The sequence below is a fragment of the Phragmites australis genome, chromosome 9, assembly GCF_958298935.1.
Source record: "Phragmites australis chromosome 9, lpPhrAust1.1, whole genome shotgun sequence".
In the NCBI taxonomy this organism is placed as follows: Eukaryota; Viridiplantae; Streptophyta; class Magnoliopsida; order Poales; family Poaceae; genus Phragmites; species Phragmites australis.
In genome coordinates, this window is record NC_084929.1 from 16,025,658 (window position 1) to 16,097,203 (window position 71,546).

At 43.3% G+C, this 71,546-nt stretch overlaps 3 protein-coding genes and 1 long non-coding RNA gene across 11 annotated transcripts; 3 read left to right on the plus strand and 1 right to left on the minus strand.

Moving 5' to 3' along the window:
• Positions 1-6,661: 6,661 nt before the first annotated feature.
• LOC133928678 (transcription factor WRKY45-2-like) lies at positions 6,662-8,302 on the plus strand. The gene is made up of 3 exons (XM_062375117.1): positions 6,662-7,081; positions 7,221-7,325; positions 7,442-8,302. The coding sequence occupies exons 1-3, from the start codon at positions 6,798-6,800 to the stop codon at positions 7,998-8,000; spliced, it is 948 nt and encodes a 315-aa protein (XP_062231101.1). The 5' UTR covers positions 6,662-6,797; the 3' UTR covers positions 8,001-8,302.
• A 7,783-nt stretch (positions 8,303-16,085) lies between these two features.
• Positions 16,086-25,146, plus strand: LOC133928679 (rhodanese-like domain-containing protein 7). Of its 6 annotated transcripts, XR_009911490.1 has the most exons (7): positions 16,095-16,572; positions 21,759-22,000; positions 22,104-22,202; positions 22,326-22,619; positions 23,382-24,143; positions 24,239-24,807; positions 24,984-25,146. XR_009911490.1 is itself a non-coding variant. In XM_062375121.1 (6 exons), exons 1-6 carry the CDS (start codon positions 16,131-16,133, stop codon positions 23,757-23,759), a joined length of 1,380 nt encoding a protein of 459 aa, XP_062231105.1. In that variant the 5' UTR covers positions 16,086-16,130; the 3' UTR covers positions 23,760-24,171. The 6 variants fall into 6 exon arrangements, 5 of the variants coding, with proteins under 5 accessions (XP_062231105.1, XP_062231106.1, XP_062231107.1 ...); XM_062375121.1 differs by lacking the exons at positions 24,239-24,807; positions 24,984-25,146 and having other exon boundaries at positions 16,086-16,238; positions 16,314-16,572; positions 23,382-24,171; XM_062375122.1 differs by lacking the exons at positions 24,239-24,807; positions 24,984-25,146 and having other exon boundaries at positions 21,759-21,791; positions 21,897-22,000; positions 23,382-24,171.
• Positions 25,147-25,883: 737 nt separating this feature from the next.
• On the minus strand, positions 25,884-28,910 carry LOC133928680 (uncharacterized). 2 transcript variants are annotated; one of them, XR_009911492.1, is made up of 3 exons: positions 28,211-28,610; positions 26,712-28,012; positions 25,884-26,238 (listed from the first exon to the last, which is right to left on the minus strand). It is a non-coding gene; the product is annotated as an uncharacterized LOC133928680 (long non-coding RNA). The 2 variants fall into 2 exon arrangements; XR_009911491.1 differs by lacking the exon at positions 25,884-26,238 and having other exon boundaries at positions 27,473-28,012; positions 28,211-28,910.
• A 30,652-nt stretch (positions 28,911-59,562) lies between these two features.
• On the plus strand, positions 59,563-63,384 carry LOC133928681 (protein ACTIVITY OF BC1 COMPLEX KINASE 3, chloroplastic-like). 2 transcript variants are annotated; one of them, XM_062375124.1, is made up of 7 exons: positions 59,563-60,132; positions 60,248-60,478; positions 60,858-61,193; positions 61,435-61,990; positions 62,077-62,263; positions 62,372-62,738; positions 62,810-63,384. In XM_062375124.1, the coding sequence occupies exons 1-7, from the start codon at positions 59,803-59,805 to the stop codon at positions 62,963-62,965; spliced, it is 2,163 nt and encodes a 720-aa protein (XP_062231108.1). In that variant the 5' UTR covers positions 59,563-59,802; the 3' UTR covers positions 62,966-63,384. The 2 variants fall into 2 exon arrangements, with proteins under 2 accessions (XP_062231108.1, XP_062231109.1); XM_062375125.1 differs by having other exon boundaries at positions 62,825-63,384.
• Positions 63,385-71,546: the final 8,162 nt, after the last annotated feature.

A 71,546-nucleotide genomic window follows, 5' to 3' on the forward strand; every position in this document is an offset into this window, starting at 1 on the left:
TATAGATATTGATGTTATGCTTATTTTTGATGTCATGCTCTCTACGGAGAAGCAAACATTTCTTTTGAAATACAATAAAATAGTGGTGATGATGATATGGCTCAAGGCTGTATTTCTTTATTACTTCTAGGACTTTAGCACTGATTTCGTGGGTTCGAAGAGGAAGCATTCTTCTCAAGTTAGCATTTATGTAGTGGTGCATTCCATTGTAGACTTGCGAAGAATGCTTTCTCTCTGAACATGTAATCAATATTGAAGTCCTAATAAGGCCATTTGCTAGAGCCACAAAGCCTAATAGTTTTTTGCAAGAATATTCTTTGGTGTTAGGGTGGTTTGTATATATTATTTTTTTAATATTCTCTAAAATTTTGGACTGCTATGACATGGTATGTTGTTCATCGTGCTATGACCTGGTTCTACGATATGCCACCGGTGTGTCAATGACTTATGGGACCAGGTCCCACTTGTCATCCTCACAATGGATGGCATATCGTAGAACAAGTACTTATTCAGTTGTAAATCGTAGATTTTTCCATTTATTAATGAATGATATGAATTACTATGTATGATGCAAAGTTGGTATCGCCGGACGACTCTTGGACACAATGGCCTTCCAACGATGATGCGAAAGAGGAGCAAGAAGCGGCGTCTCGTAAACGTGCCCAAGAGAAGGAGGATGAGAGGCTAGCCCGTGAGCTGTGCACTACGGAGGAGCAAGAAGCAGTATCTCATAAACGCACTCAGGAAGAGGAGGACGAGTGGGTGGCTCGTCAATGTGCTGTAGAGGAGGTCGAAGGCTCAAAACCTAGAGACGTTCAGGTGTCAGACTTCGATGTCTTTGACACACCGGTGAGCCTGGAGCATAGGTGACGCTACGGTCGACCAGGCGTTGCTGGGTCCTCCGCTCCACCACCATCGGCCCCCCGGCATCCCCGAACGTACTCACACCATCAATAGTTAGTGCGGGGATGTGGTCCTCGTCATGAGAGAGGTAGAGGGATACTGGACTAGCTTAACTCAACCGACTTTTCAGGGGGTGACTTGTAATATTATGTGTTTGTCGATGCCTGACTTGTAATATGTGTTCATTACTATGTATTAATAAAGGTATTTTTATTATTGATTTACAATAAATACATGTATCATTGTATGCATGTATTGAGAGAGAGACGGAGATATTGAGGAGAGAGGGAGAGAGAGAGGACAGAGAGGAGGACCGTGGAGGGGGGAGAGGGAAAACATTGCCAGCTCAAACCTTCGGCTAGCAGTGATTCCAACAAATCAATGTCGACTGAAGGATACAGCCGGCAGTGATAACCCCCTTCACTACCAGTCCACCGAGCCATCAGTGATAGTCCTCGACTATCACTGCCTGTTGCCCACTGCTGGCTCCAAAACTGGTAGTGAAGGTAGCAGTGAAGGGGGTTTTCTGTAGTAGTGGTACGATCTAATAAGGCAATTTTATGCTACTATTGAAATATCACATGAGAGTCAGAAAATAGAGTGGATGATTGGGTCTAGAAAATATAAGGCTTCTTTTAGAGATTTTGCAAATGTTGTGCGAATTCCTTATAATGTTGTTTATGGATCCATTAATGTGCATGATGAAGAATGTTTGGCTAAAAATATGTGGAGCACCTTCTATAAGCTATTGGAGGTTGTTCGTAAAGTCACACTTGGAACATTTACTAGACTAAAAGTGTTGTGTGCTACTATCAATAAGATTGTGAGAGCTATGTTTCCGCCTAAGAGTGAATACAATGATGCAATTTGTGACTATTACTGGAATATCATCAATCATATCATGAACAGGTGCAAAATTGATGTGATCAAGTTCATTCTGAAGACTAATGATGAAATCATTGTGAGCATAACTCCAAATCTATATTTTGCTCCCTACATCATGTCACTTATTCTCTTGAAGTCAAACTTCCGCCAAACATCTTGTGAAACAAAACATATGGGATATAGATCGTTCAAAGTGAATCTCAGGATTTTGCACAAAGGTCAAGGAAATCAAGGTAAATCTGCTGCTTAGGGGCTTTAGCATGAGGAACCTCATTTTCATGTTCCTCCACAGGCTCAACCAGTTCCAGAGCCAGCTCCTCCTTAGTGGGCACCTCCAGCTGGATTTTTTATCATTACATGACATTCATCCACAGGGTTTTCAACACAGTTTGGACTCCTTCCAGGCCAGCTTTCAGCAGAACTTCTATCAGCCCTTGATGACAGAGTTCCAATCTACTCGTCAGTCTATCTCCCTTGCTCGAGAAGACATCGCCCCTCTCAATGCTCAAAACCAAGAGCTACATGAAATGTTTCACAACCTCTCTTTTAGACAGCAGCAGCTTCAGAATCATTTCACTAGCTTCTCTAATCATTTCTACAATGTTTATCCTCCTCCACCTCTTTCTCAGGATGACTACACTTTTTGGTATTTGATGCCAAAGGGGGAGAAAGTTGGAAGAAGTGAAGCATGAGAAATAATCTTTCTTTTTTCAGCTATCTTCATGAGACTCTATCTTGCATTGGATCTTTGTTTCTTATGGTGAATGTGAACTAGTTGTGATCTTATTATTTTAAGAATATTAAGTATTGTAATGTGATGAAACTATGTTTATTTCTTATCTTGTTGTTCATCTATATCTCTATGTTCTAATATTATTGTTGGATGTCTTGAGAAATTATTTTTGTGACATATTTGAAATGGTCATCACAATTGATAATATCAATTTCCTCAGATCCAATAATAACAAGGTAGAGCCCGCTAAAATTTTATTCATATCCTTATCTTGTGCCTTGTTTTATTTTATTTTTTAATCTCATGGGCACATATGTAGGCGGAACTTAATTTACTATGAGTTTTGATATCATTTAAATCATTATCCAGATTTACTTGCTATTGGAACTCACCTCCGAGTCTCATTTATGCTAGGTGCTAAAAGTGGACTCAAAACTTAAATCAAATCACTTCTTAGTGTTATTGTCATTAATTACTAAAAAGGAGAAGATTAAAGGATCTAGGCCTCTAATTCGTATTTTGGTAATTGATGACTATATGTAATTTGTGGACTAACATGTTTAAATGAGTTATGAAAATGTTAGTCCCAAAGATGTTGCGAAGTCAGAAGAAGTATATGTGAAAGATATGCAAATGGCTAGCTTAAGGCAAAGGTATAAAATGTAGGGTATTTTTGTTTTACTGATCAAAGGTGATTATAGAAGAAAATTGATCGGATTAATAGGATAAGTGTAATACTATTAAGAGGAGTTGATGTGTGTTTACTTGAGATATCAAAAGTGCCACAATTGATTAAACTTGCATTTCATCTAAAGTGGGGAATTTAGTTTGAGAAGAACCAAAGAAAACAAAGTCTTTTGATGTTATGTGTTGTGGCGGTCTGACCGCCAGAAGTGGCCGGACAGACCGTTGTATAGAAAAGATGTTTTCTATTGAGTTTCATGTGTGGCGATCATACCGTCGGGCATGGCCGTTCTGACCGCTGTATAATCTTGGTCGATGTTCAGTAGAAGCTTAGCCCTAGTCTGACTGTGTGTATGGCCCGGTCTGACCGTCAAGAAATAGAGGGATTTGAACTCTCTTCTTAGGTGGCGGTCTGACTGCAAGGTTAGCCAGTCTGACTACCAAGGTCAAACGATCTGACCGTCTAGGCCAGCAAGACTAACAACCCAGGAACATAGAGTTTTGGTACTCTATTCCTGGCTCATGGTTTGATTGAGACACTATGCAGTCTGATCGCTAGACACGTGTCAGAGTAATCATCATGCTTTAGTAGCCATTGTACGGCTAACGGTCTGACTGCTAAAACCGCAAAGCTATCAAATCAACAGCAACAACCACATTTTCAATGGTGGACTAACCACATTTTCAATGGTGGATTATGAATAGACGCTTGGTTGGTTTAAGGAAGCACTTTAGCACTTCACTACAATACATTTGAACACTTGCCCTTCTTCTTGTCCTCTCTTGGCTTAATAGTTACATAATTGAAAGTGTGAGAGCATCTAGTACATAACTTTAAAGAGTATGAGCATTGATACACTAGTGATCCTTTAAACAAGCGTCATCGACTTGTTACTCTTGGAGGTTACCGCATCCTAGACGGCTTGGAGGTGGTTGCACCATTGAGCCCTTCAAAGAGGCTTGTGAAGGAGTCACGATGATGTTGCCGCATCCTAGACGGCTTGGAGGTGGTTGCGCCATTGAGCCCTTCAAAGAGGCTTATGAAGGAGTCACAATGGTGTTTGTGATAGGCTTTAAGCATGCCTTGTTGGAGAAGAAAAGTGTCACTTTAGTGGAATAAAGGTATTAAGTAGTTCATTGCTTTATTTCGGTTTAAGATCAAGTTGTTCGATGTTAGCTCTTTCTCGTGTGAGAATTGGGTATTTGATAGAGAAGCGGTTAAAAGTTTAAACTCACCTCAACGTGGATTAGGGATGATTGGCAAAATCACCGATACCACGAGATAAACTTCGAGTGTCATCTCTCGAGCTATTTATTTTATTGTTGAGCTATTTACTTTTATGCAATATATCTTCCTAGAATGTAAATTATTGCATATCATCCTAGGATTACAAACTTTGATATAGCTCTTAGTAGTTTCATATTTTTCTAGTATTCTTTAGTTTGTTTCCGCAAGTGTTTTTAATCACTAAGCAATTAGTTTTAAAACTGTATATTCATCCTCATCTAGTTAATATCCTAGATCCTACAAATGGTTGTCGTCCAGAGCAACTACAATAGTTGAATTAGCTACTAGCTTTTATTTTGTCATCTCATCTCCACCTCATCTAAAAAGTAGCACAAAAGACTATCACTACAGCAGTTTAGCTCACACACTCTCTAAAATAAATGTAGATCCCACACAATCATATATTTTTATCCTCCTCTCCTTCCCCACCTCATCCTCTCTCTGTTCCGCATCCCACAGCTAGGACCCACATAACCCGCCACTGTTTGATTAGAGGCTAGCTCTTCATCAAAAGATATCACACTCTTTCTCCTCACCCCTTCTCTACCAGCTAGCTAAAAAACTAACTAGCTGAAGTGGCTCCGTTGGAGCTGCTCGCAGTGGATCTGCAGTCACCACATACATGCTTGCAGTTGGTATTTTCTTCTTACTATAAACGCACCAAAATCTACCGGTGTTCTCTTAAACAACTCGTCAGTCCTATCTAATTTTGGCAAGCCTAGCTTTTCCAATTAATGTTATGTTGAACTGATCGCCTTCCCAATAATCTTCGGCGTCATTGATAACTACCCCTTTCGATTAGACAACAGGAGGTTAGGATGAACTAAATATAATGTGGCCGATTGCTATTTATGTAAATATTTTCAACATTATCTAAAAAGAATGCGTAAGTTTGTCTTGCAAAGTACCTTTAGGACATCACATAGTTGTATTGCATTTTATAAATATTCTTCAACAGAAGTAGTGCTAGTTCATCATATAGGAGTTAAAGTCGTTAGTTGTGTTTCGGAGACAATTATGATGTCCAAAACTTCATTATTTGTGCTGGGAGGGAGGAAATCATCATATAAACATAGTCACTAATAAAAAATAAAGGCTATATACATATCTCCCCCCCCCCCCCCCAATTACACAAATACAATGAGAATAGATTATGTCATGTTGGAAATGGAAGAGCGTTTTCCGAATCACAGAGAAACCGCACTGATCTGTTTCTGCAAAATTCATGCGCTCAGGATCAGCCGTCAGATCGAAAATTCCTAGCAAAGCCTGTCCACCGGAGCCCCTGCTGTTCACATCGCGGGGGGGATGTGGGGGAAGCGAGTGGCGCGGGGAAGTCCAAGCGCATCCAAATTAATGATTCCCCACGATCTAATCTAATCTAACCCACAATTCGGCAGCTGAAGATTATATTCTTAATATTTCTCCAACCACGCCGTGGACACGCAACCCCAAGGACCCACAGCCCAGCCGCCCTCGCCGCGCAATCCCGCATCACCGGGACGACGTCACCGCGGCGACGTCACCTCCCTGTCGTTTGTCGTCCCCTCTCCTTCCGCGATGCTCCCGGCTTGCCCCGTCGCCAAGCAGGAGCTGCACCTGCACATGCCCACCCGATACCGGCCCCACCACGTGGAAAAAACTACTGAACTCTTGTGAGCCCTGGCATGCACTGCTAGCGCGGGTCCCACCAGCCAGCTAGTAGATTGGGTGCGCACGCAAAGTGCCAACGGGAAGAGCCCTGACCTCGTGCAGTCGTGCATTCACACCGCGAGAGCCCCCGTACGCCCGCGCGGCCCACGTAGCTGGCGTACGCCATTCAGCGAGGCCCCGTGTCGGGCCGACCCGCCAGTGGCACATGCCACGCAGCTGCTTGCTACACCGTGCTCATACCTCGGTAACGCAGGTTGGTACGTGCCGATGGTGGATGGGATGGACCCCTCTTCGTTCGCCCACGCCTCGGAAACTAAGCCCCGATTCCCCGTGCACGCACAGGGCGGGTAGTCTCGCTCTCGTAAGCGAGAACTGCCCGTGTAGGCCCTACCGGTCAGTGATCTGCCACTGCCAGAACCGAGCTCACGCCATGGTCTGCCACTGCCAGTGCAAGTAAACACGCCAACGCGATTGGCCTTTGGCTCCCTCCCACGCTACAAAAAGGCCACCAATCCGTTCCAGGTGCCGCCATTCCCTTCTGCTGAGCCATATATACCTTGCCTTGCTGCTCGCGGCCCCGTTGGCTGGATAGTGGTGTTGTGTGAGCTGAAGAAGAAGATTGTGAGTGTGCTCCTTCCTTCCTGTGTTGCTATGTCCATGGCGGCAGCGGCGCCGTACGCGCAGGTGATGGAGGAGATGCTCAAGGGGCGGGAGCTCGCTGCGCGGCTGCAGTGTCTCCTCCGGGACTCGCCCAAGGCCGGCCTCGCCGACCAGGTCCTCCACGCCATCTCCCGCGCCATCGGCGCCACCAGGGCCGCCGCCAGCCAGGAGGGGTCCGAGGCGCAGACCGAGGTCGCTTGCGCCGGCGGAGTCGGCGGCAAGAGGAAGGCCGCCTCTGGCGGCGGAGGGGAGCGCAGGGGTGGCTGCCGGAGAAGGTGAGGAGCGGTTCTTGATGTTCTTTTTTCCCCTTCTTTTGCAAGGATTGATTTAGTTAATCAATCCAACTGCTTAATTAATTAATTAGCTGGATTTTTTATTTGGTACTAACGAAATGTGTGTAAAATTTTGTTGCAGAACCCAGCAATCATCCGTTGTCACGCTGACCATGAAGGATGTGGAGGATGGACACTCCTGGCGCAAGTACGGGCAGAAGGAGATACATAACTCCAAGCACCCAAAGTACGTTCTTGCCCTTCAATGATTATAAATTTCTAGTACAGTACTAAACCGCTTAAAATGCAACCATAATTTGTCTCCCGACGAGTCACTAACATATGTACCGGTGCTCCGTGCAGGGCCTACTTCCGGTGCTCCCACAAATACGACCAGCAGTGCGCGGCGCAGCGGCATGTGCAGCGCTGCGACGAGGCCCCGGACACCTACAGGGTCACCTACATCGGCGTGCACACCTGCCAGGACCCCGCCGCCGTCGCGCCGATCGTCGTCCACCACACCACCGCCGCCGACGGCCTCCACGCCGGCTCCCGCCTCATCAGCTTCGCGCCCACCGCCAGCGCCACCGGGACAACCAGCACGACCACGACGGCGACCGCCAACACCAACAACCAAGGCGATCAGAAGGACGCCGTGCTGCCGGTGTCCGTCTCGGGCCTGAAGCTGGAGGGCGGCGACCAGGAGGAGGTGCTGAGCAGCCTGACCCCGGCCGGGAGCTCGGCGGCCGCGGAGGCAATGCGGAACGCCGCGGCGACACCCGGGCCGGACCAGGGGGACGTGACGTCCAGCCTGCAGCACTGCTACGATGGTGCCGTCGGCATGGCCTATACGATGAATGATGATGTGTTCGATCTTGACGACATTGTGTTCGGTTTTGATCACGGGCAGGGTGATTATTGAGCGATCGATGGAGCTGTGGATTGGAGAAGGTGGTGGAGGATTGGTTGATGGATCGGCGCGCATGTATATGGAAATAATGGCTGCGCCGACCTTTGATCCTCTTTAGATGCAATACCTAGTTTAGTTTGTAGATTCTAAGAAGTAGATGCTGAAGTTTGCTGGCTTCAGGTCGTGTATATTATATGTTAGACTTATTTAGCTACGAGCGCAACAATGTTTGTCTGAACACTTGCTCAACAACATGGTGTACTGTTTTTCCAAAAGAACCTATTTGGTAGAAACGTTCTCACTTGTGATTACAATTGTTCTGTTCTTCAAGTGGAATTTGTTGAGATATTCTTGAATTTTAATGTTATTTTGGATTCATTTTTTCTTGGACCAGTTGGCCCACTTGTTTCATTGTGAGTCGAGCCTATCTAGTGATGTATACTAGAGGCATCGGTCTGCTAGGGTTGAGGTTGAGCTGAAAAACTTGTGTACGGATGAAGGAGAGGCAAGGCCGGCGGCCGGTGGTGCGGTGGTGGCACAACCGCCTCTGGTTCCTTCAGGAGCGTGGGGATGTAGGGTGCCATCTTTGTAGCTATTTGAGGTTAGCTTCCTCTCCTTGGTTGATGTAAAGAAAATATACATCCCTATCTATTTCGAACTCCTCTCTCTCTGATTTGGTTCGTCGCATTGATTTGAGCCGAGTGGCGATCAACTTTGGCCTTCTGTGTGTCGGTGCCTGGTGAACTGAGTGGAGGAGCTTCTGATTTGGGGGCTAATTGGAGCTATGTTCGCCGTGACTCGCTTGTACTTGCAGTGACAATACGGTTAAGGCATTGTATCTCCGCCTTCCTTCTTGCCGGTAATAACTGGCGGGTGATTGGATTTCTAGAACAGCGGCTAGTGAGACGTGCCTTGCCTCTTTTACTTTTGCTTTTAAGCAACTCTCACTATGAGCATTTCATTTTTACTCTTTTTCTCTCTCTATAGTTTTAGACAGTATGGAGTAACATGCTTGATGATGATGTATTGGTCTGGCACTGGGCTAGGTTGAGTACAATAGATAGAACTTGAAGTATTTCTCTAATTATCTTGCTAGGCAGTGGCTGATGTGTGTGACATGAAAGTCTTTGATCTGATTCTTTATTTCGAGCTTTGAAAATTTGTTGCATTCTCTGAGCACTGCCTGGTAGGCTGAATTCCTGGATTAAGGCTGCAGAGTTGTGGTGTCTGCAGATTATGATAACTTATGCTCAATTTGGTTGTAGATCTGTAGCTCAATTTACACAGATCTTGTTTCTTTCTATCAGTCTGTTTGTTCTGTAGCCTTTTCCAAGAATACATGTTGAATTTCAAAGAATAAGTGTCATGTTCTATGTCTAGGTGTGATCTCAAGATTCTTTTACCTGTCAAGGATCAGCGGCATATGAAACGGAAAGAGCCGCCCCAAAAACCTCCTAACTTTTCCACCTAAACTTTGCCCAGTTTTTATGTGTTCAGTGATAAGTTTGGGAATAGAACTTAATGTTCTGGGGTCAACTATAGCAAACCATCTGAGAGCAATCTCAATTTTATATTTTCTTGCTATCAAATACTACTATTATACATATACGGTGGTTGTTGTTTTTGTTACGACACTGATATCACATCATTTCAATATATCAACGTGTTATTCAGTACTATCTTTTATATACATAATGAATGATCTTGCTGTTGATGCATTTATGGTTCATTCTTGCAAGTTAATGTATACACTATATGTTCTATTGAGCTCTTGTTATATTCTTTATAAAATATGGATATATATACTCTTATTATCGCACATACTATATTAGAGTCAAGTGCTTTCAGCATCGATGTAGCTGTTCAGCAATGTTGTTTGTGTGTCTGAACACTCAATTAAGATCATGTCATGTTCTTCTGACGAGTAATATATAATTATTTATTATATATTTACTATCACTCAATATCTCTGTGTCGGAGGATTAACTCCTGTAGCAGGGATCCTGAGGGATCCCTTTTTAGAGATTCGACCGGGGGGATGATCCTGAATATGTTCGTCGGAGAAATAAATGGGTATGAATACGATGACCGGTGGGGTGGAGTGACCTAGTGTGGAACGGAGTAAATGCACCGGCGTTTAGACAGGTTCAGGCCGCACGGGGCGTAACACCCTACTCCTGTATGGATACTATAAATGCCCTGAGAAAGTCTCTTAAGGATGTTGCTAGTTACAAGAATGTTTATCTATCTTAGAGCCGGAGGCTCCTTGTTCTTCGGTCTGTGTGTAGCCGCCGGCTTTGGGTGCTCTCAATCTTCTCTTCTCTGCTTGTGAGCAATTGTTTTCCTCCTTTCTTTTTCGTCCATTCTGCCGGCTTTAAATACCCACCGGCAGTAGCGTGCCCCGAACGGGAGGGGGGCACGAGTTCTGAGACACCATAAATGGAAAGGGCGTCATCATTACCTCTGGGTGAAGTGACTAGGGGTAGAAAATGCGTTCCACGCCCGGTCGTCCGTCACCATAAATGCACTGGCGACGGGCGCCGTGGAGAGGGCCCACCGGGCAGCCGCAGAGCAGCCCGGCATGCCCGCCCTATCTTGTTCTCCTGCCACAGCAGCGCGGTAGACGGAACGCCTCGGCCCTTACGACGTTATCCCGAGACGGGCCGAATGGTACGGGATGGGACCCATGCATTCAATGACCCCACGCCCTTCTGCCAGAATGTGGCAGGAACTGACACCGAGCGTGGCGGGAGCAGTTGGAGGTGACAGGCCACGTGCGCTCTTTAAATGCGGCCTTGGGCCTTTGACCCGCTGACACCTCATCGGTGGGCCCCTCGGGGGCCACTATCAGGGGGCTCTCTGGGTCGTCGGGGAACCGAGTGCTCGGGGGTCACTATACACCTCCCCGAGCACTCTCTCCCGAGAATGCCCTTTCTTATTCTCGGGGAACCGAGTGCTCGGGGGTACTGTTCACCTCCCCGAGCACTCTCTCCCGGGCACACTTGTACGGATCCTCGGGGGACCGAGTGCTCGGGGGCTGCTGCACACAGCCCCGAGCACTCTCTTCCGGAACTTCCTTCAGTGGGTCCTCGGGATACTTAGGCGCCCAGGGAGCCACCGCTGGCAGCCCCGGGCACACTTCTCCCGGTACTTAGCTTTCCTAGTCGTTGGGGGACTCGGGTGCTCGGGGGTCACCGTACACCTTCCCGAGCACTTTCTTCCCGGCACTTAAACTTCGTGGATCATCGGGGAACTGGGGTACTCGGGGACCACCGACTGTGGCCCCGAGCGCCCTCTCCCGGGACTTAATCTTTTTTACCTTGCGGAGGAGACTCCGCGGGATGGCGCCATGTGACGGATTGCTGGCCTGGCCTCAGGATTCGGGGACCCCCGGTTCTTGATTCACCGACACTCTATCTTCCCCTTTCACTCCTACAATAGTAAATATAATAATTTGTGAAAAATGTTATCCTGAGCATGCACACACTATTTTTGTCATCTCTCTGCCCTTATCGAGAAAATTTCAAGGGGCACAACAGGCCTGGGTGATGACGTTGTCGCCCGTCCCTTCTAACGTGATGTTTATCCCATCCTTGACCTGCTCCTTCACTGCATCCCTGATGGAGAGCACGATGGAGAGTGACACGTTGACGAGGCCTCGTCAGCGAGCTAGATGCAATTGATGTAGGCTCTTGTAAGGAACCATCCAAATTGTATTTAAATTAATTATTTAGATGATTATTTAATAAAATGAGAGCTAGTACATGTCTGTCTCTCGACATGCCACGTACTAACCTACATTTCACCACAACAATCACGACCAACAATGATTAACCAGAATCCATTTCTGGTAGTCTCGGCATGTGTTTTATGACCAAAATCAGAACACACGTCTTTACAACAAGTTTCATCACATCAAGGCATAATAAAGAGCGAGTAATGTAAATATATTACAAGCCTTTAAGTTATTATAAATTCAACAATTTACAAGTCGACAAACATTAGGAGAACAAAATACAACATGTTTAACTCCTAGTATATTAGAGTTACTACGCAGTGGAATTAACATTTATAAATAACAAAAGAGAGGTGGCGCCATTTTCCCTAAGGCACCACCGAGTCACCCTGAGTAGCCCACCACTACTCTTTCCCGTCACCAACATCGAGGGGCATAAAGTAACCGTAAACTACTTCTTCCTCACCTACAAAAACTGAACAAAAGTAAGGTGAGTACGAAGGTACTCACAAGACTTATTTTATAGAGGGTACATATAATAACCTGACTCCGAAGATTATGTATTTAGAGGATGTGTACCAAGGAATCGGCTATAAGGTTAAGTAAATTTATTCATAAAAGGCATTTATCAACTCAAGAGTGTGAGCATCTACACATCTTAACATCTCATACCCTCATATCATGAGATCATAACCATAAACATTACTCTTACTTGATCATACGCTTCTCAACATAACTCACCACTAGCCATTTCCCAACCTACCACATACAACCCAACATCGAAACTCTACGATTGATGCTCATAACCGAGAGCGCGATAATTCGAATTGATCTTAGACCCTACAGGGGTACATCTTTACCCGTAATACTTGAGTTTATCCTCTTGACCCCTGAGACAACCTTTCTCATACCCAGAACTACTCACTTGCACATGCCTCTATGGCATCCGGACTCCTCTCCCAACCTATCTCTAGCACTACTCACATCTCGTCTCATCCTCACCAAGTCATTCATCCCAACATTATTTGCATTGAAATACATTTAAGTCCTATAGCTCGCGAACGATAGACATACCACCGCTCAACTTCTACTGATGGCATATGCATTCACATCTCGGATAACTTTTAAGTTAGACATCAACATTGCTATACCCAGGTTACAAGAATGGGGATAATCAATAACTTAAGATATGAACAATGCATCAACATAGGTTCTATCCACAAATCCCTACATTGACTTTCTTACATGCACAATACACATAAAGTGATAATTTATCAAATTAGACACCACACAATCCAAAGTAAAGGTGAAATATGCTTAAATGCTTGCCTTATTGCTTTAGCACTTCGCTCACGTACACTTCCGGTTCGGTGTCGGCCTCAACCGCTTGAACCATCAATGCGCCACTCTCTAAATAATGGAAGAACCCATCAAATGAACAAATGAACGATGGAGATGAATGCTTATGATGCATGATTGTGAACGAGATGCAATGTGTCATGTCATAAAATCATTTGCAAAAGAACACCTGAGCGATTGGGTTAAAAGAGGTTTAAACCTCACATGAGGCAATCTAAGGTTAGTGGGTATTGAGTGGCTAGCGGTCAGACCGACCCAGGTGGTGATCAGACTGTGGGGGTCAAACAAATAAAAAATCAGTACTAAGTAGACCTGGCAATCTAACCACTATGGGTTCGGTCTGATCACTAGGTCTAGCGATCAGACCGGCCCTAGTAACAGTCTAAATCCTAACTAAGGAGTCTGGCCAGCCAAGTCACAACCCAGCGGTCAGATCGGCCCCAGTGGCCTAGCCGATGACACCTTAGTGAGATCGTCGGCAAAGGCTCTGACGATGTCTTCGACCATAAAGGGTACCAAAATACTCTATAAGACTAGGGGGGTATTTCTTGGGTGGTTTGGGTGGCATGCACGGGGCCAAACTCAAGGACCCCATGGATAAATCCCATAGCTAGGTTCGACCTTGAGTCTAAACCAAATGGGGACCGGTTGGAGCTGGAGAACGATGGTGAAATGGTAGGGGAAGTCTCACCTTAGCGTGGGGAAGCTTTCTAGAGGTTTGGCTAACTCCGGGGAACTTTTAATATAAAGATCGGGCTCCATGGTGGTGATTGGCCTTGAGGTGGAAGAAGTCGCGTGGAAGCGTCTCTAGTGAAGAAGACGGTAGGAAGGAGCTTGGGGAGCTCGGGGAAGTCCTCTCCATCGATTTCCGGTTGTCGAGGTGGTTTCCTCTCACTCTCTTGATTTGGTGAAGAGAGAGTGAGTGAGGTAGTAAATGAACGAGAGAGAGCGAGTGAGCATTGGTCAATGGCTTTAAGTGGCATCTCTGTGCTCTGGGCGGTCAGACCGCGGGGCAGGGCCTATGTGCTGAAAGTCTTCTTTCTTTTTTCAGTTTCTTCCTTTTTTTTTTCTTCTCCTTCGTAAATGGCTTTGGGTCTTCCTAGTTATTTTTAAATAATTTCCACTCATAATATATATGGTGGAAAAGTGCATTGATCAATGACGTAACATTTCCAAAATACGTTTAAATAACTAAACAAAGTAAAAAAAAAACATGAAACATGATATCATGATGCGTATGAATGCTTGATGACTAGTTTAGGGTTGTTAGGGTGTGACAACTCTGCATGTACTCTGACAATACCTCATGAACCCATGGAGCAGGCTCGCCCAACCCTCAGCGAGCATGTGTGCACATTGCAGGTTAACGGGGAATAGCTGCACCGCAGCAGCGCCTCCGCACGCAGTGTTGCACGACAGTCGGGAGGGGTGACAGCACCAACAAGCGTGCTGTCGTCAGGATCAATGAGAGAGCTGTGGACCATGGCAAACATAGCACAACAGCGTGGGGAAGGGCAAGAACGAGGGAAGTGGCGAGGCGGAGGCAGGAGAGGAGGAGCGAGTGCACGAGTGAGGCGGAGACACAGAGGCGAGCGACGGGGGAGGGGAAGAGGGGTGGTGGAGGTGGGGAGGAGTGAGAAAGTTGGTGGTGGCCATGACCGCACCATGCCTAGCTCTTGGTGGCCGCCTACCAGAGCCACTCCTCGACACCAGTCCTCTACCACCGACGTTGATGTTGTTGTGGTCCACAACACCACCACCCCACCACCGCCATTACAGGCCAGTTCGCTCTGCGCGCCGTTGACCACGCCAACACAGTTGTTCGGCCAATAAATGTTTTCACAACATTCTTTTGGCAGAAGTTTCCAAGTGAAAATCTTTGATGATTTACTTTCATTCTAAATTTACACACACATTTTTTCTCCATCCCACCACCCTGAAATCTCTATTTCCATGAAAAGGGCATCATGCACAAGCCACACTCTCGCTCCCTAGGTATTCTTTATCCCTTTTTCATCAATGGACTCTCGATATCTAGAAAGGGGAGTGGTGCATTCCACAAATTCCTACTGCTATCTAAGGTGGGTTTTGCTCTCCATCAAGCTTTTGACCATTGCGAAAAATTCCGTACTGCTGCCTCTTGTAGGAGTCTGGGCGTGGAACAAGATCTTCATGGAAACCTGCACGATTTATATCAGGAAAATCATATATATTTTATGAAACCATGAGGCATGAAATGAAGCTACTTCAAGAAATTATGATTGTTTCCATCACTACGAGGCTCAACCTAATCCATCTTTTCTTTATTTTTCTTTTAAAACATTTCTATTAGATTCCTTGGTTTGCAGGTCTTTTATCTTCGTGGTGTCCTTTATTTGGAAATCCAGGCCACGGGCTGATATTATGTTTGGGCGTGTACATTTTTTAGTGTCTATTTGTCTTTTCAAAGGGTTCTAAAAAATTTGAGGAAGGGAAAATGCTGGGCTATTTTTGGATGTTGGTCATCCCCTCTCTCTCATAGGCCTGCTCATGGGCAGCTCGCCTCGGTAAGCTCGACTTGACCTGGTCCAAAAAAAACCCGATCTAGCTTGGTCCGATTAGTGCATAGGACTAGACTTGAACTTAACTTTTCAGCCCGTCGACTTTTTCAGGACAGGCTTGAGCTTCAAAAATAGACTTAAAACTCGAAAAAAATCCGAGAATAACAAAAAAGCCTGAGCCCGATCCGAAAAAACCCACTATTAGGTCAGACTTGAGCTTATAGTTTTTCCATCAAACTTTTCAAAATCCGACCCGACCCGATCCGACCGGATCCAAACTTTGAACATGCATATAAAGGGAGAGAGTATACTAAGTACGATCACTCATCTTTTCTGGATCTGCAAAATGCTGGGAGCCCAGCCTCTTAGGCTAAACCGTAAGTACCTACCCATCAACTGTATGGACCCAGCCCAAAATTCCAAGCCCAATAGGGCAAATAAACAACACCAACTCATCCATTAGGTTAATCCATTCTACTTAGTGCTTCTCCCCCACCCGAAACCCAGATGGTGCCCTCCCCACCGCTCGCCGCCCTCTCCAAAACCGCGGCCGCCGCCACCCGCCGCGCCGCTACGGCCGCCGCAAGTGTCGCGGCGCACAGGCTCCTCCTCCCGGTCCGCTCTCTATCCCCCAGCCCCTCCGTCCCAAGCTCTCTTATCCCGCGTCGCCGCCTTAGCCACATGTTGCAGGAGGAGGACAGGGCCTCCCGCGCCCCCCTCCCGCTGCAGGGCAGGAGCTTCGCGGTAGCAGTGGGTCCCGGAGGCGTGGTTGGTGAAGTCCCGGCTCTGGCGGTGGTGTCGTTCTACAGGTTCGCCGATTTCCCCGACCACGCCGCCTTCCGGCGGCCGCTCAAGGAGCTCTGCGAGGAGCTGGTGAGTGCACAAAGATCTCACTGGCGTCGGGATATTGTTGCCTGTGATGTATTGAATGCACAAATTGAAATATCGGGTAATGTTGAAATTTCTGAAGTTAAGCTGCTTAAGGGGGACGCGACTAACAGTTAAGGGCCAAGTAAGTGTATTATAGGCAGAGTAGCAAATTCTATAATAGCCTTATGCTGCATAAAGTTCTTGTACGTGATGAACTGTGACAGATACATCTGTAAATTGGGTGGGTTTGTGGGATGGGACGAAACCTGGGCCATTCGATCCTAACTCCAAGCATAACCCACTTGTTTGGTTTAAGGAATGGAATTTGTTGGTCCACACTAGACAAGCTCTAGTGCGCATGGTTCTTCTTTTGTGTTGCCATACAATTTATTCGACTAATGCAATGTTTCAAAAAGTGCTACACAAATGGAGTCATGGCCAGAAGGGGGGGGGGGGGGGAGGAGGTAGAGGAGACTTGGCTTTTTTGATCCAGTATTGGACCTACTCACGAAGTGACCAACTCAATCCAAGGAATAATTGTGACTTTAGTATAGCATGGATGACTAAGTATAGCAATATATGCCAATAGTAAAGAAAACTACATGCTTGTTTATTTGCTCGAACATGTCATGGATAATGCATGGCAACACGAAACCATGCAACATTTCAATTAATTTAAAGTTACCTCCGCAATTGCCAAGCAGATTGTTGTTTCTAATAGTTTCATTAGAACTGAATTTCACTGCTACTTCATTCTTAATAAAGACTAACATTTAAATGCTGAATAAAGCTATCTCCCATTTTATTTCGAAGATGTGTCTTGACATGTTTCCTAGCTAAAAAGGCTCACTTGTTAGTTGCGTCTGTCACTGAATGTTATGAGTAACTGCAACAACCTGTCGACCATTGGATTAACATAAGCTTTATCTGTTTAACTAGTCTGTTTGTCAAATCAGAAAGTAACTACAAGTTTGTAGATCTGGATGGTTGCATATATTAAATTGTAATATTTTAGTGGAAACTCCAGTTGAACTTTTTTGCCAGAAAATATAATCTTTCCAGTTTACTGCAAATGTTTGACATTTTGAAGAAGTCAAGTCTTGGATCCAAGGGTGCACACAGTGTAAGAAGTTATTTTGTTTTAGCACTGAATTGATCATTTAACTCAACTAATTGTTTATCTATTCGAATGTTAAATGCATCAAAATTATCCTGGTGAAGTGTTGTGGTATTATCATGCTTGTTTTGAGATATCGTTAAATCAATATGCTTGCGAATTGCAATATATGTATAAGATCAATAGGTTTCAGTGTTTTGACAATAAATAAGTATGATGTAATATTATTCCAGTTTAGCAATTCAGGAAAAATGACGTACTTGCAACTTGTGTCCAGGATCTCAATTTCATGTGTCACACAAAGATTTGACCTGTTGTAGAAGAGCATCCAACCATTTATATTTCTTAAGTCATCAACTTCATTGTGTTACAAAGAACACAATGCATTTAAAACTATGGAAATATTTCTGTTGGAGTGTTTGAGAGTACACAACGGGAATCATCATATTTTTTTTCATCAAATGTGGAATGATCATAAAATAAAATGAGATAAGAATTTTGAGGATGCCTCAAGCATCTCACTGAGAATATTTTGAGACTGAACAATTATTTTCTATACTTAGTAAGATTGAAACTTTACTAGCAAATGTCTTTCATATGCCTTTATTTGATTTGTAGTGAGTACTCTAGCTAATATCTCTTGATCTTTGCATGGGGCCTTTTTTTATCCACCTTTCTCCTGTATCGAACTCCCAGTTAAATCTCACATGTACTTTCATTTCTTGAGCTTTAAAATGGGTGAGCACGATACAGGTGCGGGGTTAAATAGCTTTGTCAAAATAGAAACTTAAAAGAGATGTTTGTTGCTACAATTTTAGTCTTATAAACTATAGCAAAAGATAGGTTTTTCTCAAAATATTCCAGGAGATGTTGGAGGTCCCCTTAAGATACATATGTCATTTGATTTTGTGTTAATCTACACTTGACAGAAATTCTTATGAAGATTACCGCTGTGTTGTCTCAAATACTCCAATATAAATTTCGTGCTTTAAATGCACTGTATTCTGTGTCCAACACAAAGGAGTTACCTAACGACTTAAAAAAAAATAGTTGGGATCCTCTTATAGAGCAGGTCTAATTTTATTGTTTGAAGCATGAGATGGAGATCCCAGATATGTTTCAAGTATGTCTCTTTCCCTGAATCTTGAAATTGGAATGATTTTACGCCATAGTTTTTTCTTATCTTAGAAAGGAAACTTATTTATTTGACTGTATATTGCAATTCAGGTATGCTGATGTAACCAAATCTCTAAAGAAGCATGGTAATACCACAACACTTCACCATTATGATGTAAATGTTTTCAAACATGTAATTGATCAACAATTGGTTAGGTTAAATGATTGATTCAGTGCTGAAAAATCATAGCTTGTGCACCCTTGGATCAAAGATTGGACTATTTTTTATGTATCAAACAAATATATGCACTCTAGTAGAAAAATTCTATCCTGCATATTTTGTAGTCAAGAGCTTAGATGGAGTGTCAACTGTCACATTTCCAACTTGACACGCGGCCTTCTAGACTACAAAGTTTTGTCCTCAATTGCTGATTTGACAACTAATTAAATAAGTTCAAGCTTTTGTTCAGCCATTGGATGACATGTTGTTTTCATTATTCATTACTCGACCGGGGTCAACTGCAATCATCGGGCAAGACTTTTCAGCTATGGAACTTTTCAAGACACGTCATTGAAAAAAAAAAGAGAACTTTATTCGTCATTACATGAAAACCTATGTTGAGAGGGACTGAGCTGTCAAATTCAGTTCTGAATGGGATTGTTTTCTTCTACAATCTTCTTGGTAGTCTTAGAGTAAAATGCAATTTAATTGACACAGTTTCCTCTATGTTGACGTGTTATGTGCGGTATTAGGAAAGGAAAGTTGAATAGGCAAGTTGGATTCGGTTTAGGAAAGATTGAGATAAAGTTAGAAGTCGGATTAGATATGTTAGCATAGTTGAATTCGGCTAGGAGAAGTAGAGTCAGTAGATGGAAAGAGATAAGTTGTAATCAGGGATGACTCGAGATGGAGTCTGTTTAGGACTCGAGTTCTAGTAGGTTTAGAGTCAACCAAGCTCTGGATATAAAGAGCAACCGCACCCCGCTTTAGGGAGGAATCAACCAAGCAAGAAGAATTAATCAAGTCTCCTCTAATATTCTAAGTCTCTCTCATCTAGTCTAATCTCTCATCCTTAGCAGCTGACGCCGTCCGGCTATCCTCCCGGCTGATGTTTACCCCCGTTATGATCTAGGATCATAACATGACGTGTTTTGTATCCATGTCATATTGGAATAAATTAACAGGCATTTAGATTTCTTTTGTATCAGCAAACACATATTGCTATTCTTCATTATCCATGCTATATCGGAGTCTACAGATAGTGCTATGTATGGTATTTCCTCTTAGTGTTATCTATTCCCATACCCACCACACCTGCACCACCTTCCAATCTCTGGTTCCGCCTCTTGAATCATGAGACTAGAGACGCACTTTTGTGAGTTTGTGATTTTTCCCTACCGACGATGGTGGTGGAATGGCAAGGTGCTGGTGGTTGCAATCAGCCTAAGGGCAGTGGCAGTGGTGTATTAATCTAAGCAGTCAAACCACTTGACCTAGTCTAGTGTGAGTTCTCCTTGCCCGCTGCCTGGTTTGATAGGTAAAACAAAATGTTGTGACTTGGTTGGGCTTCACATTCTTGTGCCTGGGTTTACTAGAAAATTTCATGGGGGCTTCTCATACGCAAGTAATGCATATAGATTAGTTTGGTCACTGATCCTATGAAAAATCATCATTCGGGGTTGGCTAGCCGCCCCCCCCCCCCCCCGCCCCCGGCCTGTCCCTCCTCTATTCGCCCCGACAGTGCAGTGACCCAAGAGCATGATGAGTTCTAGACAGCCATGTGGGAACACCACCACCTCTCACACGAGAGTGCACAACATTACTATGGCAATAATCACCAAGAAGTAAAGCTTTGGGATTGGTGATTGGGTGTGTTTGCATCTTTGCGGCCCGCTGCCTCCGTTCCGACTTGTAACACTGGCGAGGGAGAAGATCGCCGGAGCAATGGAAGAGAAGGTTCGAGAAGAGAAGAAGAGGTTGGACGGAGGATGTTTCTTTCTTCGATGACAAGACAGAGTTCGTTACAGGTGTTTATGTGAGCACACTGGCACATGGCCGTCCTGGGTCCACACATCCACTCCCTGACATACTGACCCACATCGTCTGGAATCCAATGACACACACACGCGACACTTAGGCTCGTGCCATCGTCGTTCAACTCCCGCGCTTCAGCTTTTCGGACGCTGCACAGTAACTGTCGGAGGGGTGCCGGCTGCGACATAGCCAAGGGCAAGCTCGCACCCAGCTTCTATGGGCTATGTGTCTTGGCTCATGTTGGAGATTTTGTGTGCTGTCTTGAGCTTCCTCCAGCAGGTTCATGAATTCAAAATGTTTTTCATGTTGGGGTGTTTAATGCATCACAATTAGTTCCTCCCGACGAGCCTCCATCGCTGCCCTAACAACTCTTTGGTTGTGTCTTGACCCAATCACTTCGTGCTGTTGGGGGGGCGTTTGATCAGGGGTGTTTAGCATGTTATCATTCATTGGCATGGTCAGCCAACTTATGAAGCCGCATGGGAGCTTGTCACTTAGTTCTTGCATGGGCAAGCAGTTTATAGAAAAATGGGGGAGATGTTATGGTGAGGCTTAAGTATGGTCGTAGGGCTAGGTGCCCATACTAGGGCACAGATATGGTTGTTGCATGGGTAGAGCCCACTGCTAGCCAAGTTTCTTGCCTACGTAGATTAAGGTCTAAGTCTGTTCAGTTAGCTAAGTGATTTGTATACTTTCTGTCTTTTAGATATTCTTCTTCTTCTTCTTCTTCTTCTTCTTCTTCTTCTTCTCTCTCTCTCTCTCTCTCTCTCTCTCGCCCATCCATACTGGCCGCTCCATGGCCTAACCTCTCGCCACTTCTATTCTCTGCTCCCAAAACCTAAACCATAAGCAATTTTGAAATATTCTGTGGTTGATGAAAACATTGTGATTACCGACTTGTGGCGTTCATATACCGACCACTGCACCTTATATATTTTAGTTTATGTGAAATTGGGCTCACATGGTTTGTTGACTGATTCTGCTCAGCGTGTTTCAGGTGGCATTATCCTTGCACCAGAGGGAATCAATGGTAGTATATGTGGAACCCCGGTTGCTGTGGAGAAAGTCTTAAACTTTATTCAAGAAGATAACCGCTTAAAAGGTTTGAGAATGATCCAGTCACCTGTTACTACAGAGGATGAGGCCATACATCATGGACATAACAATCACTCTCCTGTTGGTGCTGGGGAAGATGCGCCATTCCGATGGGATCACGTCCGTGTTAAATTGAAAAAGGAGGTTAGTTTTGCCTACATAGTTCTTATTGGCTGGCTTAGTAAAGTGACCCGATATTTAATGATGCAACAGTTCAGCTTAGTCTGCTTTCTTGACCATTTGGCAGATAGTGACTTTTGGAGACCCAGGTGTGATGCCAACTAAAATGGTTGGAAAATATGTTAAGCCAAAAGACTGGAATGCATTGATAAGCAATCCAGACACCGTGAGTGTTTCATCCATCTCAGTTTTTCCTTTGTCCCATCACCGTATATATCTTTGTGCAATCTTTGCATTGTAGAACTTTTGTTCCATTGTGTGCGAATTATTTACACTATTCATGTGGCAGGTTGTCATTGATGTGCGTAACATGTATGAGATACGCATAGGAAAATTTAAGAGAGCTGTTGATCCATGTACAAACTCATTCAGAGAGTTTCCTACTTGGGTTGACGACCAATTCCAATTGGCTGAATCTGACACCCAGGAGTCGGGGGTAAATAATGATAGTGGAACTGACAGACCAGCAGAAGACCTCAATGCCAGCAAATCCAAACAGCTACCACGAGTTGCTATGTACTGCACTGGTGGTATCAGATGTGAGAAGGCATCAAGCTTTCTCCTCAGTAAGGGCTTTAAAGAGGTAAACCAAAAGGCTATTCTATGTTTTGCGTTGTTATTACTGAATTTCATTACCATGATGCTACTGTTCAATCTTCTCTTCACATGTACATACATACTAATGTAGACTGCATTATATATTGCTATGCCACTGTTAATTGCGTCCTTCAGTTCGATTCTTGCAGTTTGTGTACAGTTCAATCTTCTCTTTTCTATGCTCCTTAGATGATTCCTTACATTTGAGCATTTTTCAGTTCCATACATTTGGAAAGATCCAGTGGTTGATATTTCTGTTATCATGTAGGAGGTCATAAGTCAACATTATTACTTTTCAAGGGTAACAGTGACTTAATGCATAATAGATAATGAAACAAATGTTAAATCAGCATGATCAGTTTATTGAATAATCATGAAATACTAGAGCCTGTTTGTCCAGGCGAGGTCTTATTTCATGTTTGGCATATGTAGCATTCACCCTAAAGTAGCATTAGTCGAGTAATTTGAGGTATTAGCTTTCTAGATGTGACCCACTAAGCTGCTATAGCAGGTTAACAATTATATTCCTAAACTAACCTTAGACAATTGAAGGCCCAGATCCAATGAAACTTGTACCCCTTAAGGGGTAATTGGTGTACCTTAAACTCTTTTCACAGGAAAGATTTTCAGTGTATTAACCTTCGTCCACGTATATTCTTTAAGTTCTTTAGTTTTCCTTGAGATGTCAGGATGCCTTTTAGTTGTTATTCTACTTGTAGGTTTCATAACCTTAACCTTTGCGTGTCAGGTTTATCATTTGGAGGGTGGGATATTAAAATATCTGGAGGAAATCTCAAAAGCTGAAAGTTTGTGGGAGGGTGAATGCTTTGTGTTTGACAAGCGTGTTTCAGTGGAGCATGGATTGGCCCAAGGCACCCACAAACTTTGTTACGGATGTAAGCAACCAGTTAGCGATGAAGACATGGAATCTCCTGAATGGGAGTATGGTGTCTCTTGCCCATATTGCTTTGCGACGAAATCTGAGGAGGAAAAGGAAAGGGCCAGGGCTCGGCAACGGCAGTTTGAGACATTGGGAGTCATTGGTGGGCCTGATAAGGGCAGGACTCCAAAAAGGCTTGAAGCTCACCATGCAGTGGAGGCCAAACAGTTGCCCAACTCAATCTAACCTAAACTGCACGACTGAAATTTTTCCGGTTATCCACTAAGTGAGGTGGATACCTTTGGATTAGCAGTGCTTTTCCTTCGCTACTTTGGTCTGGCCTGCTTGGTTTCCCACATAGACTTAAGCTACAGCACAACATCATGATCTTTTCTGATCTTACTGTTTGTTTGGAAGCCTGAGTGATGTTTGAGCCATCTAGTTGTAAATTGTCACTGTACTGACTCAGCCGCAACAGTACGTTCAATGCTGTGCGGAGCAAAATAGATGTTCCCTGAAACTCTGTTTTCATCTGTTTGGATATCATTGGGGACAATACCGAAAAGACACACTCAAGCTTTGCTCGTAAGTAGTTGTCTTGTGGTTGCAATGCCTCGTGATATCATTCAGGTAGCCTCTGATCCTATGGTTTCTTCCAGGTCAGTTTTGACTTTCGAGAATGAAATATTGCTGCTTGTATTTAACCCGTGTCTATTTTTCCTTAGATGAAACTGTGATCTTCAATTGAAAGGTATAGTTTGTGACATCGTGTGGTAATATTGGAGATGGTGTATTTACTGAATCAGTCAGTTCCCTCGATAACGAGAATGGACGGCGGAGATCACTTTGTGCAGGTACGCTGCGTGCTATCTCCGTCGGTTTGGTTGCGTAGTGGCAGGTCCGCAGGTCCCCCGGAGATGCCGTGCTTAATCTAGAGAGCTTCAGGTATGAAAAGGAACACCCCTGAAACCAGCATCTTATTTGCACGGCGAGATGCCTCTGGAAGCGACGACAGGTTTCTGACTTCCAATCTGAAAGAGGGCTCGTAAGTCGCAGCTGAACTCGAATGTAATGCACATCGGTGCTGTCGTGCGTCTGACCGCCTGTGAGCTCTTCTGTTGCAACCCAACCACATCGCGTCGTCTCGTCTGCAGCGATGCAACCCACCCACATCGCGTCCACCTTCCGTCTGTTCAAGTCCCTGCCGCCGCACCGCCGGCCGCAGGGCACCGACATCGCAGCCGTCGCCGGCTGGACCGTTGCTGGCCTCGCCACGGCCATCTGGCTCGTCCAGGTGAGTGAGTCCACGCCTGACTGCCTCGTGCTACCTCGAAAGCTAGATACAGCACTCGAGTTTCGTTCCGGACGATGCAAAGAGAGTTGACGATCTGCTTTGCTTTGCTTCATGGTGATCGATAGTGTTTGGGGCTGCAAATATCAACCGTTTTTTTTTTTTTTGGTTGTGCGCAGCCGTTCGATTGGATCAAGAAGACCTTCGAGGAGAAGCAGGCACCCGAGGAATGAAACCAGAGCCTTAGGCACGAAACGGACTACTGCTTGTTTCCTCTGTGCGTATCATGTATCCATGCAGAGGCTGCAAGAGATTTAAACAGAGTGACGAGTAACTCGAGTAGTTGAGACTGCATGATGTGTGTACTCTGCTTCTAGGTCTATCCAGGTTATGCTTTCTCATTTCACTTTGTAAAGTTGTGCTGTGACCAGGGCAAAGCAAATAAACGTTCGCATCTGTAGCTTTCAGTGTCTTCACAATGCTCATGTACCCTGCAAGCTCCTTCACACTTGTTCTACTCCGGCTACTAACCATCAATGAGGTACCGTGTATCGAGTTCCACGCACCTACCGGTGCAGCCAAAAGTTCTAGTTACTTCAACAACACTCACATAGCGTGGACTAGAAGTGGGATGGCAATTATTGAAATTACATAAGACAGTCTCGAACTCATGTTATGTGCTCCATTATAATCTTTTAATTTCATGCACCGATCAATTCACCCAAAAACTCTGCCAAAATAAGATGGACAATATACTTCAACATAGTGTTTGGCAATAGCAAAGTAAATAGATATTCCTGTCTAAAGTTTGAGGCATCACAAAACTAACTCGAGAGAGCTTGGCTCTAACATTCCCGATTTGCGTCAACGACCTCAAACTTTTTTTTACACTCCTGGTGCACCAATAAGGCATCAAAGATGCACACAACCATGACCGCACGAACTGCATCACATTTTGTTGCGCAATTGCTCAAATAACTAAAAATATTGCAAGATGGCATCTCAAGATCATGATCATGACTGCCATGATCGTAAATGATGACTCCATGAGCAGATTGCTGCCATTCAGTGGGAGAGCGTGGGGCCAAATGGAAGGGGGCCAACTGCTACAGTAGCAACGCAGAGCCGTGATGCAGTCTAGTGGATGCGTAGCAACTTGCAGCTGAGCTCTGCTCTGCAAGTTTACGCTTGAAACATAGCAAGTTGGGTCAATACGCGGTAAGCTGGATCGATGCATAGCAAGTTTGGGCTCCGCTTCACAAAAAAATTACTGAGCTAAGGGGGCCGGAGCCTAGTTTGGCCTGGGCTCCGCCAGTGCTGCCATTGAATTGGTGCTCCTATTGCTTCCCAAGCTTTACTATATACCATTACTGTTGCTGCGGAGGCTGCCATGACCGTCGTTGACCTACCGGCTACCAACGTCGGTATACATTCCTGTTGGGATTTATGTTTTTGTTAATTGTTGATGAAGACATGATATGGTTTATAAAATACAGTATATTCTGCAATATTTGATGCAAATACTTAATTCTGGACTTTCTTGTTCAATTGATATGGCGACCGGAGGCAAGAACGGGAATCCATCGCTCTTTCTTTTCTGTTAGTTCCATCGCTCTTTCTTTTCTGTTAGTTCCATCGCTCAAATTTACATATGACTGCAGTGTACCTTCCTCAAGCATCATTTATGCTACTGTGGAGGGCAATGATTATAATCTGTAATCTAAATTAAATTCTAACTGCAGTGTTGAGACTAAATTTTTCTCTCTGGTTTTGCAGAGGATACAGTTTTTCAGAAATAGTATTTATTAGTCAAGTTTTTAACAGTGACATGGCATAACTGACAAAATAGAAAATGGGACACATAATAGTGATGTGGACTGTTTGCAAGCATCCAAAGAGCACATTACCTTGCAAGAAGGTCACTGAAAGCTTGCCCAAATAATAGGCGCAGATATACACATCAAGGTAGACATCAGGCAAATGACAACCAATGAGTGGCTTCCTTGGTTGATCCAAACATAATAGCTGCTCGATTTTCTCTATTTTTGGAAAGAAATGTTTCAAATTTTCTGTTGTAGAGGATGAAGTATAAGGATATGTCAATTTATAACAACCATCCGCAAGGCTCTGAAGAATTAAAGGCAGAAATTGACTTCACTCATTTCCATTTCGTTATACTGATGACTTGATGAGCATGCCTCTGCTGTACTGATCATCTATGAATGAATCAATATTCTCATGATTTTGATTAGGCTATGCAGGTCATTAATGCCCAATTAGCAGTCCAATAACAGCTTAACACAAATGCATACCTGTAAGCAACTAGATTATTTAAGGAAGCTCATATCAAAGTAATGATTCATCTCTTCTGTTGCGTGACGCCCTCACCTACTTAACTATGAACCGGCCAACTGCACAAGACATGAACGCTTCTTTTGTTGACTAGGACATATGTTTATGAGCTAAAAAACGATTATAGCTAATCTATTTGCGAGTTTATAATAATGTCACCACAATCTAGGCACCTATGCAAATCCATCAAGAGCATCAAGAGAGAAACTTGAAAAAAAAAAATCAGAAATGGGGAAAAAATAAGGGGACGCCTAAAGGCTCAATTGGAAGAAATTATTTTTCTCTGAGCCACTTGAGAAAAACAATCAGAAAACACTGGCACCAACCACTTTATGAATAACTTTCAAGAGACCAATAGCCGTTTAGCATGCAATTTTCTTCACCTTTACTCTTCTATCATCTGCTGAGGTAATGCAGGCAGGTCTTTCTTCTCTACTGAAGACTACTGGAAAAAGATGAAGAACACCACATACTCGTATAAGATATGAACAATTCTTCTTTAGAAGTTGGCATGATTGATTGCTGACCCTACTTGTGGTGAAAAAGAAAGGGGAAAGACTGATGATCAAGTAATAGAGGTACTTCATGGATGTGTGGATGTATCATCTGAAGTGGCTGAGGTGGCTGGTGTGGTGGTGCCTGCACTCGTCAAGTCTGCAACATTGTATCACGGGGTAGCAAGCCACAAAGAGGCACCTCCCAATCCCTCTAATGACAGAGCCGAGCACGTAGCAAGGGCAGCGAGCCAGGAACAGGTAGTCCTTCTCATCAGCTGCTTCACCTCTTCCTTTGTGATGATTGCTCTTCTTATGGCCCATTTCAGTTCTATTCTCTATTGTTTTGATGTTCTCCAAACCTGAAGAAGAACAAAAAAAAAAAAACACACCTCTTGGATCACAAGGTCCTTCAGGTATGGATATTCGTAACAAATCAAGAGGCTTTAGTTCTCATAAACAAATATGTTTTTGAGGGGGTATAAACAAAGATGTGTATCCAATAACATATGAATTAGGGGCATGAACAAGAGAGATAAGCTAGAACCTTTGATGCATACCTTTAGTTGGATGGAGCACTACTTGGCAAGAAGCCTGACAAAACAGATGCCTGCTTTTCCATCGGTCGCTCAAGAGGATAATATATATGGTGGCAGTGGATGGATAGATAGAAGAAGCAGTAGAGGTGGGGGAAGAAGAAGCTTTTCCAAGGCTCCAACGAAGAGACAAAGAGATGCCGTAATAAGATGCCTGCACCCCTGGTTCTCTTTATGATTTCTTCATGGGCTGTTGCTGCTTCTTTCCCCTACATTTTTCAATATGAACGGGGAGCTTTTTCTTTGTCCAAAGCGTCACCACTTGTATTAATAAGAGGGCGTGATGCACCATCTGGTGAAATGTTTTTGTCGTGTCGCATTCGCCCCAGATGTGAGTTGGACAAAGATTAGGAAAATAGGAGGTGGTAGGTGCCACCTACAGGAGCACCACAAACTAGTAATGTAAAGGGTGATCTGGCATTTGAGTTCAATTTTGTTTTCGTCTGAGCATGTAGGAGTGTCCAAAATTGATTAGTGCATCTCAACAGGCAAGAAAGCGGCAAACTTGGGGAGTTGGAGTGGGGCTTTTACTGGCGGTTGTGGCTCTCACGTGGACTCTTGCATGGCTCAGGGGCTCCAGGGTGGCCGGTGGCCGGGCTATGTCTATGGACCCAAACCGTTTCTTTGAGTTCTTTCAGTCCGACAAGAGTTTAAGGCTATTTTTAGTTAACATTCTGCTAGCTTTTGTTACTCAGAAGTAAAAAGCTAAACTAATTTCGGGAAATAACTTCTCAGAAGTAAAAGCTGGCAAAAGATGTCATTATTATTGGAAGTCAGAAGCTAATCTAGAGGAGCTTTTTTAGTTTCTAAGGGATGATGTTTTGAAGGGTATTACATACAGTATACATTTCATCCATACCAAAAATTAATTTAAAAGTACTTTTACAACAACTTTTAAAAATAGTTTTTGGAAAAGTCTCAGCTCAACCAAACATGTCTTAAGGGGATCTTTAACTTTTTATCATCTTAAGAATGACTACTTTTCAAATGTCATTGACTTTGTTCTCCTTACGCTTTTGCCATCGGAGAGAGTAAGTTTCTTATTTGTGTGCAATTTTATACTCTTTTCGCCGTCACCTAGCCGTTCCGACGTGGCATGCGGCGGGAAATGACTCCCTTGCCCCTAGTTGCCAGCTTGCTCTAGTCATCTTCTTCCTCTTGCCACTATGTTTTCTCCTTGGTGCTGACCTCGACGCCATCTCCGTGCTCCTCCCGTGCCTCCTCTCCACGGGGCACGCCCGTGCTGCTGCTTGCTTCCCCTCCATTACGCTCCTCCTACAAGGTTCCCTTCCCGCTCCCTTGCAGCCCACTTCGCCTCCGACGAAGCGGAACGGGCACCACTTGCACAGCTTAGGGTGAGGGGAATTTGTCGTGGTTCTCGACAACAATGCACGCGTAAGAGAGGATGAGCCCCCAGAGGCGTGTGTAAGTGGTGAGATGGGCTAGCATCGTGGCATTACGGATGGTGGAGATATTGCACACCTCGTTGGTGGTGCAGCGAAAGGCCATGGCCACCAAGGCGATGTTGGTGGCCTCCTTGCCCTTGAGGACCCCATCGACACAGGGATATGTGGGGGCTCGTCCTTATCCTCTTCTTCCATGAGGTGTGCGAGCCAACAGTGGGTCGTGGCCGCCGAGCTCAGAGCGCGGTGTCGCGGAAGGCATGCGGGATCACGCGGAGGAGGTTGGGGCATGCATGCAAGGTTGAGGATCGAGAGCGCGGAGGGCGCTAGTAGAGGAGCTCCGGTGAAAGGATCGAATGGCCCAAGACGGAGGCGGTGGGTGAATTGGGCAATTAAGAAATTTCTTTTGATTTCTAAAACAAGTAGCAACCTTAACCTAGATGCAAAGAAAAGCAACTACACGATCAAGCTAAGGAAAGGGAACCAAAACAAGCAAGCAAAAACACAAAGAGAAATACGGAAACAAAAGCTTGCAAGAAAGTAATGCTCAAAGTAAATACGTGAATGTAAAGAGATGGACAAGTGAACACCGGATTTTTTCTTGAGGTATCGAGGAGTTGGCACTCCCCTTAGTCCTCATTGGAGCATCCACCAAGGATGTCGCTCCCCATTGAGTCACCAAGACTCAAGTGCTCTCTCATGTTTGTCACTTCTCCATCTCCAGATTGACGGGCATCAAACCAAGTACAAGCTCTTCTCGGGGCTCTCACAAGAACTCCAAGAGCTCACCGAGAACACCTCCAATCACCAAGACTGGCTTGGTGTTGCTAACCACCAAGAGTAACAAGACAATAGCTTCACTTAACCATGATCAAACCTAGACTACAGCTAGATGCACACTTGCTACTCTCTAAGCACTAATGATGTCCTTAATCTTCAATTAGGAACTTGGAAATCAACTCAAGTGCTCTCTTACTTCTTGATGACACACACAGTGTATAAACTACTCTGGGTCACAAGAGTATAGAACGAAACTAAGTGGAGGGGTATTTATAGGTTAGAGATCCAAAAATAGCCGTTGCCTAACCACCCACATTTTCTGTCATCACTGGATGGTCTGGTGAGTATATCCTTACTCCCACCGGACAATCCGGTGAGTACAAATTTTCATACCCAAGTGCCAGCTATCACTAGACGTTACTGCTGAGAATTAGTTCGATGATATGCATCATGTGTTCAATACACTGACATCGGACCATCCTGTCATTTGAACCTAGCCAAACTTCACTTTGGAAGACTCTCTGTTGGAAATGCTCCGGTGCTCATACATATCCATCACTGGAAAATCCGGTGAGTAGACCACTTCAAACTGCCCGAAGAAACCTCTCTGCAGAAATTAGTTCGGTGATCTCAACTTCCAGTCACCAGATAATCCGGTGAGTACAAATCTCTTTGGTCACCAGAAAAGCTTCTCTGCAAGAATTAGTCCGATGACTGCATCTTCCCATCACCGGATAATCTGGTGAGTTTAACTTCATTTTTCCCGTAAAAAATTCTCTTCTGCTGAAATTAGTATGGTGCTTTAAACACTCTAACACCGGACCATTATGTGTAACACTTCTAAAATTTTTGGACACGTGTCAACAAAAAAGCATCCAGTGATACCCTGGCCTTGTTTATCGGAGCATCCAGTGAACATAGAAGTGCTTTTCTGACTTGTGCAAATAATGCTCCGGTGAGACCAATAACACAACCACCGGATCATCCGGTAAGGCAAGTTTTTCTGAGCTCATCCAATTCAAACTTTCCTTGAGCTCTAACTTCTCAACATCTCAACCACGGACTTCTATGAGCTACCTAGTGCTAGAATTTCACAAGTGTGCATCAAACCAAATTTAGACTCAACTATGTCAAGCTACTACTCTTAGCCCCTCTTTATAGTAAGGTGAAAAGTCTAAAAAAGGAAACCTATACTACTCTAAGTGTCCTTTATCTCCTTTGTGACACTTGGAACTAGAAGATCCTTAATCTTGATGCACATGTCCTTTGATCGACCATATTATCGCTTTAGAGACCAAGAGTACCCAAATATCATTGTACACTAAATTTTTTGATTCCCTTCAAAACAAATTATTAGTCACAATGATACAGTTGTCATTAATTATCGAAACACTTACCAGTTACCTAAGGGCCTAGATGCTACAATCTTCCCCTTTTTGGTGATTGATGACAACACAAATAAGAATATAGAGATATGAATTGATGTACACCCTATCATGCTAGGCAATGACAACATATGACAATATAACATGCTAGAATAAATAGAATTAAACACGCAAGAAATTAAACACAATGAGATGACAAGCAAAACACATTGATTAAAAACCAAATAGCCTGTCATTACATCAAAAACCATAAGATCCAACAAGCCAAACCTAACTACCCAAAAACCTAAAATCCCCCTGAAACAAAAGCTCTCTAGCCACTCAAACTAATAATCTCTCTCCAAAACTCCCCTTAACACTAGACTCTCTCTCCCCCTTTGTCATCTAAGCACCAAAAAGAGATAAACAACTAAGCATTAGGAGCCGGAGGAGACGAGGAAGGCGATGCTGCCGAAGATGGCTGCACCACGAACTGGGAAGAGTCGATCTCGGTGTCGGAGGACGAAGAGATGATCTGGGTGGCAACGGCATCGATGTCAGGAGAGGACGATCCTGCTGCAGGATGAATAGAAGCTGAAGGAGCAGGTACCTCTACGTTTGGTCGGGGGTCAGAGCTGGAGGTGTCAACACCCTGAAGGCACGACAGACTATTGCTAAAGAGGTGGAAGAGTCGACTGGGGAGAGTCCTCAAAGCTAAGAGGTCCAGCAGGCAAAGGGGACGACAACGTAGAAAGCACTGGCCTCTGAGAAATCTCGACAGGCTGAGAAAGTACTCCGGCGGTGAAAAGAGCTAAGAGGGGGAAGTCTGACCCTGGAGTAGTCAAGAGACCACCAACACTGCCTGGGAGAGGACTAGGAGCTGGAGCATGTGCTGAAGGTGCAGCTGGCAGCTAAAGGCCCTAGGCCTAGAAGAGAGCTATGAACAACCTGGCGTTTATTGGAGCAAGAGTTTATCTTGCCCCAGCAAGTACGACGAGAGTTTCTTCTAAGGAGGAGACTCAAGCTTGGAGACAAAATTTACGAGGAAGGAACACCACGAATATATTGATGATAGAAAAATGTATCACTCTGGGAGGAGTATCACAGCGTTCGCTGTGATGCGTGTTCTATTTTTGTTGTTCTGTGTCCGTCCTCCTCTTTGCCCAGAGGACATGGACCCTATTTATAGGGCCATACGTAGCTTGGCGTACAAGTTATCATAATGTATAAATATCCAGGATCCGGCTAAATTACTGAGCCTTATCCCAGATAACTACCTTATATCCTGTCGGGAGATAAATATCCACCGTGGTAATTATCATGGTGCATGCCCCTTGAAGGGGGCGAGCCGGTCGCCAATTGCGGCCCGGCGCCGCACTGTCAGGCGTGTTAGGATATCCCTCATCACGCCGAGGTGTCAGAGTGGCGCCTATTTAGCCTAGGCCTTTAATGCCGGTCACTTCCTTGCAAGCAAAGCACGACCGGTGCTCCCCTTTCGGCAGATCTTCCTAGGGCCCGTTGACTCACCCCGCTGCCTTCAGGAGGGCGGCCCGATCATCCCGAGGCGGGGGCCTCGGGAGGCATAGAACAGGGAGGTGAAGGCTTTGGGAAGCGGGACCCCGGAGGGCCAGGACTTCAGGAGGTTGTAGCCTCGGAGGACCGAGGCTTTGGGAGGCTATGTTTTGGAAGGCTTCGGGGCATCGAACCGGCGGAGCCACGAGAAGGCTTCATAGGCGCGAAGGGGTACCATGAAAGGATCTGATGATATCGGAGATCGAGCTTCTAACAGAGGGTTAGGAGATCAAGGTTTCGGAGGGACCTGGATGGTGATCTTCAACCGTTATCCTTAGGCTGGCTTATTTTCCGCCAACAGTGTTGTTCTCTCTGTCAGCCTAAAGCCCTGAAAGAATAGCCTGCTACTACTGCTGAAACAACTGCATGAGCACAAACTGCTGCTCGTCCCGGTGAACTATATCAGCCTAAAGCTTCAATTGAAGCTCTGCCTGAACTGCCATCTGTTGCTGCATCATCATCTGTTGCTATTGCAACTGCTGAAGAATTGATGTCATCTCAGAAGGCGGTGCAACAAGTGGCACGGGAGGAGCTGACTCAGGTGCTGAAGAGGTAAGAACTACGGTCTGGGGGGTAGCTTGAGTAGAACCTCCTGCCTTGGCATCATGTGACCTAGCGATCGGAGGAATGTACTCAATATCGTCTGAGTCCAAATCACTGTCCACGTCAAAGAGATAATGAGGTAGCTCTACCTCGGCCTCTGCTAGGGTCTGGTCCTCAGCTGCTACTCTCTCATGCTCGTCATCTGGAATCTGATCCTGAGTACTCAAACCATAGCACGTTGACCATGACGTTTGTCGATAGGAGCTGAAGGATCAAACTCCTTGAAGCAAGTAGGGCTCTGTGCGTAGGCCTCGATGTAGTCAGGATACCTGATAGCACGAGCCAGCATATGAGATATGAAGTGCACATATGGCTATTGTCTGGCCCGGGACATCTCCTCCGATATCGCATCCTCAATCTCACACAGAATCAAATCCACGATATCAAACTGACGGTGAGTGAGGATAGACAGAATCAACCACTGCTGCAAATTGGTGATCGCCTCTCCGTAGCCAATCCTCGGTAGCAGACTGCGTCTCAAGGCCAAGTGGATGGCCTTCGCCATAGGTTTCAACATGTCTGGTAGTCTCGGCAAACCTGGAGCAAATGGTGCTCTGAATAGCGGCCTGATCTCATCATCTGTAAGGAAGATACCACCAACCAGAGGATGGTGAGGGGGCTTAGCGTTCGGATGAATGACCTTGTGCAAAAACCTGGTACTCACCTGAACCCCCAAAGCCTCGAGCATGCAGCTTTTGTATAATCTGAAGGTCTCGCTCTGAAACGTGAACCGAATAAATGTCCTGTCTGGTGCAATCCATACTGTGGCGTAGAACACACTGACCCAATCCGCAACATATCTGTCCACGTTCATGACCAAAGCGGTAAGTCATGTGAAAGCGTCAAAGTGTTGCCTCAAGTCCACTCCGCCTCAAGCCAACTGCATATAGTGCCAGTTGAGTGACTTGAGCAGGCTCAAGCTAACCTTCTTCCTCTCATATGAGTGAAAGAAACTCTCCTGCATCAGTGTCCAAAACTGGGGATCAACCCTGTCGGAGGATTAACTCCTGTCGTAGGGATCCCGAGAGACCCCTTTTTAGAGATTCGGCCGGGGGGATGATCCTGAATAAGTTCATCGGAGAAATAAATGGAAGTGGAAGTAAATGCAACGGTCGGTGGTGGGGGATGATCGACCTAGTGCAAAGGGAAGTAAATGCACCAGAGTTTAGACAGGTTCGGGCCGCACGGGGGCATAATACCCTACTCCTGTATGGATGCAATAACTGTCCTGAGAGAGATCCCTCGGGATGTAGCTGGTTACAAGAATATTGTGTCTAACTAAGAGCTTGAGGCCCCTTGTTCTTGGGTCAGGACTACGGTTTTGTTCTTGGTGTTTTTGTGCTCGATGCTTACGGTCTCTTCTTCGTTGGTCGCGGCACGATTGACTGCTTGGGCTTTTTTCTCTGATTTTTCTTGATCCCCTGTTCTCTTCTGTGTGCTGACCCTTTTATGCACTCGCCGGCTGCGACATGCCCCGAACGGGAAGGAGGGGGCACAAGTTCCAAGACGCCATGACTGAGTAAGGCGTCATCATTTCCTCTGGGTGAAGTGACCGGGGAGGTGAAAAACGCGGCGCACGCCTGGTCACTTGTCACCATAAACGCCCTGGCAACGGGCGCCGTTGAGAGGGCCCACCGGGCAGCCATAGAGCCACCCGGCGTGCCTGCCCTGTCTTGTTCCTCTGCCACGGCAGGGCGGCAGGCAGAATGCCTTGATCCTGGCAATGTTATCCCGAAACACACCGGATGATACGGGACGGGACCCGTGCAATTAATACCCCCACGCCCCTCTGCCAAAGCATGGCAGGAACTGACGCTGCGGTGGGAGCAGTTGGGAATGTCAGGCCGTGCACGCTCATTAAATGCGGCCTCAGGCCTCTGACTGATTGACACCTCATTGGCGGGCCCCTCGGGGGCCTTTCCGGGTCGTCGGGGCACCGAGCACTCGGGGGGTACTGTTCACCTCCCCGAGCACTCTCTCCCGAGAATGCTTATCCTTGGGCACCGGGTGCTCGGGGGCACTGGTTACCTCCCTGAGGACTCTCTCCCGAGCACTCACGCACGAACCTTCGGGGAACCGAGTGCTCGGGGGCTGCCACAAGCAACCCCGAGCACTCTCTCCCGAACACTTTTGCACAGACCTTTCAGGGAACCGAAAACCCGGGGGCTGCCACGCGCAGCCCCGAGCACTCTCTCCCGAGCATTCTCACACTGGCCCTCGGGGAACCGTGCGCTCGGGGACTGCTGCGCGCAGTCCCTGAGCACTCTCTCCTGGAACTTAGCCATTCTGATCATCGGGGGACTAGGGTGCTCGGGGGTGACCGGGCACCCCCCCCCCCGAGCACTTTCTTCCCGGTACTTAGACTCTGCGGGTCGTCGGGGAACTGGGGTGCTCGGGGACCAGGGACTGTGGCCCCGAGCACCTTCTCCCGGAACTTAGACTTTCCTCACCTCGTAGGAGGGACCTCGCGGGGTGGTGACACGTGGCGGACGGCTGGCCTGGCCTCGGGACTCAGGGACCCCCGGTTCCTGATACACCGACAAACCCCCTCCTCTCTGACCTCAGGAAACCACTCATTTATAGGGACAAACCTTAGCTTCTTGATCCTTGGTTCCTTGTGAGGTGTCAAGTCATGCAGTCTAATCTCTACCTGTGGCTATGGGTACTCTGTCTGCTGCTGCTCAGTCTGCTCCTCCTCCTCCTCGAACTCTGGCTCCAGACGAGCCCTCTTCCGTCTTCCTGACTGGCCAGAAGGTGTCGAGCGCGACCCTATGGCAGGACGGGTGCGGGTGGACCGACGCTGAGAAGGGGTGGTGTCATCTCTGATCGCAAAGCCTCGCTGTGCATTTGCTGCATCTACAGCAGCAAGGGCTCTGTCCCACTCCTTTTGAGACTTTGTCTTCTTCTTAAGCTGCTCAATGGCCTTGCCCTTGCCCTTGCCCTCATGACCCATCATTATGATCTGGAGAGAGGAGACGATGGTGAGGGAGAGAGCACGACTGCCGGAGCCCTGGACGGCGGCACAGAGGGTGGCGAACGGCGCAGGGGGGGGGGCGCTGGTCTTCTCGGGAGCGACACGACACAGGCGGTGGAGCAGAACAACGGCGAGCGGCAGCGGCTGACCAGCGCCAAGCACGGGAGCAGCTGCGCGATGGCGAGATGATGGGGTGACGCAAGTATGGGCGGTGGCGCGATAAAGTGAGAGAGTTGGCCGATAGAGAAAGTTCATATGACATGTGGGTCCCGCAAAATTTCCAAGCACCTGAAGGTCCGGTGATGCTTCATACTGAGCACCGAACAAAATTCACCAGAGAGCATATCAAACCCTGCCAAAAATGATTTCAAGCACCGGAAGGTCCGATCATGAACCCTTTGCAAACACCAGACCTTTTCTGAAGGAAAGACTGATCTAACACAAAGAGCACCGGATATTCCATTGATAAGGAAGGAATGAGCTCTGGACTATCCGGTGAGAAGAGAAAAATTTCTTCTGAATTAAAATCTCTCGCTGAGTCCAAACTTCAAATGACCACGCAACAAAAACACATGTTTGGACTAGTTTAAGTGAAATCTCACCTTCTCAAACACTCATTTTCAAATATTTGCCAAAATGGCTATAGCATACATAATTTTGAAATAGGCAATAAGAACCAAATAAAAAGGAAAGAGAAAACTCCAAAGAAAATGTATGAGCTATATTTCCTATGAAATTAAAGATTAGGACTTTAAATTCATTAGGACATGAATCAATAGGCATTAAGCACTTACGTCTTTATAATCACACTCATAGAGGTGTATATTTACATAGAGAGCGAACAACAATCTCACAAAGTGATATCCTCATTTGTGAGCTCTATGCCGCCAATGCACATGCAATGCATAACAAGTGCATGAAAGTAAACATGAGTACAAGCTATATAGCATATAAATGCATAGTATAAGATAAATCTATCTTGTCATATTACTTCCCTTCTCAAGCTTCTTCATGGTGAACTCATCAACATGCCTTGAGAGAAACTAGGGGACCATCATCTCAAGCAAAATCCATGTTTAGCACTATCTTGAGAAGGTTAGACAAGAACCTATCATGAATGCATCTATATGACAAGACATCACATGACGTTAGAAGCATCTTTCATGTTCAAATCACTTCACAATCTACAAAAGGTGGCTTAATCTAGAGGTTTTGTGAAGATATTCATCAATTGATCTTCTGACCTTACACCACTAAGAGAGATATCACCATTAGCCACATGGTCTCTAAGGAAGTGATGGCAAATATCAATGTTCTTTGTGCGAGAGTGTTGAACAGGATTGTTTGCAATTTTTACAGCACTCTCATTATCACAAAGGAGTGGAACCTTATCTAGATGAACACCAAAGTCTAACAAAGTTTGTTTCATATAAAGGATTTGAGTACAACATGCTCCGGCGGCTATGTATTCGGCTTCCACAGTGGACAAAGCTACCGAGTTTTGCCTTTTAGAACTACATGAAACTAGGGATCGCCCTAGCAAGTGGCACCCACCCAAAGTACTCTTACGATCCACATGGCATCCGACAAAATCCGAATCCGAGTAACCCAAGAGTAGAAAACTAGCACCTTTCGGGTACTACAAGCCTATGCTAGGTGTATGCTTTAGGTATCCGAGGATTCTTTTAACCGCGTTAAAATGTGATTCCTTAGGATTAGTTTGAAAGAGAGCGCACATCCATACACTAAACATAATATTGGGCTTAGATGCGGTAAGTTAAAAAAGTGACCCAATCATAGAACAATAAAGCTTTTGGTCAACCGGTTTACCCGTTTCATCCATTTTGAGATGTCCATTCGTAGGTATTGGAGTCTTGATTGGCTTGTAATCATCCATCTTGAACTTCTTGAGGATGTCCCTCGTGTACTTCTCTTGATGAATGAACGTCCCTTCCTTCAATTACTTGATTTGAAATCTAAGGAAGTAGTTGAGCTCGCCAATCATCGATATCTCGAACTTCCTAGATATCATGTCACCAAATTTGTTGCAAAACTCTTTGTTAGTTGAACCAAAAATTATATTATCAACATAAATTGATATAAGAAAAGTTCTTTGTCGATGATCATTGTGAACAATGTAGTGTCCACCCTCCCGATCTTAAATCCTTGGTTGATGAGAAAGTCACGTAGGCATTCATACCAAGCTCTTGGGGCTTGCTTGAATCCATAAAGCGCCTTGTGCAACCTATACACATAATTAGGATATCTAGGATCTTCAAAACTGGGGGGTTGTTCAACATGAACAAGTTCATTAATGAAGCTATTTAAGAATGCACTCTTCATATCCATTTGATAAAGTTTAATGTTATGATATGAAGCAAATGCAAGAAGGATATGGATGGCCTCAAGCCTTGCCACGAGAGCGAATATTTCACCAAAATCCAAACCTTCTACTTGTGCAAATCCTTACGCGATGAGTCTTGCCTTGTTGCGTAATCTTGCTTGTTACAGAAGATCCACTTGGTTCCAATCACATTCTTGTCTTGAGGCCTCTCTTCAAGGACCCATACTTCATTGCGGGTGAAATTGTTGAGTTCTTCTTGCATAGCCATCACACAATCCAGATCCTTAAGAGCCTCATCTACATGTGTGGGTCCTAACAAGATACAAACGAATAATGTTCACAAAATGAAGTATATTGACGAGAGCGAGTTTGTACTCCCCTAGATGGACTCCTAATAATCAAGTCAATGGGGTGATCCATGGAAATATGCGTATGCTTCACTTGTGGTTCTTGAGGTATATCTTGCGGTGGTGCAACATCTTGAGCTTAATCTTGAGCTTCCTCTCGAGAGATATGGACATTATGTGATAGAAGCAGTTGATCATCCTTGTCCCCATCTTCATCAACTTGGGGCGCTATGGAGGTGTGTGGAGTGAAAGTAGAAGGTACATCTTCATCAACCTCCTTATGCTTGATATCCCCAATTACCATATTCTTCATTACATCTCTCAAGGGTTCATTACCTATATCATCACAAGAAACACCATCCCCTTGGGAGCCATTAGATCCATCAAACTTCACATCACATATTTCTTCAACAAAACCGGTGGCATTGTTGAATACTCGATATGCTTTGGAGTTAGATGCATAACCAATAAGAAAACCAATATCACAATGTTTTTCAAACTTACCTAGGTGTTCTTTTTCTTGTAGATAAAGAACTTACACCCGAACACCCAGAAGTAGGAGATATTGGGTTTCCTCCCAATGAGAAGCTCATATGACGTCTTCTTCTATAGTCGGTGGAGATAGACTCTATTTAATACATGGCATGCCGTGTTGATTCCTTCCTCCCAAAACTTTTTTGGCGTACCATACTCATCCAACATTACTCTTGCAAGAGTGATCAAGGTCTTGTTCTTCCTCTCCATCGTGCTATTTTGTTGATAGGTGTAGGTTGATGAGAACTCATGCTTGATGCCTCTATCATTACAATATTCGTCAACTTGAGTATTCTTGAACTCCGTCCTATTTTCACTCCGGATCTTCACAATTATGGCCTCAAACTCATTTTGAGCCCTCTATGCGAACTTCTTGAAAATCCTAATGGTCTTGCTCTTGTCATCTAGAAAGAAAGTTCAAGTGTATCTTGTATAATCATCAATAATAACAAGACAATAGAGATTATCACCAAGACTATTGTAGGTAGTTGGCCCGAAGAGGTTCATTTGTAGTAGCTCCAAGGGTCTTGATGTAGACATCATGGACTTATATGGATGAGGGCTTGCAACTTATTTCCCCGCTGACAAGTTGTGTAGCGCTTGGCAAGCGCTACACAACTTGTCCTTCTCTAATACAACATCCTTCAAACCAACTACCATTCAATTCTTGAGCACCTTTTGAATTGGCTCATTCCAATGTGTGATAAAAAAATGTTGAATCAACCAAAAACTGTTGGTTAGTTAAAAAACAGAAAAAATGTTAGAAATCAACCATTGCCAAAAAATGTTAAAAATATAGAAATATTGACAACAAGAAAAATGAATGTTGAAGAAATATATATTGTAAAAAATATTGGGTCAGGAATTTTATTAAAAATGTTGAGTTAATAAAAAATATGGAATCAAACACAAAATATTGAGTCAACACTTGCAAAAATAATAATAAAAAGTTCTAAAAAAACTGCCCCACTTATCAGTGCCTAGGAATGGAAACATTAGTCACAATAAATTGAGCTTACCAATAGGATCTGGGTTGCTGGAAAAAACAAAAAAGTACAAAAATAATACGAAAAAGAGCAAAACGGAAGAAATGTTGGCATACAATGAAAAAAAGTGTTGGATCTAATTTTTTTAGAGAAAATGTTGAATCGGTTAAAATGTACTCAACAAAAAATATTGGTAAAAAAAAAATGGAAATCAACCATTGCAAAAAAAAGTTGAATATATAAAAAATATTGAGTCAACAAGAAAAATACCGAAACAATATGTCTTGTAAAAAATGTCCGAGTCAACAAGTCAAAGCGTTGAATCATTAAAATATTTTGAATAAACAAAGAAATATTGAGTCACCACATAAAAAAAAATGTGAATGAACACAGTATTTTGAATCAACACTTATCGAAAATGTTGGACCTACAAATTAGAAAGTTCCCAACAATAAATTCCAAAAATATAAATTTTCTAGAAAGTTTAGTTGTAGGAAAGAAAAGTTCCTAAAGGGAAAGTTATGGAAATGTATAAAAAATATTTTGCATTTATATATGTGTCAAAAAAGGAGAACAAAGGAAAAGGAAGAAAAAACAAGAAAAAGAATAAGAAACAATACATTTACATTTTACATGTGTAGAAAAGTAGGAGAAAAAAAGGAATGGGAGGAAACGATCAAAATAAAGAAAAAGGAAGAAAAGAGAAAAAAGGGAGAAAAAGAAGAAGCAGAACACAAAAAAGAAGAAACAAAATGATGGTGGGTAGTATAAAACTACCGTATACGATTGTCTTATACGTATACAGATTCCCTAGGTTTCCTGTATTCTCAGAGCATACATCCGTACCTGGAAAAAGAATCCTTAGATGTATGAAAATTGCTCGTAGATACCGCAGTATCTCGTAAACAAGTAAGTCTATCTCTAAATAAGGAAGTCTATATCTAAGAATAACAGAATCCTATTTGGAAAGGAATTCGGAGGCTACACGATAAGACCCATATATATACAGAGTCAAGGAACCCTACGGAGGACGAGAAGGCCAGAAGCAAGCTATAAGCAATTCAAACCACAACAAGCCAAACAGAAGCCACAAGCACTCCACGAACCTGAAGCCTTTGGTAATCACGATCTACATTAACATCTCACCGAGACTATACGTAAGGAGCCATCGATTAGGTTTAGACCCCATCTAGGCTAGTCAAGACTCCACTTGTAATCTGTCTCGAAGATTAATATAAGAACACATATAACGTAGGACTATTATCCTTATAGAGACCTGTATATGTATAAATCTCTATTTTTGGGTACACGATTCGGCAAGAGAGAGTATCCCCTACCCTAATACTATATTCGTAAGATTGGTGGTTTACTAATCGTCGACACAAAAAGATGAGGTGAAAAGCTTAAAAAGATTATGGGAGGTGGAAGCCTGAATAGAGAAGTGGTGGGACATGGAAGCCTAAAACAAAAACAGCTAATTAGTAGGAGGTGGAAGACTAAAAAGAAAAGTGATGGGGGATACAAGTTTAAAAGGTAAATCAACCACTAGTCAACAGCGGGTCAGTGGGGACCCATTGCGATCAGCCTGGGGTTGAGGGCTAAACGACGATAGCATGTCAGAAGCATTAGGCAGAGACCACATAGCAAGCCCATCCTCCTGATGAAGCCAATTACGTGGTTGCTCACTAGTTTAAACTTTTGCTAGTGCTTGGGTGTCACAATAGCTGTCTCCTTGGGGCCACTTCAATCTCGTCCCTTTTCCAGTTTCAGAACCGAAACAAGAAGACATACGTGGGAGTTTTCTCTACAGCAGTGCTGCAACGCCATCCCCGTGGAGCACCATGCCGGATGGACGCCACATGTCCCGTGCTGATCTCAAAGCAACCACTTCCTCCCTCTCACGATTCTACTTCGGCTCCAACGATCAAAGTCTCGGCTACGTCTCCAACTAATGAAACTTCGGCCTCGAATACCAAAAATAGAACGAGCCTTCACTACTATAAAAATGATTATTAGTGCCGACTGTGATGGTTTTTGAATCGATACTAATTATTCAGTACTGATAGTTTGTAACTTTCGTTGGTAATAAACCGTCACTAATAATAAGTATCAATGTTACGGTTCATGGTTACCGGCTAACACTAGAAAGGTTCCCAAGAGCTAAAAAAATAAAAATAAATGAGCCGGCTCGACTTCGAGCTGGCTCGGCTGCTGTCGCCACCGCTGTCCCAATCTGAGGAGTCACCGACCGAATTGTAGAATGGAACAAGAACACACAAATGCAAGCACGTGATATTTCTCGTACATCACAACATGCATGAATTGACTTGAAGGATCATATCATCAAACAAGCAATCTGATGTGCAAGAAAAGATACAAGAGCGAGCTAGCTAAACAATCAGCTAATTTGGTAGTCCAATCCTGAAGGCGGTTGCTGAATCTCGATCGGTGTGGGAAGAGAAGAAGACGAGGATTAGATCAGATGGGCCCCTTGTTCCTGCAACTAGATCAAAGTGCATATCATCCCATCACATATTGAAGTGCACAAATCATAATTAGATTGTCATTCATACATTACAATAAGAGGAGTAAGAGAGGCAGAGCACACTTACATCTGCTTGGAGACGGAAGAGGGCCTAGCTACGGCAGTGGAAGACAGGGCGCTCTTGTTGCAAAAGATCATATAGGCCAGCGGGAGAACCACACTAGTCATCATGATTGCCACGCCCACCAGGTTCCTCGCAGGCGATGGCGCCTCTAGCTCCATCGACTACAGTACCAGTGGCGAAGGGTAGGTGCATCATATGGGGCAGCCCAACATCCCCCCTCGACTATAGCGCCGACTACGGTGTGTCAATGAGCAGCGGTGAAGAAAGGGGATGGAGGTCGGGCATTGGGGCCAGCACGGGAGGGAGGTGGGGCATTAGGGTGGGGAGGAGGTCGAGCAGTGGGTGGGGGTGGGAGCTCGAGCTCCAGTGCCGAGAGATGAGAGATTTGGGGATGGAGCTCTAGTGCTGAGAGAGGAAGGCGAAGAGATAAGAGAGAGAGAGAGAGAGAGAGAGAGAGAGAGAGAGAGAGAGAGAGAGGCTACTGTGGCGAAGAGATAAGGCAGAGAACTAGTGGTTAAGAGAGAGAATGAGTTGTACGTAAGCCCACGAGCCAAAACTAGGATCTATTAAAATTTTGGGTTTGTTCAAGATTATTAGTGTCGGCTCATAACATGAACCGATACTGATACTCAGTATCAGTGTCGATTCATGGTTACCAGCCGACACTGAAGTATCAGTTCCGGTTTGTACCAAGAGCTAGCAGTGATACTGAGTATCAGTGTGGGTTCAATCAGGCTCAATCATTGATCGAGAGTGGGATGTTATGAACTGGCACTGATACTTCATTAGTGACGGTTCTGGCCTAGCTGATACTGATGATCCAGCATGGATGACCAGTTTTGTTGTAGTGCACACACCTAAACCGATTTGCTGGCATTACATCGCGCTGCTGCTTTCGATGGCGACCTCCTCACCTGCCGCCGATGAAGATGGAAGCGAGGCGCCTACACTCTTGCCCTCATTCTCGCATGACTATTATCGATGACGAGCTCCGGCCCCACCATTGGTGAAGAGGGAAGCGACGTGCCTCCCGTTGTGCCCTAGTTCTCAATTTTGTTATCTCTAGTTACCTAAGTTGGTGAATCCTATGGTGAAGTCATGGTGTAACACCCTGGGGACCACCACAAGCCCAGAATACCACTAAATTAACCTACAAGCATGCCGAACAAGAAGATTTTGGCAGCATCTCCCCCATATTTTAAGGTTTAACTGACATGTTTTCTATGTCATAACAGAGATAAACATATATAGATATCATTAACACACTAACAATATTAAGCATCCTAGAAAGAGAGGAATACTCCTCCGACATACATGAGCATCATGACAGGACACTCATACAACAAAAGTGTCCAAAGTTTGCCAAATTGATATCACAATAGAAAAACAAAAGGTGGAGGTGATCGTGCAAAAGTCATGTTGCTACCCATCCTGCATGCTCGCAATCACTTAAAGGCATACATAGAAAGATAGCAAGGGTGAGATTTGAAAATCTCAGCAAGTAAATTACTTTAACAAGCTATTTAGCTACAGTCGATTAGATATTCATCTTTAACAAAGATAAGAAGCTAAACAAGTTATCAATATTTGATGAAAAAAATAACTAAGCGTGACAATATAACAACCACATACTATCATCCACTATATTCGATTCACCATAACATAATCATTCAAAACGATACTAAAACTTCCTTGCAATACGAAGGACCACATCAATGCGATTAAATTAAATGCCACCATATGAATTCTTATGTATGCCTATGCCATGCTCTTCCTCACCCTTACCCCTTCTCGGGTAATGTAAGGGTGTGCACTGTACCCTTTTCGAGTAAGATATGGTGACGTACTGGTACAACTGCGAACGCTGCGCGATATTACTTCCAATGCACGAAATGCATATGATGTGCTTCAGTCTTGAACGCCGCATGACAAAACTACCAATGCATGTGATGCATATGACATGCGTCATGTATAATCGAAAGACATAGCTTCCAACATATGTATATACTTCATGGATTGCATATAAGGAATATGAACAACGGCAAGAAAGAATACATATCCCACTTCTTTTGCCTCGTAGTACAGAAAATCATCCAATCTTCAGAAGGTAGAAAGTAAGTAACATGGTCACATTCAATTTAGTAAATTACTAGTAAGTACGGCAATTAAAAGATGGAGGTAATCAAACAAGTTAAAATGTAGTACATTCACTTGCCTTCTACCAGAATGAGATATTAGATAACTTTGATTCTATAAACTGAGAAGCACTAAAACCTGGGAGGGCCTTTATGGTGAAAAAAGCACACTGCTATGATAACATAGCAAAGTGTCAAATTAAAGCCTTTCAAGTAATGCCATTTTTCATCGTGAAGTGTAAATGCAGTGGTAAATACTGTCATAACCAACAATCAAGTCTCAAGAAGATTGAAGTCAAGATCCATAGGGATACCATTCACCCAGGATACTGTAACAAATCTAAAACTAATCGAACGAATCAACCAGAGAGAAGGGAGGGATTAAGAGATTGCCAGGAGCACAAAGGTTTCCTTCCCACCTTGTGTTCATCATCAGTACATGCCAAGTTCTTTGACGCCCCGCTCCCGCCAACTTATAACCCATTCGAAGTGCTATATGGGAGGTAGCCATGGGATTTGGGAATCACTCAATTGGATGTTGTCATGGTTCCAGAACTCCTCACCTGGCTGAACGAGCGTGAGATCATGACATAGTTGCTTCAACAACAGCTACACCATTCTCAACATCGTATGAAGCATCAGGCGGACAAACATTGCTCTGAACGCGTCTTCGAAGCGGTCCTCCCATGTTGCCTTGGAAGGTTCCAAGCCATGCCATTGCACTAGAAGCCGGGGAACTGTAATGACGCCATGCTTAATGAGCTTCTGGTCTACAAATCACTTGGGAACCTTGAGATCCTGCAAAACAGAAAGGGCTGGAGGTAGTTGTGTGCTTACCGGTGTTGTGGATGAAATCACCTTCTTCAGCTGTGAGACATGTACCATGGGGTGGACCGATGAGCCTGATGGTAGCCCCAATTTGTATGCCACCATGCCTACGAGCTCAAGTGTAGGATATGGCCCAAAATATCTAAAGTAAAGTTTTTGACTGGGGCATTGCACCACTGATTTTTAGATCTATGGCTGCAGCTTCAGATACACTTTATCGCCAACTTCGAAGACGCGTTCAGAGCAATGTTTGTCCGCCTGATGCTTCATATGATGTTGAGAATGGTGTAGCTATTGTTGAAGCAACTATGTCATGATCTCACGCTTGTTCAGCCAAGTGAGGAGTTCTAGAACCATGACAACATCCAACTGAGTGATTCCCAAATCCCATGGCTACCTCCCATATAGCACTTCGAATGGTGTCAGCTTGAGAGATGTGTGGTAGGACGTATTGTACCATTAATGTCCAATTTGTAATATTAATGTCAAATTTGAATTTATATATATTAAATTTGTAATATTAATGTCAAATATGTAATATTAATATGTCAAATTTGAATTTTAGGTTTCAAGTTATTTGAATTTGTAATATTAATATCAAATTTGTAATATTAAGTGTTTGCTTCCACAAAACAATTTATGAATTTGAACTTTGAAGATTTCTGTCAAAGTGATGGGACATAAGTAAAAGGTGACAGGTGAAGAATATAACCCGTCACCTATAATATTCACCGGTCACCTATTAGAAGTCATAGGTGAAATTCTTAACTCATCACCTATGACCATATATGTATATATAGGAAGTCCTCGCGCACCCTCCTCTGTCTCATTTTGCCTAAGTCATTTCCCACAAGAATGCGCTAGGGTTCACCACTGCCCGTCTCCACCTCACCTCAGAGCCCCCCAAAGCCTCTCCACTGCCTTCTGCCCTCCACCGCGCGCCTCCTCCATCGACCCCGAGTCGCCTCCAAACACTCGGCCTCCGTCATCGCCCTCCCCTCCGTGCGCCGCCGCACTCGGAGCACCACCTCTCTCATCCCTGACGCGTCCGGGCCTCCCCACGAGCTGCCTAGTTTCCTTATCCCTGATGCACAACCCCGGCCTCCTCATCCCCGACGTAGCCAAGAAGGGAGAGGGAAGGAAGAAAAAGGAAGAAAGGAAGAAGGGAAGGAAGAGGAGAACCCCGGGGAACGTTGTCGTGCTCTCTATGGTTGCCTAGTTGAGGTTCCTCACCCCTAATCCCCTCCTTTTGGTTGATTTTTGTTGTTTAGATAACGAGTTTAGAGGGGCCCTAGTTGGAGGTTGGATCGAAATCAGTTTCGTCCTTGTTCTGAAATCCGTTAGATTGTGCAGCCTTGTTCATTATCGTTTTTGGGCAAGTTAGCGGCCGAAATAAATTTGGCCACTATGGACAAAGTTGAAGATGACTTAAATCCTTTATTTTTGCACCAATATTACCCTCATAGCCCCTGTAGTTTGAGAGATATCATCATTGAAAGTTAACTATTTTTGTCTATCAAGAATCTGGACAGTAGTAGATCAAACCAGTTATTGGCCACCATAATGGAATAATTCTATGGTATGATATAAAGCAAGATTGTAGAGTTTTTCATAATATTTCCAACGGTGCAAAGTACATCTTTAGAGGATGAGTAGAACTCCAGTTTTAGACATTTAAACTTTCTGTTGTTGTTTCATCGTCATAAAAGTTTGGTCATGTTTAGATAAGGTAATGTATTTTTTCTGAAAAACAAATGTATACCAAAGTTGTAGTTTATGAAAATTTCTATCTTCTAGTGAATTTTGGTGTTTTTTAATGTGTAGTTTAGCAGATACAAAAAAGGAGAAGCATGCTATCAGTTTCTGTCAGACAATTTATGTTCGCTGTTTTCAACAGAGAATTAGGCAGCCTTAGATGCCAGATAAAATTATGGCTTCTCCACGAAAGTTGTAGATATTTTTCTGTAGTTTCTGAAAATGTACTTTTTGCTGTCATATCTGTTGTAGGAAAAAAGATAAAAAATCAAGCAGCACTGTTGCATTTGAACGAATGCAATCTTTGCTATTTTTTCATAAGCGTTCCGATCATAGGAACACTTTACTTTTTTATGCATTCATTTGCATTGCAACTCATGAAGTAATATGTCATCGTTTGCTAGCCATGACTTGTACCAGTATACGTCATATGTTGCCTGAGGAGGGGTGTGGTGCAGCTTTACATTTTGTTAGGTGTAAAGGTAAGGGACATGCATTTGCTATCTACATATTGCTGCTGCCAAAATTTAATAGTTTCGGCAAGTTCGTGGAGTAGTTGTGGTACCATTTTAGGCTTTTACGGTGTCTGGGGTGATACAATTGTTCTCAATAGATGAATTTGTCAAAATTAGCTGCCTTTCTACACCTGTTATTAACCTTGATTCATTTTTTTCCTCTATTGAGAACATAATATACTACACTTAATTTCCATGCAGCAGAAGAGGACTGACAAGTACATAGGATACTAGTACTAGAGGCCGCCCAAGCACAAGATAGGATGGATAGAAGCCCAAGCCCACACCCATTGTCCTCCTCTGGCAGCAGCGAAAGTCAGTATCACAGCCTAAGTCCTGTTCCGTGCGAGCGAGAGAGCCAACGTCGAGCAAGTAGTGAAGAGTACAATCCCGCTGAAGATGTATTGATATGAGTCAATGCATTTTATACTTCTTGAATGAGGAATATATTTTTATATCAACTTCCTTTGTTTTCTCTCTAGATGGAGGAAGGGTACTCTCCAAGCCAGACAACTGGTAGTGGTGCACGATCCCAAAAGCAAAGGTCACCCACACAGTGGCCGACAGACAAGGTTACCATCATAGGAATCGATGTTGACGAGCTGCCTACGGATGAAAAGACCTTGAATAGATTCTGGATGGTCGCAGGGCTCATTGCTCAGGAGAGGGTGCCTATAACGATTAAATTCGATGACCTTAGTGATGAAGCTAAGTGGGACTTGTTCGATAATGTCATCAAGGAGTATCTAGAGTACCCTAAAAATATGAGTAAGCATCAAACGATCGACGCAGTCAATGCAACAATGAAAGCGATCGTGAAACTTCACCGAAGCTTTAAGAGCAAGCTTGTTAATCAGTTCTTGACTAAAAGTGTAGCACCTTTCGAGAGCTACAAGCACTTGAATGAGGAAGATTGTGATTCTTTTGTGCATATGGAGAACTCAGAGCAGTTCAAAAAGGAGAGTGAGGAGAAGAAGCAACTTTGAGTTAGGAAGAAGCACAACCACAGGACTGGTGCAACTTGTTACATAGGGAAAAGGGCGAAATGGCAGGCAGAGGATGAAAAGTTAGCCACAGAGGGCCGTCAAAATCCTTGGCTGCAATTCCCAGGACGATCATGGTCATATTTGCGTGCAAGGGATGAGTTGTTTGAAAGCGGAGAAATCACATTTAGAAATAGTGAAACCCAGTTAGTCGCAGAAAAAGTAAAAGAAAAGGCAGCCAAAACTAACCAAGGTTCTTTCACCGAGATCAGGGAACATGATGTTCTCGTAGCGGCGCTGGGAAACCCAAAGCACCTAGGTCGAGTGCATGGTGTATCAAGTTCCCAGGACTGGAAATACGGCTTTCCCAAAGACCACGGAATGTACAAGAAAATAAAGAGGTTGGGTGCAGTGGACATGGATGCATTGACATAGTATATCACTCAGAAAGTTTACACAAACATCATGCAAACGCTTGCAACACAGGAATAGAGATTATCTTCCCAGTGAAAGCTAGCCACGAAACTACAGAGAAGAGTAACGGCGGCTCTAAGGAGGTCGATCAACAATTACCTATTGCCATGATTGGACCGGATACTATTGACCTGCTAGAAGGGCCTATGTCCTGTAGCCTTGTATCTCATTGAGGTTGCAAGGGATCAGGTGCTTCCAGACATCCGTATCTTACATATGGTCCTGATACGTGCTGGCTATGCCATGGTTATGGTGGATATGGTGCATAACAATGCCACTAATCATGTGTTGGAGCTCCTCCCCCCCTCAATGATGAAGTCATAACTCTGGGTGAAACTCTTCGATAAATGATCTAGTGGAAGAGGGGTGACATCATGGTCTCCAGTGCATCCTAGTCTGGACGAGCTTCAAGTGCTCCGCCGCTATGTACCTCACTTCTAGAGAAGGCAGGTTCATTGCCTTCTCCTCTTCCAGAGAAGTCGACTTCATTGTCTTCTTCTCTACATCTAGCAGTCTCGCTTCCAGCTCCAATGCCGCCTCCCCCAAAGAGCCCGAAGAAGAAGGAAAAGAAGGTCAAGAAGAAAGTCTCTAAGAAGCACATGCCAAAGAGGTCGAAGGCCATTATACCAGCGAAGAAGTCCACAAACATTGAAGCAGCATGAACTAGTAGCCACACAAAATTCAAAATGGGAAGCCCTTGCTGACGATAGATGACCTAACAAAAGCGGGACCAGCATGCGTCGACCTATATAATTACTACATGCAGACTTCTAGAGATACCAATGTTCAAGCCATAGTTGTACAGTACAAACGACGACACTTCTTGGAAGATGACGGCTACTTCGTTGTTGGTTTCAATGACTTATGCGACCTCTTCAAACTTGATGACATGATGTATCGTTATTACAAATCTTTACATTGTAAGTTCCTTGAAACTAGACATTCATTAATTAATACCACTAATTCTTGAACCTAACTATATTCTTATATGTATGCACTTGATAAAAAAACAAGGAAGAACAAGGAGTCCCTCAGATTTCTTAACCCTGAGGCCATTACAATCTCGGTTATCCAACTTCACCCCGACTACGCTGTGGACTATGTGACCAAGGCAATGTAACATTATTCCAAAACTGACTACCTGTTGGGTGACCACAACACTTGGTCACTGGATCTTACTAGTCATTTGCCTCAAGTGAAACTTAGTATGGTATCTTGACTCATCAAGACTAGTAGAACCAAAAGGAAAATCTAGAGAGCATGATTACAGTACTGTAAAAGGATTCCTTAACGAGTAAGTTCTGCCTAGCTTAGTTTAGATATTTAACTTTTGTAACATTCAAATGTTCCCTAATCGATTGCTCTTTATGCAGGGCTTTTAACAAGTACCTTTGAGCTGATCCTGACTACGACACGACAAATAGCCACTGACTGACACACAAGACTAGGTTCGCGGTAAGTGCTACCAAACAAATATACTCGAGCTTTTTTTCCTTTAGATCTAAACGTAAATTTTCTTTTCCGTGGTGCTACCAACAACCACTAGGCAACGTCTGCGGATTCCATGTTGCATGGAACATGCTCCTCATGCTCCAATCAAAGGATATCAAATCCCCCAACGTAAGTTCAATATAAGATTATTCAATACTAATTTCAGTAGTTAGTTAATTCCCTAGTAACGTGATATTGGTTACACATCAAATTATGCAGGATTTTTCAGCTTATTTTCTCGATGACAGTGCACTCCCGGGGATTCAACAACGGATCGCTAAGTTCATAATGTCTGAAGTCATCAACCCACATGTTGAGTTACACAATAGAAACCCTAGAGGTCTTATGTAATATGAGTTGATTAGAACTTTGTAACATTTATGATTCAATAATGAATTGATGGAAACTTTGTAACCTTTAAGATTCTATGATGAAGTGAGTTCTTATATATGTGTGTTTGTCGACATGAATTTAGATGCGTTGTTGTTGTTTGCAGGGAAAAGATGGCTGCTAAATTCTGGCTATGTTCTAGGACACAACTAGGAAATAATACAATTATGCATGATAAAATACACATAAGTAACGAGTAACTTTGTTACCAATCACTTATGTATTCATATAAGTAACGTGTAACTTATTAACCCATCACTTATATCCTAATATAAATGACGGATAAAGAGATTACCTGTTACGTATGTCTTGCTCCCAAGCACATGGAAGATGCTCATAGGTGATGGATCACGGTTACAACCCATCACCTACCCATCATCAATAACTAGTCATTAGTGATGCGTTCAGGATGACAGGTGCGGGATCCATCACCCATGTCCGTTATGACCCGTCACCTTTAGCATTTTCTTAAGTGTCATGTAAGTGTATATCTTCTTGTTAGCCCCTCTAAATAAATATTCATCTTAATGCTGAGCTTTACCAAGTGCTTTCTTCGGGTCTTGTGTTAGGGTCTGATTGTTTTAGCTGATTTTAAATTGTGGCTTAGAAAATCCGATTCTCCAAAGCTATGGCTACTTTTCGTTATAACTTTTGATTGAATTTTGATATAAATAAAGTATATAATATTTGTAATATCTTAGCAACAATACCAAAACGTCACCTACTCGGAATCCCCGAAAATGCCTCCATTCCAGTTTGTCGATTCCAGCGGTAGATATAGCTTTGTATTAAAAAATTGATTTCCAGGATGAGACTATTTGTTTTAACTTTACCTTTTGAAGGCAGAACCCAGAATCAATAGAGCTAGGCCTTAAATTCGCATGGAAGTATTTTGTTGTGTTCTATGCATAGAAGGGCGGGGTGTTTGTTGGGCGGCTTTTAGGCCACGGTGGATATGCGCGGAACTTAGTCATGACCCATGTGTGACGATTGTAGAAAAGAAGCAGCAGGAACAGAGTGAAACTGGTCCGGAATGAAGAGCCCTATCATATTTGTTTTGATACATTTTTCTCGAATATGAAATGAATAGAAATTCCACATACACAAATGCAAATGCGAAAAGCACTGAAAATAAACATTGGATATATGTCCACATATGTTCCACGTTATGAGAACAAGCTTAAACTGTACGTAAAGCAACAAGAAAACAAGAAATAGTCCATTTGGTAATCATCTACATCTGCAATTTAAGATCATAAAATGTTGCAAGTGGAAATAAATATTAGCGCCATAAATCACTACTCTCAAAATACATACAAATAATCAACAATAACTTTGCGTTGGAACAACATAGATAGTTCATCATATAGGCCGCACTTGTATTTGCATCAATTATTTCATAACATTGTAACATCAAAAACTATTTCAAGACAATTAAAAATAGTATTTTTGTGATATTACTTGAACTTTTGAGATCTTTTGTGTTTTTCCTGAACTAGAAAAGTCTATGGATCCTTTTCAAATATTGAAAAGTATTCAATTACATAAATAAATTTATTGAAAATTATATATATTCTTATTAGAGCACAAAAATATATTTAGTTCTAAATATTTTGGAATTCTGATAGATAATGTATTGTATTTAATTAACATTTATGTCCAATGTGGGCCCCTTTATCGTAGTCATTTTTGCACAACTAGACATGGTGTAGAAGATCATATCAGAGAGGTATGATAAGTTGATAACTTCTTCATTGTACCTCTTTTCCTTCCTCCATCTTTCTTCCTTCTCCGAACTCCAGATAAATCTTCTAGAACTTCCTGAAGCTTATATGTTCCCCTCCTCAACCTAAAATTCATTCCGATCCGCACAATTGCACTTGAATTCTACTGCAATTTTTATTTTATCTAGTGAGTAACAGGTAAACTATGTTATGTTATGTCACAATATGCCTACCTTTTTTCCCCTTTCCAAGGTCAATATAACTAGCCATATGAAAAGGATAGGGCAAAATATGAATTTGTATAATATACCTGAGCGTATTTATTGAAATAGATAATATATTACTGTATTCACGAATCTAACATCTGTATTCGGCATATGGTGTGACGAATACAGGTGATTTTCGGCACACTGTGTGCCGAATACAGGGAACAATGTGTATTCGGCACACGGTGTACCGAAATACGTTTTTTCTACACCGTGTGCCATCACGTCATGTCACATTATGCTTTACTTTTTCTTTTTCGCTTTCGCTTTTTCCTTTATTCCGTCTGTCGGCGACTTGCTTTTTCCTTTAGTTCTCAGCCGCCTGCTATAAAATGGTCGCTGCGTATTCCGTCGCATGCGTTCGAGAAGAGTAGAGGGAGCGCGAGCAGAGCGAGCGCGAGTAGAGTGAGTTGCATGCATGAGCAGAGCAGCAAGTGAGCGCGAGGAAGAGCAGCATTTGAAGCAGCAGTTGAGCTCAAGGAGGTGTAGTGCAGCAGCAGTCGAGCGCGAACAGGAGTAGAGCAGCAGTGCGCGGAGAGGATAACCTTCCGTAATAGTAAGTACGTAGATTGTGTATGTACTTAATATTTAGATTAGAAAATGTAATTAGAGAAATTAGAGTATTTATTCGGTTCGAATACATTGGTTAAATGGTATTAAGTTGATAAAATAGAGTAGGTATAATATTTACATAATTTATGATCTCGTAATAGTAATTATGATCTCGTAATAGAATCTACTATAGTGTAACCGTAATTTTATACGTAGATTATGTATGTACTTAATATTTAGATTAGAAAATGTAATTAGAGAAAGTAGAGTATTTATTCCTTTCGAATACATTGGTTAAATGGTATTAAGTTGATAAAATAGAGTAGGTATAATATTTGCATAATTTATGAGCTCGTAACAGTAATTATGATCTCGTAACAGAATCTACTATAGTGTAACCGTAATTTTGTACATAGATTATGTATGTACTTAATATTTAGATTAGAAAATGTAATTAGAGAAAGCGGAGTATTTATTTCATTCGAATACATTGGTTAAATGGTATTAAGTTGATAAAATAGAGTAGGTATAATATTTGCATATTTTATGATCTCATAACAGTAATTATGATCCCGTAACATATTCTACTATAGTGTAACCGTAATTTTGATCCCGTGATAGGCATGATAACTAGAGTTATGATAATATATGGGGCATAATTAGCTGGTTATAGTATACATCTAAGTAGTTATACGATTATGACAACAAACATAGCGGAGGTGTTCAACAATGTCCTAAACGGTGTACGCGGTCTCCCGTTGTGTGCCATCATTGAACTTATATTCTATAGAACGGCTGACTACTTTCGAGATCGTGGTATAGCTGCAATGGAGTGCAGCACGCAGTATGCACCTAAGGTGGAGGAAATCATATTCAGAAGGAGGAGTAAGGTACACTTTCATCGGATTAGGATCTACGACCGGGCTAACAATGAATTCGAGGTCATGTGTCGCTATCGGTACACTTCAGGATACAGCATGGAGGACACCATCCAACAATGTCAAATTGGTTCTCACGAGGTGAAGTGCACATTCAATAAGCCAAAACTGCACCATATCCCATGCTCCCATGTCTTCGCCACTTGTAAGGACATGGGCGGCAACGACGGATCACAATACGTATCACCCTATTTCACAATCGATGCATTGAGGGGCACATGGCTTCCAAAGATGCGTTCCTTCAACATCGGAAGCAGCTACAAAGCAATCGAGAGGCCTAAGTGGATATCTTATCCCAGAGCACGATGCACGCATCCTGGGAGGCCTAGAGCCACGAGGCTGCAAGGTGACATGGATGCCACGAGGACTTGTCTGAGCCGGCGGTAAACTATTAGGCTATGATCGAACTGAAATGTATTAGATTTGTTGCAATTGAGTTTGTTTTATAAAGTTAATCGTAAACATGGTTTGTATTGTAATTTGTTGTGCATATATTAGTTGTTGTACCTATTTTGTAATAATTGTTGTCCTACGTTGTTTTTTAATTGAACCATGAGGCTTGAAATCATTGACATAGCTCACGTTCACCTTCCCGAGCTTCTTTATCTACGGTATGATGAGAACCACAGGGGAAGAATGATTTTCGCAGGGCAACAAGTACAACGATAATACATGAATTTCAATTGCCCTGATAACTTGGTACTTACTTAATAAATGTATTGCATACCTTTGTAGTTGGTCCCGTTGCGTTCCAGGAGTGGGCGCAAGCTTAAGGAGTTAGACCCTCGATTCTACAAGCCACTCGCACAGGCAGGACTACTACCGTTCGCTCTTATGATGGCCGGAGCTCCCATAGAGGGCAGTGACAGGACTCCCCTTCCGCTGATCGAGGTGTCACTGCTCACAGGCCTCATCGACCGCTGGCGTCCTGAGACGCACACGTTCCACTTTTCTTGTGGAGAGATGACCGTAACTTTGCGGGACGTGGCCATGCTAACTGGGCTGCCGATCAGGGGCACCCCGTTAGTACTTTCACGACCAGCAAAGGAGCAGTGGAAGAGTTAAGGTAATTACATTTAATTTACATAATCTTAAATAATTAGGAAACATAACTTATTTATGTGTTACTTATTAAGAATTTGTATATATCAATTACGATATTTCATACCTGTTTAATGTTTATTAAATAACAAACGATTCGTGCTTTGGTGTAGAGCAAAAATGTTGCAGTCAAAGATCAATACATATATGGCAGGATATTCTAGTATTGGCTATCCATGGGCACCTACAATGATTGATATAGCATTAAATGCCTCATTGCAGGTTGTCCATGGAGGGAAGGATGATCCCTTCGATGAAAGCAACCTAATCCAAGCTGTGTCTAAATTGCATGCAAGACCGCTCTATTCTGCGTTCACCGTTCCACTCCTATATGTAACAACCGACGACCTTAGGACCCTCTTGCATGAGCACCGCCAAATATACCTCAGGGTATGCGAACTAGCTGACCATCCTTCTGTGTTGGGTTTCTGTATGAGGCAAAGAAGGATGACGGTGTTGCCCGACCAGTATACATCCCACATACATGTTCGTTATTTTCTATTTGGTCACCCTACTTATCTTATTGTTATTGATTCAAATGCTCCTTTTTTTGCGTTAGGCGTTCCCAGAAGATGCATAGTTGATCAACAAAGAAATCCCATACTTCTTGGCGGTGCATATGCTCTTCGACGGGGGTGTGATACCTGGTTCGCATAGAAGACAACGCAGATCAGCGAACCTAAGGGGTATAAGAGCGTCTTCTATTATTCTACCTGAAAATGACGACGCCGATGCAGATGATGATTTCACGCTACCAATGCCTCGACGTTCTACCAGCCATACATGAGAAGGTTTAACAAACACTACAAGAGGACGTTCACACACCACATTGTCCAACCAACAACGAAATAGTACGTGCTTCTACCGTGATACCTCAAGATAACGATGATGACGATTTCATGCCACCTCGACCCCTCCCTCCGAGGCCTCCATCTCCAAAGGACCGTGATGACTGTGAAGATGATGTTGGATTTCCTTGTACCCGTCCTCACAACTTCCAACTACCACCTCGGAGACGACAACCATCTTACCTTGATAGCCTTGATTAGCACAACTGGAATTCTTTCGCTAATTTACATCGTTACTTTCCACCGTCATCTTGAGATGATCAATGATAAAAGGGTTAGTGTTGTGTATGTTCAAACATAACTAAGTGTTAAGGCTGCCCGCCGCCTTAGAGACTACATGCTTTCTTTCTCATGCATTTTGAAATGTACAGTTAAATTAGCAAATAATTTCAATTTTGTTGAAAGTTGGTAATTACATGAAATGACAACACACTGGTACATAATTTTAAATTTTGTTGAAATTTGCCAATAACATAAAGTGCCAACTCACCGAGATAAAATGACAATTCAATTAGCAACTTGTTTCAAATTTAGTTGAAAGTTACCAATTACATAAAATAACAAAATGCCGGTATCAGATGACAGAAGCGAACCGCAGCCAGCCACGACCATATTTGCCAATTACAGAAAATAATAACACACGCCAAAAAAGTCAGGAAAGAGGTATTTCGGCACATCGTGTGCCGAATACAGGGAACCGTGTGTATTCGGCACACCGTGATTTTCGGCACACCGTGTACTGAATATAGTTGATTTTCGGCACACCGTATACTAAAAAAGGATTTTTGCACACCGTGTGCCGAATACAGATGCTAGATTCGTACATACAGCAATATATTATCTATTTCAATAAATACACTTAGATATATTGTACAAATTCGTATTTTTGCCAAAGGATAGTTGTTGAGGGTCTTAATCCTCCTTACTCAATCTTTTGAATCACGTTGAACATAAATCTGAGACAAAGGCAAAAAATAGTTAGGCAACTTTTGTTGTCGCAATGCAAGTGGACTTAGAAGATGTGAAATTATAGAAGAGTTTAAAATTAAAATATGCCTAGAATACATTATTAAAAAAATTATTGCACAGCTTCCTGATCTTTGCGATGAGCAGTTTGCACACCACAATTTAAGATCATCCTCAACCATATTCCTTTCATTTCGTTTCTTTTATGATTTTCCTTCTTATTCTTATTCTCTTTATTTTCTCTACTTCAACAGTTTCTTTTCGAAGGGATTCGTGAAGGGATAGGAGAGAGAATTCTATCATAAAGTGAATGATCTTAGATACCCTTTCATGATGGAACCGTAAAGGAAAGTTATTGGAACGCTGAAGAGACTGAAAATTCTTTTGTAAATAGATTCTTGTCGGTGAAAAAAATCGCTTAAGATGCCCTAAGAGCTGTATTTGACCATGGCTACGATTGCAAAAATGCGCACCAACTCCAACAAAGTGAATGGAGATATAAATATGATTTTCCTTCCCACGAAAGATCTCAGGAACAAGAGTTTCGGTCAAACAAATCAATTTTGTGGCCATCAAGTGTCCAAGTGTAGCAATCCTAGTACTACCATTACCTTGCAAGGGTACAAGACTTGATCTAAAAGGAAGTTATGGACATTCTAAGTTTCAAAAATATAGCATAATACTAGCGCAATCACGCTTAGACTTTATAATTACCTCTTAACAAATTTCAATTTGAAAAAGGCCAAACGTAAAAAACATTATGTACATTTTGAGTTTCTATACGATCCGTTAAATACCGGCGCAACTGCTGGGGTACTCCACCCTACGAGACCAGATTGATACTCCACTCCCATCCTCCATTTCGCCAGTTCCCGAAGCCGTCCTGCCGGTGCCGTGGGCGTGGACGCTGCCGCCTCCTCGCGCTCTCTGTGGCGCACATCAAATCTCCCCGAAAAACTGCCAAACAACCACCAAAATGTAATAAAAACACGCCCGGCGCTGTCGACGCGCACGGCACGGCAACCGTATCCCGAGCTCCCCCACCCCTGCACTTGACGTCCTCCCGCCGCGGCCATGGCGGCCACAACCACCTCGGCGACAGCGGCGGCGGCCTTCTCCCTCCCTTCGGCACCGCGCCGCGTGCCTCGCCGCCGCTCCCTCCTCCGCGCCGCCTCCACCGCCGCGCCCCCTTCCCCTGACCTCTCCATCCAGCTCTCTCCCCGCCCCTCCCCGCCTGTTTCAGCTAACGGCGCCGCGACCGCAGATCCCCCGGTGGCTGCCTTCTTCGCCCGCGACCGCGCCGAGGACTTGCAGGCCGAGGCCCGTGCCATGGCCCGCGCCGCCGGCGCCACTGTCTACAGCCCTGAGCTCCTCGCCTCCCGATACGGCTCCCGCCCCCTCAAGGCGCGCGCCCCGGACTCGAACCCTTACCCTTCCTAGCCTTACGCGAGCTATGCTGCGCAACGGCGGTGCTCGGATTTTGACTTGTGGCGTGGGTTGCTGCTGTGTAATTAATCAGGTGGCGCTGAGGGCGGCGGAGGTGCTATCCAAGCTGGGGGCGTTCGGGTTGAAGTTGCTGCTGGACGAGCGGAGGGGGGACTCGTCATCGGCGAAGAGGCGCGCGAGGGCGGTGGAGCTGCGGACCATCCTCACCAGGCTCGGCCCGACCTTCGTCAAGATTGGGCAGGGTCTGTCCACACGCCCCGACCTCTGCCCGACCGAGTACCTCGAGGAGCTCTCCGAGCTGCAGGTGCGTTGCACATTCTTTGCTTGCCTGGGCAGTCTGTAATCAAGTTAATGCCATCATAGCACCATCAATGCTTGAATCATGACATAACAACATTGTGCCAGTAGAGCATGTTTTAGTGAGAATAGAACCCAGTTTCGTAGTGAATTGTGATTCATTCAGCATCCATATACTATTGTCTAGTGGTTTAGTGATGCTTATGGTTTCTAGAGGGATGGATGGTTAGTCACTTGCAATAAAGGTAATTGCTTCGGAGGGTGTCAATTCCATCAGCTACACTTTACCAATTGATGATGTGTCATTCTAACTTGGGAAGTTACTTCTATTGCAAATTTGAGGTCCCTCACTCCCTCCCAACTGTTGATTCTTCGCTATCTTGCAGGATTCACTTCCCACTTTTCCGGATGAAGAGGCATTTGCATGTATTGAGAGAGAGCTTAGCTTCCCACTTGATTCGGTCTACTCGGCAATATCACCTTCCCCAATGGCAGCTGCTAGTTTAGGTCAAGTTTATAAGGCACGGTTGAAATACTCTGGGAACCTGGTAGCTGTCAAGGTGCAAAGACCTGGTATTGAGGATGCCATAGGCCTTGATTTTTATCTACTCAGGGGCCTTGGCTTTTTAATAAATAAGTATGTCGACATTGTATCCAGTGATGTTGTTGCCCTCATGGACGAATTTGCTCGAAGAGTTTTCCAAGAGCTTAATTATGTCCAGGTGCATTTTTCTTGTACTTGTGAACTTCTTTCCATAAATTATGTTATCCTTATCTTCAGACTGCAGGATGTACATCACTTGTTTGTCTCCTGATTTGTTTCCAATGAAAATAGTATATACAATGAAAGTCAGAGAAAACACAAATTTACGATTGCTTAATCAGAAGAATAAATAATTATTTCTCCACTTTGTTTAATGGTTGTTATTAATGATTGAATGTTACTAACAATGTGGAATGCAGGAAGGCCAAAATGCAAGAAGGTTTAAAAAGTTATATGCTGATAAGCAAGATATATTGGTGCCTGATATATTTTGGGATTACACAAGTGCAAAGGTTCTGACAATGGAGTGGATTGAGGGTGTAAAATTAAACCAGCAAGCAGCTATTGAAAGTCAAGGATTGAAGGTTCTGGATTTGGTCAACATTGGTATCCAGTGTAGCTTGAGGCAGCTTCTGGAGTATGGTTACTTTCACGCTGATCCACATCCTGGTAATATATTGGCAACACCTGAGGGGAAGCTTGCTTTTCTTGATTTTGGCATGATGAGTGAAACACCAGAGGATGCAAGGGTAGCCATTATAGGACATGTTGTCCACTTGGTCAATAGGGACTACGAAGCAATGGCTCGTGATTATTATGCGCTAGATTTTTTGGAACCTGATGTTGATGTTTCCCCAATTGTGCCTGCTCTCAAGAATTTCTTTGATGGTGCACTGAACGCAACAGTGAGTGAGCTGAACTTCAAGACGATAGTTGACGGCTTAGGTGCTGTTCTCTATCGGTACCCATTCAACGGTAAGTTTTGCTTTTTTCAGATATTACTTCCTAGTCTTGTCTCAATTTTTCTCATAGTGATGTAATTTCTCTTTATTCAAATCCAGTACCGGCATACTACGCATTGATTCTGCGATCACTCACTGTACTGGAGGGTTTAGCACTCTATGCTGATCCTAATTTTAAGGTGCTTGCCGCCTCGTACCCTTACTTTGCTAAAAGGCTGCTCACTGATCCCAATCCATATCTCAGAGATGCTTTAATTGAGCTTCTATTCAAGGATGGAAAATTCAGGCAAGTACCTGCTCTTTTGTACATATTTCATACAGTCTTTTGACAGATCTTAGTACCAATAATCACATCCTGTCAGAATAGTAATGTTTGGCGTTCGCATATCTGCAGATGGAATAGGCTTGAAAATCTTCTTGTTCAAGGGCGCCAAGATAGAGAGTTTGCAGCCAAGGATGCTCTACAGCCTGTTCTAAAGCTTCTACTTGGTCCTGATGGGGAAGAATTGCGTCTGCTAGTTGTGAAAGAAGCAGTTCGTGTGACAGAAGCCATCACTATCGGGGCGCTGATTGATTCATACAACGCGGCTCCAGAATTTTTGAAGCCATTAATTTCCAATGGCAATCCAGGTGGCACCTTTAAGCTAAGTGACGTTGAACGGGAACAAATGATTGAGCTCCGAGACAGGGTTTTCAGAATATGGGGTCTTTTGAGATCCTCGGATAACTTTGATCCAAGCCTTTTGCAACCAATTGTGCAGGTAGACCCTAGCTTTATGTCTTAGTATTCACTTCTGTAGCTACTAAGAATTCTGTGACTGATACTGAATAGAATTTTGATAATCAGGTGCTACAAGAACCAGAGGCCCGTGTTCTGGGTTCTCGTGTTGCAGGAGGTGTCACGCAGCGTCTTGCGGCCCGTCTGTTGCAACAGCTTCTCAGGACCCCACCTGTTCTTGGATCCTCTCAGTTGATAGGCTCCAACTGAAGCATGTAAATTCACACGATACTTTTCACAGGAAATAAAAAGGAAGTATAACTCACAAATCAAGTATATAGCTAATTTCTTCATTCATTGTAGATAAAGATCCATAAATTCGCACGGATCCACAGGAAAGGAAATTGAGGTAGAAATCATAAATCAGCTACGTAGCTAATTTCTTCATCCATGGTGGATGAAAATCCACTAGTCTGATTGGTGCGTCTATATGTGCCTAGAGATTTTAGTGTTTGGTCATAGCAAAGAAAATAATATCAAAGGCAATACGTATATAGTAATATTGTTTGAAATTAAATAGATGAGTTAATAAGCAGTCAATCTAACTCTTTATATTTGTTACAGAGTGAGTTTGTTCTCTGCTTGATTTATTTCATCTATGTAAATTGAGGAAGATTGTTATGTGTGGATGAATCATTGTTCATGTATGGAATTATACATGTCATTTAATTAAGTAAGAAAATAATTTGATGACGCATAATTATGACCAACTTTGGTCAGAAAATAATTATAGCCATAAGATAATTCAATTTAATTTTTAATAAAATCTTCTCATTGATTCCATTTAAATTGGAGATAAATATTCATAACTTATTTTGTCGCACTACAAAAATATCATAATTAAACAGTGAATAATCATACCTCACAACATTTGAGTAAATGCATAAAAGAAAATAACAAAACATAAGGTAAAATAAATACCTACGAAATTAATGGGCTCTCAATGTCAAAGTCCAGTCCAGAACTCCGAAAGCGTCCCAAGCAATACACGCGCGCAGCCCAAACTCCGGCAGCCCAAGCTTTATGCGCACGACCCGAATTCCACATGCGTGGCCCATCATTATGTGCGTGGCCCCGGAAAACATCGACCCATGCTTGGATTCGGTCAGTCCTCCCCTGCAACACTTATCCAGAAATGCGCGGCCTAAAAGAAAAGGATGACATCCAGCCCATAAATGTGTTCGCGACATGATCCATCAGATCAAAAATCAACGGTTGTGAATGAGACCACACTGGTTCGAAACCGACCAGAGGCTTCTCAGCTGCCCTAATAAACATGAAAAAAATTGCCCGAATCGGGTGGCGTCCTTGACGGTGATGTGAGTGGCAGTGGTGCACTCAGTTGCTCGATGGCAACAGGGCGTGCATAGCGTGAGGCTAAGGTGGTGATAGCGGCGTAAGGCTCGGAGCAGCTAAGGCACGGGGAAGCGGCAACGATAGCGGCAACATTGGTGCGCGCAAGGAGCAGTGCGTTGGTGATGCGGGAGGTGGCGGCCCACGTGTGTGGGCGCAATGTGGCGTGCGGGTAGGAGGCGTGTGTGGCTTAGGGCACCGCGACTCTTGATTCGGATCAACAGTGAACATGTATGAAAAGAAAAGGCCATAATGATTCTCTAGTTTTTCAGGGGGAATACAGGGGTTCGGTCGAAATTGGCTTCCCCTCCTCCATTGTGACTTAATCAAGGATAACCATGTTGATTCCATTTGGTTTGCTTAGGGATTCATGAGATTTGGGGAAAGAATAGTGCATGGTCCAAGAGTGGTTTGCAGTGAGGAGGCGATGACGTTGATGGAAGAGGGGATCATATAGGGAGCGAGAGGGATCGGGAGGCATCGGCGTGGCGTCCGAGGACACAGCGTTGCAGGAGGAGGACAGGGAGACAGTGGTCGGAGAGGACCAACGACTTGCAGAGAGGAGGATGAGGAGGCGACAGAGTTGCATGCTCTGCCGCGCCGGCTGTGGGTGTGCGTCGACGACATGTTGGGAAGGGGCTGCGGGGGATCAGCAGTTGCGAGCTTCGGGAGGGTCACACGTCACACGCCTATTAGTGAACAGTAGCCAAGTACCGCCAATTCTTGGCCCGTTAGAATATGTAATAGACTAGATATCTCTAAACGCATCTCGGGTCCAATCTTTTCTACCTGGAGTTGTTGCACTGGGTGCACTAATCACGAACCGTGGTTGCTTATATGTTCCTGGCAAAGGACTAATATGTTCATTGTGCACGTATATGGTGCATCAGGTGCACTGCATCCATGAACATGTTGCATAGGTGCCTATGCATTTTAGTTGTTCATATTGATGATATGTCCTAGAGGTAATCATGGAAATGATTGTACCACATTTATACTTATGTACTTTTAAATAGTATGAATAATTGTCATTTACATTCATAAATAAGTACATGACTTGATCGTTAAGCTCTTTATTTAGATTATAATGTTATTCTAAATAACATCTGGTCTCATATCATAATGATGATTAAAGGACCGGCACATGTATTGATTGATGATCATATTTGATGGATCATAGGTATGGAGATATCAAATCAATAACATAGACATATGTTAGGGAACATGGGTGTTGGATTGACCTGCCTTGACACATTGTTGGATTGTTATGTGATGACATCAATTGTAGCCTTAGATTGTATACCTGTAGAATCTTTAGACCTAATGTCGTCATTGATCTCCAAAATATGTAGTAGCGTACTTAGGGGCTACCAAACGCTACTCCATAATTGGTTAGTTATAAAGGCAATTTTGGGTATGCTATAAAACATATCGTGGAGAGTGAGTGATCATGATGAAATTTGCCCCTCCTAGATAACGGGAGAAATATCTCTAGTTCCCTCAATTTTTGTTGGATTAAGAATGTGTGTGACCATGCCAACCTGATTAAAAAGTTAACTACGAGTTAGTAATACACTAAAAATCAAGTGAATGGTCGAGCTATCACAAGTATGACACACATCTTGCCTTGAGCTTGACTGATATCGTGAGTTTAGGGATCGGTGTATATGTATATCATGGTTCAATTGATATAATCTTTGTGTATGTTTAGAAGTCAATATGTCATGCTGGGTACCGCTATTGACATATGTACGTAAAAGGGTTTCTAGATCACGACCGTTTACTCATGAGCCTAACAGGTTGGAACACTAATTTGGATTAGATCCATACGTGAGCTACATAGATAACGGTCCATGAGGGTTTAGAACCCTAATGGGTTTCCAATGTGGCACTCCATTAGCGGGCTCTACATAAGTGGATGTGTGAGGCTATGGGCGAGTCAATCATCCCACCTCTAAACCCTAGGTGCCACCTCCACCTGACCTCTAGTTTCCCGGTAGATTTGAGTAGAAAATTTTGATCTACACTATTGTAGCCTACCCGTTTCTCAACAGTTCATTCAGCAACCCGATCTCAGTGCCTGTTTCATGATACTTTGTCTATGTGTTTAGTGTAATTTTGTCTCACACTATTCTGGAAGCATCGATCCTTTCAGTATCCAAAAAAGTACATGCTCCAATTGAGCAAGTGTTGTTGGCAGATCACGACTATCAATGCTTGTTCAATGAATAAGTTTAGTAGCAAAGATGCAAGCTTGTACCATTTGAGTATTTGACACCATATGGGCTAGTGGTGCGCCACCAAATGAGGCAATGACAACTCCTTAATTCTCAAGGATTATTGAAGTTATATGGTGTGTTCGTTCATTAATCCTATTGATTCTCTTGCCATTTCACAGTTATAATCTTTTGAAAGATCAAGGACCCTAGCAATGGGTCAATGTGATTTTAATGATTAATGGTAATATGGTCAATGTGGCTAACATTGTTTGCTAGTATACAATATTTAGTCTTATGGATGCTATGTGATGAACTTGGGGTTCCAAACACCATAAAAGGATGAACATCAAGATCAAAGAAGAGCTTAATGAAGATATAAGGACCTATTATTTAGACAAGTGATCATGTCATTCAGAACATGACTTATGCAGATATGTTTATTTTCTTTGGCCATATTATTAAAAGGGGTTTGAGTGTAGGAGTTTGATCTAGTATCTTTAGATTACTTACCTAGTAGGTGATGCACACTAGGTTTGACAAACTATAATAGACAAGAGGAAGACCTAGGACGTCAAGGGAGAGAAGCTATAAGGATTGGGACTTGAGATGGATTGAATTGGACAAGTCCCCTCTGTAATACAGGTCACCATATGGTGGTGTGAACGTATCATACGATGAGCACTGTACCACTAGATAGAGAGTTTGTCAAAATGGTGCCCGAGGAGATCAGGTCATCGTATCATGCAGTAGGGAGGTTACCGTATCATACGGTGGATTATGATGAGCATTATGACATGCCCCAATAGTCAAAATTTTACCTTTGGAAGGAGACTGCCATATCATGTACTGCTAGTCACTGTATCATACGGTGACTTGAGTTTCTATAGCACGAGCTCCAATGGCTAGTTTTTGGATTTGAGGCTATAAATACTTTACCCTCCAGCCATTTGAGGTTGCTGAAGCTCTAGGGAAGACACACACTCATCTTGGAGAGTTTCATAGCCATCTTTAAGTTTAAGTTCAAGATCAAGGCAATTAGCACAAGATTAGTGCTAGTTTAGTCCTAGTTTGCATGTAACTAGATTATTAGCCTAGATTTGAATCAAGTGAGTGATCCACACATGTTACTTTTGGTGTTTGCCTACACCTAGATGACTTCTAGGCAGTGTTGACCATTGGTAAAGTCGATATGCAAATACTTATTTAAAAGTAAGGGTACCTGGTCAGCAAAATGCATATTGTAGAAGAGACACAAGATTTTTATACAGGTTTAGGCCTCCCTTAGGATGTACAAATTCTCTCATATTCTAGGTCTTTAAGCCCTTGCTAGATGTATTCATTTGTAGAATAATATTGTCATGGATCTTCAATGGGTTTTTTTGGTCCTACCCGACTAGGCTTGATCTGGGTTCCGATGTGACCTGAGATGCCCTTGACATACCCCCTCCCCCTCCTTATATAGTCGGGGTGAGGTACTCATATCTTGCTTGGATATCCCAAGCGTAAACTTCCCAGATTATACCTATTTCGTATATTTAGAAGATTCTTTCCTAATTCAGGGGTGGTTCCATATAGAACATGATAATCTGTTAGATATATCGGTACATGACTCATTCACCGCATGACGGTTGTAAAACCTACCATATCAGGTTAACGACATATGTCTGATGGATACCCATACAAGGATATACCATATTTATAGTAAATATATAATTATTAATTATACAATCCTCGTCAGTTAGCCCTCCAACTCTACTCAGAAGAGGGCCACTAGATTGTGTTGAGGATTTAACCATCACCAAGTCAGGAATGTTACTCGAAGAGACGTTCTTCCTAGTCAGGAATTACTTCCGACAGAATAAAACCTTTCCCAATAAAGGAATTCCTCCAACCAAATAGATTCCTGGGCTTACCTAGTTAGGAAATTACCATCGGTAGTAGAATCCCAAAGGTCACCTCTTCTTTTTTTGCATCCTCTTAGAATATTGCATTAAATGCGCACAACTTCTAAGGGGAGTTAACACAATATGATGTCACAAAGGGTGTTTCAAAAGTTGAAACACCGCGCATGCAATTATGTTAAGGTGGCAAAGCCACCGTCTATCACTGAACAGTCGCAAGACTATCCTTTTCTTATAAATATGAGAGGACCCGAATGTTATCTCCACCGCACTCCCACATTCTCAAACTCCTCTCCTTCTAGTGAAAAGCTTTTCCTCTTCCTTCAATCATCAATCCATCATCTTCCAGTGATGGCTTCCTCTTCATGCTCATCATCATCCTCGCCATTCCTTCTACTGGACTCTCCGCCACTTCACCGGTTCCCCTTGCTTGTCATCCCTCTAATCAACGTGATCTCATCCTCCAGGGAGTTGGATGGGAAATCATACCTTGAGGACACCACTAGTAGTGAAGCGGTCGTTAATGCTCTATACGATGAGCTTGAGAGGTATGATGGAAGCATGACCAACCCTCAAGAAGACCACACCAGTCATTGTTCCAACTCAACCTCTTCTTCTTCCACCTTCAGCGACGATGGCATGATGAGCAACTTTGTTGCCATCAGCCATGATGCCACCCTTGGTGGGGCGAAAAAAAGCATAGGCTAGCTTAAATGTAGTCATGTTGTATCGAGTCATTCATGTTTTGACTCAAGTCCTTTTGTGATATATTGTGACCATCTTTTGTGTGAAAACTTTTGAACCTTTCTTCTGAAAGATCCTTCTTTCAAGAACTTTTAACTTTGTTTTAAGCTAAGTTGGCTTTTCCCCATTACAGTAGAATTGGTCTAGTTGGGAAATAGCTTATGACCAATACATGTCCTTCCTAGTCAGGAAACATCTCCAACCAAATAGAACGCTTTCTTAGTCAGACTGCAAAAACCCAAAAGATATACGTTCTTGTTTTCTCTATCCTCAGGGAATCTCACATTATATGTGCACGACATTTGAGGGTAGTTGTGACCCCACGATGTCTAAAAGGGTGTTTCAAAATTTGAAATGTTGGCGATACCATTAAAGTAGGTGTGATAATCATGACATCCATCATGAAGCGGTTGCCAATCCCACCTTCCCCTATAAATAGCGAACGGAACCAGATGTTATACTCTATGCGCCCCACGTTCCTCAAACCTTTTGCCATCGAGTGAAAGAGATTTCCCCTTTCATCAACCTCTAGCCCCCAACAATAGCCATGGTGTCTTCTAGTAGCATTCTATGGGCGCCTTCAAAAATGTCAAAGGCATGCATCGCAAAGCTTCAAAACAAAGAGTTGATCACACCATGGAGCTTGATTCTGTAGAGATATGTAGAGGCGGAGAAGATACCAAGCCCTAACACCAACGAAATCATGTTCGAGGCCTTTGCCCACTCTATATTCTACCTACCTATCTTGACATTTCTGCTGGAGGTCCTTATCTTCTACGGCATTGGCTTGATCAACCTTAACCCAAAATCGATCATGATGCTAAGCATATTCACCCACCTCTGCAAGGTGTTCATAGGGGTGAGGCCTCTCTTGGTCTTATTCTGCTACTTCTACCAACTAAAACAAATTATGGCTCGTGGAGTAGTGGGTTCCACTAGTTTTCACTTTCGTGAAGATCGGACCAGCGAGTACATCAACATCATGATGAAGTCATCATGGTCGTGGTGGCACAAGCAATGGTTCTACTGTGAGTGCATTGCCCAATACCCCTTCGAAATACGAGGAGTAAGTGCGAAACTGAATCGCCATTGGCAAGAACCTATTGTGGTGAGCTAGTAGCTTCAATTGTGCATCAGCCACATCGAGGAGCTCAAGACCCGTGGCCTAACTACCTAGGATGTGGTGTTGGACTTCACTTGGTGCCACCTCAGCCTGTTGAAGGCTTGAGTTCATCTAGCTTGGTTGTATCCATGGCCTAGTGATCTAAATAGGGATAGTTCTGATGGTAAGACTCATCAAATTTATATCCTTTTATGAATCTTTCATTCAAAAGGCCTGAGTTCATTCACCTTAAAAACCTTCTCAACAAACCTTTTGTAAACGGTCGAGATGCACCTTCAATCTCCCCCATTTTAATCTCAATAGATGATTATATTTGGAAAATGAAGTTCTTAGTATAGATCTAATACGAAGATACAATGTATATTAAGATCAAGTTTTGGTAGCATCAAACACCACTAAATTGTTTGAGATTACCAAAAACCCGCTTTACTAGCATCAACACCACTAAGATTTTGATATTAGTAGAATTAAACATATATATAGAGCAAACTCCCCCATAATTTATGCATGTGTGAATGAATATTGAATATCATTGCATATATTGTCTATCTCAAATTTTAGATGGAGTTTTCTTTATACATAACCACCATAAAGACATGCTTATGCATATCACAAGTAAATATGCATGCAATTTAACCATGCAACACATGCATGTAAAAACTTTTCCTTCTTAAACATATAGCTTTTAAACTCCCCCATTAGCAAAGCCCCTCTTGCAAATATGACATCTACAAATTCTCCCTCGATTGACATCAATGCCAAAAAGTTAGAATTTTATAGAACTTGCCAAATAGAGAGAACTTGCCCAAAAGGAAATTCTCTCTAAAGCACAATAGCAATATCCCATGAAGGAATCTTCAATAGCTAATGCACTACCACTTTATAGTGTGAGCTCCCCAAAAAAGTGTGCATTTCTCATAGAATGAGTGAAATCAAATGCACTTATCTAATTAAGAATAATTTAAGGAGATTACACTATTCAATGGACTCAAGGGTCTAAAGAGATGCCAATTGAAACAAATTCAACTACAAGCAAATCAAGCATGAGTCCAAAATCAATATCTAAAACACAAGTGCAATGGATTAGGCTCAAATTGAATATAGCAAAATTGTTGATATTATAACGAATATTTTATTTATCATAAAGTATCAACATCTTATAAGCTTATATGTTCAACAAGGCTATTCAAAACGGAGTAAGATGAGAGAATCTCAAGCATTTGATAACCAAAGCTTGTAAACCTCAAATAAAAGAATAAATTTTGCAGTCTTCATCAATATTGCATATAAAAGCAACTAAAGTATTTGATATGAATTCTTTTTGCATATTTGGGATTAGATGAATCATAAACATAATTATAAACTTCCCACAAAAATATGCTACTTCAAATTGCTCATTTTTGCAATAAAGAAGTTTTTAGGCACTTACAATAAAAAGAAAATTGCAAGTT

Excerpts from the sequence above, each read along its gene's own strand:
- LOC133928679 (XM_062375118.1), top strand. The coding sequence starts at position 16,131 with ATGGTGCCCTCCCCACCGCTCGCCGCCCTCTCCAAAACCGCGGCCGCC. Across the intron at positions 22,001-22,103 it reads GTGTTAAATTGAAAAAGGAG|ATAGTGACTTTTGGAGACCC; the intron begins GTTAGTTTTGCC and ends ACCATTTGGCAG. Across the intron at positions 22,203-22,325 it reads TGATAAGCAATCCAGACACC|GTTGTCATTGATGTGCGTAA; the intron begins GTGAGTGTTTCA and ends TTCATGTGGCAG.
- LOC133928678 (XM_062375117.1), top strand. The coding sequence starts at position 6,798 with ATGTCCATGGCGGCAGCGGCGCCGTACGCGCAGGTGATGGAGGAGATG. Across the intron at positions 7,082-7,220 it reads AGGGGTGGCTGCCGGAGAAG|AACCCAGCAATCATCCGTTG; the intron begins GTGAGGAGCGGT and ends ATTTTGTTGCAG. Across the intron at positions 7,326-7,441 it reads CATAACTCCAAGCACCCAAA|GGCCTACTTCCGGTGCTCCC; the intron begins GTACGTTCTTGC and ends TGCTCCGTGCAG.
- LOC133928681 (XM_062375124.1), top strand. The coding sequence starts at position 59,803 with ATGGCGGCCACAACCACCTCGGCGACAGCGGCGGCGGCCTTCTCCCTC. Across the intron at positions 60,133-60,247 it reads ACGGCTCCCGCCCCCTCAAG|GTGGCGCTGAGGGCGGCGGA; the intron begins GCGCGCGCCCCG and ends GTAATTAATCAG. Across the intron at positions 62,739-62,809 it reads TTTTGCAACCAATTGTGCAG|AATTTTGATAATCAGGTGCT; the intron begins GTAGACCCTAGC and ends GATACTGAATAG.